The sequence below is a fragment of the Suricata suricatta genome, chromosome 17, assembly GCF_006229205.1.
Source record: "Suricata suricatta isolate VVHF042 chromosome 17, meerkat_22Aug2017_6uvM2_HiC, whole genome shotgun sequence".
Lineage (NCBI taxonomy): Eukaryota > Metazoa > Chordata > Mammalia > Carnivora > Herpestidae > Suricata > Suricata suricatta.
Genome location: NC_043716.1, coordinates 10,663,610 through 10,733,103, shown reverse-complemented (window position 1 = coordinate 10,733,103; position 69,494 = coordinate 10,663,610). Strand labels below are relative to the sequence as shown.

Genomic DNA, 69,494 nt, shown 5'->3' with positions numbered 1-69,494 from the left:
AATCAACAGTCAGACACTTAACCGACTAAGCCACTCAGGTGCCCCTAGTCTCTTTATCTTTAATGGCGCTGAGGACAGGGTGTTTGCTCCCCTAGGGGGTGGGAAGGCGGGGAAGTGGGAGGCTCCCCACTTTACCCAGCCGCACCTTGTCTCCCAAGCAGAGACCCAGAATCAAATGGTGAATGTGCAGAACATGGAACTACAGCCCATAGAAACTTCCAAGATAGATTCTTTGGATAATAAGCAAACATATTAGGTGCCAGGTCCCGGTTAAGTGCTCTAAACGAGGGAAATTGGTCGAGGGCCTACTATGTGTCCTGTGCTACGTAAGCCCTTGATCTTAATGAGCTCATCCGGTGTCCACAACTCCAAGAAGAGGTTTTTGTTCGTTTGTTTTTTTGTTTTTTTTTTAATTTTAATGTTTATTTTTGAGAGGGAAACACAGTGTGAGTGGTGGGACAGAGAGAGAGGGAGACACAGAATCCGAAGCAGGCTCCAGGCTCCGAGCTGTCAGCACAGAGCCCGATGCAGGGGTGAACTCGCAAACCATGAGATCATGACCTGAATCAAAGTCTGACGCTTAACCAACTGAGCCACACAGTGGCCCCATTTTGTTTGTTTTTTTAGAGAGAGTGATTGCTCGAGAAGGGAACAGGGGCAAAGGAAAAGAGAAAGAATCTCAAGCAGGCTCCATGTACAGTGAGGAGCCCGACATAGGGCTCGATCCTATGACCCCTGGGATCATGACTTGGGCTGAAAGCAAGAGCCAGTCGCTCAACTGACTGAGCCACCAGGGCGCCCACAGCAAGATGCGTCTATCATTATTCCTAGTGCCCTGAGGAAAATCTGAAGGCCAGACAGGTTAAGCCCCTTGTTCATGGTCACACAGCAGGGATTGAATTTGAAGACCCTCGTGTTCTGGTGGGAACCCCAGAGACCCAGGAGGGGTAAGCCTGGCATGGGACTGGACAGGACAGGTTTGCTGGGAGACAGCTGGAGAGTCACTGGGGTGGGGGGTGGGGGGCTTGAGCAGGGTTCCAGGTAGGGGTGGGCCTTTCCAGGCCACAAACTCTCCATGTCCCACTCAGCACGGGAATCACACACCTAGAGCCAGCCTCAAAGACCCCACCCTCCACCCCACTTCAGGGGCGCCTGGGGGGCTCAGTCGGTTAAGTGTCCGACTCTTGGTTTCGGCTCAGGTCATCTTCTCAGGGTTCATGAGTTAAAGCCCTGTGTGATAGGACAGAGCCTGCTTGTGATTCTCTTTCTAGCTCTTTCTCTGCCCCTCTCCTGCTCTTATGTGCTCTCTCTCTCTCAAAATAAATAAACATTCAAATAATTTTTAAAGACCCCCCTTTGGGAGCCCCAGATCTGTTTCTAAGGCTCTCCCGCCTCCCCTCACACAACCCCTGCTGGGTAGCCGCACAGGACATAGGTCTCACATGAATGCCGGCTCTGGGGATTAAAGGGCACATCCCCGGGCCTATGGCCGGCAGGAGACAAGGCCAGAGACACTTCCTCTGGCCAGTGCCACCATTCCCAGCTGAGCTGCACCTGTTGCTCAAAGTCCAGTCCTCTGCCTGGCGGTGACCCCGGCCTGGGGCTGCCCGGGTCACTCAGGATGTTTGTGTCACAGCGAGGTGACCATTGGACAAGAGGTAACTCCCAAACACCTCAACCTGCTCCCAGCACGCCTGTCCATCCCCCACAGAGGCAGGTCTGGCAAGCCCTGCAGGTCAGGGACGCCACGCTGCAACACAGGAACATGATCTGGGGGGCACTGGGGAGCCAAGGTGGACTGGGAACTGAGGAGTTCTATGTCTGGAGCTGGGAGCTGGACAGCGAGTGGTCTTGTGCCGTATTTCCCCTTGGTGGGATCGGGGAAAGAACTGGCCATGAAATAACGTGGGGAGAGACGCGGGGCGGGGGCGTGCAGAGTGGCGCCCAGCGCGTGTTCTCTCCACACAGGAACAGCCAGGCATGCCTGGGCCCTGGGAGGCAGGCCTCCTGTGGTTTATCCAGGAAGCCTGAGGGACCCCAGGGCCCAGAGAGTGCCAGAAAGCACGCAGGGGCTGACCTGGGGCGGGCAGGGGTGAGATCCAGGAAGGCCACCCTGGCTTGGGGGACTCCTGGGGTACGACAAAGAGTGAAGGTGAGGGGTATCCAGGCAGAGGCAAGAATGAAATGTGCTCCCAAAGGCTTCAGATAAACCAGAGCCCCCAGGGTGACTACTCGGCCAGCCCATCTCCACTTGCCTCTTCTGCGCCTAAAAGCGTGTGCAAGATCTGATGAGTTAATCGGCAGAGAAGTGAAACCTGCCAAGGGCTTACCAAGAATCCCAAACACAGCCCAGCACTGCTGTCCTGTTCCCTCCACCCACTGCCACGAGGGCCCCCAAAGCATAGAGCCAGAACAGGAGGTCCGGGGACAAGAGGGAGCTCACCGGAGGTCAAGGTGTGCTGCGGGCCCGGGCAAGGCCTTCACCCACAGGACTGAAGGCACCTGCCGGCAGCTCCTCCCCCAAACCTGTCACAGGACACAGCAAAGCAGGGCTGGGTGGAGCTCAAGGCCCTTGGCCGGCTCCCTGGTGACAGTCCTCCGGCTCATGACTCAAGGCCTCCTGGGCTGCAAGGGAGAGGTGGCAGCATGGCCTCTGACCCCTCTCTGACCTACTCCCAGGCCCCCAGCAGAGCCCCACATGGACTGACCTCCAAGGTTCCCGGTTCTATTCCCACACACACCCCTCCCCCAACTCTTAGGAGCACAGCAGTTAAGAGCATGGCCTCGGCAGTCCACAGCCGGGGTTTGAATCCGGGCTCTTCCAGGTTCTGGCTGTGTGACCTCAGGCAAGTCACTTCACCTCTCCGTGTGCCTCAAGGCACTCATCTGTAAGATGAAGATCTGAAGTCTACCCCACTTAGGGCTGTCGGGGGGACCCAAAGGTCAGTAGGTGCCTGGGGTACAGCAGCATTTCCATCAGTGCTGTCATCCTCCAGAGGAAGCTTCTGACATGTCACCCAAGCATGGAGTGCCTTGCTCCAACCCCCCAAAACTCCCCACTGCCTCCAAGATTCAGTGCATCCACCCTTTCAGGCACCCGAGGCCTGCCTGGCCCACCGCTCAGCCTTCCGTCATCTCAGGGGACCTGGAGACCCTGCCCTTCCCACACCCACGTCACCTCTCTCCAGATCCCAAATCTTCCTCGCTCCAAGGGCAGGGGAAAGCCTCAAAAGTAGGCCTGGCCTCCGACCATCAATCGCTCTCCCAGAGGTTCAGCCTATAGAATGGAAGAAGGGTCCATCCCAGCAAAGCCCGGCCTGCGGTGTCCACGGCAATGCTTATGAGAACACAAACTGGATGTGCATCAGTGGGGGGCCAAGTAGATAAACCAGGGAACTTGACTGCTGTCTGGCTGTAGATACAGGAACAAAGCAGCTTACAGTCCGCTGTGAGCTGATGGACCCTATTCTCTATTAAAGTGTAGACGAGCGGCTGCCTGGGCTGCGTGGGGGCCAGGGAGCAGCTGTAAATAGACAGAGGGGATGAAAATGTTCCACACTAACTGCTGATGGTCAACACAACTTGGTCAATGTAAAAACTTACTGCACACTTAAAACGGGTAACTCTCAGAGCAGGCAAATTATACCTCAATGGCGTTTTTAAAAAGTAGATCACGAGGGGCGCCTGGGTGGCTCAGTTGGTTAAGCGTCCGACTTCGGGTCAGGTCATGATCTCATGGTTTGTGGGTTCGAGCCCCGCATCAGGCTCTGTGCTGACCGCTAGCTCAAAGCCTGGAGCCTGCTTCGGATTCTGTCTCTTTCTCTCTCTGCCCCTCCCCTGTTCACACTCTGTCTCTCAAAAATAAATAAATGTAAAAAAAAAAAAAAAAAAGGTAGATCACGAGTGTAGAACCATTCCAAAAAAGTTTTTTTAAATATATGTATACATATGGACAGACACAGAGAAAATAATTCCCCACATAGTTAACATGGCTTATCTCTGTGTGATGGGTTTGAGAAAGATTTTGGTTTTTTATTTTTGCTCACCTGAACTTTCTAATTCTTCTATAATGCAAAGAGAAAGACCCTCAGTGTAACTGGGGGGGAGGGACAGAAAGTTTGCATAAAAGCTGAGAAATCTTCTGCTGTGGTGGGCAAACTTCATGCCCCAACCAGCAAGAGGCCCCAGTCTTTCCCCTTCCTCACTGAAAAGAGCTGGTGCCCAACTGTCCCCAGGCCCCAGTGGCTAGGAGGGCCTGGCCTTTGGGCCTCGGGACCTAATGCTTCTGTAAATGAGTCAATGAGAAAGTTCTATGCCAGACCTGTATTCTTCTACATACAGCTGCCCTGATTCCATTCTCCCAACTCCCCTAGGAAGGGAAACACTTGTATCCAGAGTGGGAAACTGAGGCTCAGAGGTTGAGAGAACTTGGGCGGGATGGCAAAGGAAGTGAGTAGTGTCCAGATTCAAGTCCTGGCCCTAAAGCCCAGGTCCTCACCACCTGGTCATGCGGCCTTTCAACCTATACCCATCGAGCCCAGGGCTGGTGGAATGGTTAGGTGAGTCAGGCTCAGATCTCCCCAGGGTCTGGGGTTTTGGAGTCTATCACTCCAGCGATGGGGAAGGCTGCTTTGGAAAAGGCCCACAGTCAGGGTCCCTCCTCCCAGGCCCGCCCCTGACCGGGCCTTCAGGGAAGGCGAGCTGATAAGGCTCCAGGCTGGCAGCCAGCCGAGCCACCATGCAAGGCTGCAGTCACACAGGGATGGGTGACTCAGATGCGTGTGTTTTGCTAAGCCCAGGTGCCACAGGCTCCATGGACATGTCTGTCTAGGTTGTGGGAGGTTTGAGTCCTGTGCTCTTGGCCTCAGGTTCCCCATCGACCAAGTGCAACTTAGCCAGTGTGGCTGAAACTGCGAAGCCACCATGGAGGGCAGTCTCCTGGGGGCCGTGGATTGACCTGTCTACAAAATGGGGCCACAGCTTCCCAAATGGTACCTGCTGCACCGGCCCCAAACCCCTCCTGTCAAGCAAACAATGATGGTTTCAAAGATGTGAGTAAACCTTAGCCCTAGTCCGTCCTCCGGCCTGCAGGGGATCCTCTTTTTTCGACTGTCCCAACCTCACCCCTGCGCAGCCCTCTTAACTTCCCAAACTCAAGGCCTTCAACCTTGCCGCGCCCTCAGCTGAGAGAACATCCTTCCCAGGTCGGCCCAGGGCTGACTCTCAGTCTCGGCTCAAAAGTCTGCTCAATGAGGTCTCACCCCACCCCTGCTCCACCCCAACGTTCAACTAAATATCCGTTTGCGGGTTTTCTGGCAGCTTTCTGTGTTCCCAAGAAAAAAAGGAGCCCAGGTTGGTCTGTGAACCCCCAGTGCCCAGGAAACGGCCTGGCATTCAGTAGATCTTCAAAATATTTTTGCAGAAGCTATGCCCACCTTGGACTAGGAGAACCGGACGGGGGCGGGGTAGGGGGGGAGAGGGAGGAGAGACAAGAGGAGGCGCCGCGCGCATGCGCGTGAGCTCAGCGCCAAGCTGAACTCTCAGGCCGGAGGGAATGACCGCAAGTAACCCTGCGCTGACGTCAGGGCTGGGGCAGGGGCGGGGCCTCGGCGACGCCCAGGTCTCAAGCTCTCGCCGCGGCCACCACTGGGCTGAGGACTCACCGGCAGCGCGGCGCGGGGCCCGGGATGCCGAGGCGCACGTGCCCGGCCCTGAGCCTCCAAGGGACCCGGCGAGGCGTGGCCCGAGACGCCAGGGCGGGCACAGGGAGGCTCAGAGCGGTCTGGACAAGGAGGCCCACCGCGCGTGGCCCAGAGACGCGGCGAAGCCCCGCATACGCAGTACAGAGCCGGCGCCCCGCGCCGGTCGGGGAGACAAAGGCCGATCGCCGCCTACGCTCCAGGTTCCCGCGGAGCCCAGGGGGCCCTTGACGTACCTTCGATGTCGGTCAGCAGCGCCGCGTCCAGCTCGCACGGCTCGGCCAGCGCCTGCTCCAAGGCCGCTTCGCTGAAGGGCGGCTCATCCATGGCGCAGTTGCCTCCTCCGGGCGGCCCGCCGGGCCCGCCGCCGCGTACGGACTTTCGCGGGGAGCGCCGCGTCCGCCGGCCCCGATCCGCTGCCGCCCCTGGGCGCGTTCGTGTCCTGTCCTGGCCCCGGTGTCGGCCGGGCCCCCGCGAAAAGTTCCTCGGAAACTGGGTTCCCCCGCTGTGGCTCCGCAGGGAGGGCGGAGCGGAGGCGGGGCCCTATTGGGAGGCCCCGCCCTCCCGGGTAGACGGCCCCACCCCACCTGAAGAGAGCCGGGACCAGGCTACCCGGTCAGCCTGGCAAACTGGCCCCTCCATCAGTGTGCCCTCCAGTCATTCATTTTATCCAGCCTCTGGCCCGCTGCTGCAGGAACGCTCGGGCAGGCAATGGGCCTTCCCTGGGCCTCAGTTTCTCCAAGCAAGGGGTCTGGGTGGAAACTCCAGGACAGGGCCTGTCCCAAAGGTCTCTGGACTTGGGGCTGGACAAATCTCACTGCCTAGATTTGGCTCTTTATAAAAAGACAGATCTGTCCAAGATAGAGCTCAAAAGACCTGCTGTGAGCTCTCAGGCCAACTCTGTGCTTTAGTTTCATCAGCTGTAACCGGAGCTTGGTTCTACTTCTCCATAGGCTGGTTGGGATGCTACTGATTACATGGGGTGGGGGGCGGAGCTTGGGTCTGTGAGATCAGCCTGCAAATCCGCCCCCCCTTCCTTAGATCAGATTGGTCTCCTGATAAGAGGCTAGCCAAAAGAGAGCCTGGAAGAGACTTGAATTTCCCTTCCTGATTTAGTCAGGTTTCCTCCCAGATCCAGCTGTGGTGACAGTACAGGGATTTGGGAGCCAGTGGACCCAGTCCAGCCCCTGGAGGTAAGCTGGCTTCAGGAACCAGGAACAGAGGAAGACCCAGAGTTCTAACTGCCCAAGCACACAGCTACCCAGGGGCAGCAACAGGGTGTGGGGCCCAAGGGCTATCTGACGCCAAACTTGGTGCTTACCTCTAGGGGCAACCAGGATGCGGACACAAGGAAGAGGCGTACTGTGCTTTAGACTTGAGCCAGGTTGCCCTGGACCACGACAGGCTGGGTCTGGGTCAGAGGAGGCAGCTTGGCTAGGAAAATGGCTGGAGACCAAACCCTGGGCCCTGTGGAATGGGGACAGGGCTAGGTGGCAGGGGAGGGACCCATGGATATGAACTGAGATAAAGTAGAACATTTGAGTATCTGAAACTGGAAAGGCAGTGAGCTGCATGTCCCTGGAAGTATGCAAGTGGAGGGTAGCCAAGAAGACCCATCTGAGGTCTGGACCCCAGTCTCTCCTAGCCCCTGACCTCAGTGAGTCATGCCAGCGCCAATACTGTCTTGCTCAGGCTCCAGATATAGCTTGTCTGGCCATGCCTTCTGAGGGAGTAAACTTAGTGGTGCGCTCTAGAAGAGGGGGTGTTTTGGCCAGGAGAGACTTGGAGGCCCAAGTCCCAAGGGCTCAGCCTGCACAAGCAGCTCTCTTTGGGTCCTTCCCACAAGTGGCTGCTGTGGAAAATTACCCACAACAAGATTGGCCAGGAGCCACCGGGGTCTCCAAACCACATCTTCCCCCAAAGTGGCCCTGCTCTGGGATCCACCCAAGGATCCAGATGAACTTCTGCTGGGGAGCATAGAGAGATCTGGCTTCTACCCGGCCACCTTTCATTCTGCCCCCCCTACCCTAGTCCCGACCACCCCAAGCAGGAGCCAAGCACCCACGAGGCCTTGGGAATCTGGTGACTAACCTGAACATTCTAACAGCCCTTCCCAGGGAGGAGTGGGGAGAGGAATGGGTGCTGAACAAATCCTATAAAGACCACTGTTTCCAGGGACGCCTGGACGGCTCAGGTCACGATCTCATGGTTGGTGAGTTTGAGCCTGACATCGAGCTCTGTGCTGACAGCTCAGAGCCTGGAGCCTGCTTTGGATTCTGTGCCTCCCTCTCTCTGCCCATCTCCCGCTCATGCTCTGTCTCTCTGTCTCTCTCTTTCTCAAAAATAAATAAGCATTTAAAAAACCAAACAAAGGGTGCCCGGGTGGCTCGGTCGGTTAAGCATCCAACTTCGGCTTAGGTCATGATCTCACAGTTCGTGGGTTCGAGCCCCACCTTGGGCTCTGTGCTGACAGCTAGCTCAGAGCTTGGAGCCTGCTTTGGATTCTATGTCTCCCTCTTTCTCTGATCCTCCCCTGCTTGTGCTGTCTCTCTCTGTCTCTCAAAACATTAAAAAAATAAAAACTAAAAACAAAACCAAAAACAAAACAAAACTTTTTCCAGAGTCAGGATGCTGGCTTGGCTTTTCACCTGCTTGCTTAGCGGCCGGCCAGGCGCCAGTTCCACTTCTCTGAGCCTCGGCTGTTGGATTGTGAAACGAGAATAACCTTCCCGCACTCACCCTGCAGAGGCACGTGGGGTGTGCTGGAGTTGTCACAGCACACCTGCCTCACCATCCTGCTCATGAATTTGCCCTCTATGTAAAGAGCGGGAGTCACTAACTATGCCTGCCATACGTGCAGGAGTTAGGAGAAAGAGGGAAAGGCAAGGTCAAGCCTGACCTGCCGCCCAGGCTAGAAATGCCATTTGAACTTGAAGCCCCTGCCATGGGTCATTGTTAGGGTGTGGGGTGTTTTAAATCTTCGCAACTGAAAAGACAAAACTTTGCCTCACAGCCTTACATTACCAAGGGCAATTCTCAAGGCGAGAATGAGGAAAGACGGGGCGGGGGGGGGGGGGGTCCTACCCCTAAAGAGCCTGAGACCCCCAAACAAGCTCACCAGACCCCTCTTGGCTGGGGTGATCGGGACTCATACAAGGAAGGGGTGCGCCAGGGACGGAGGGGCACAAGCTGTGGTGGTGGGGCGCCCCTGTCCTGGCGTGCCTAGGAGGGGGCAAGGGTCCCAGCCTGGCCGGCAGTGATGCTGGCAGGCTGTGTCTGCACTGGCAACAATCTCTGAATGCTTACCAATGTTAACCCATGTTTTCCTCCCAACAATCCCAGGAGGACCGGGCTGTTTTTCCCATTTTACAGATGAGGATACTGAGGCACTGGGAGGAAAAGCGACTTGCCCATGGCCTCACAGCGCTGTTGTCCCTGATTTTCTCAGGGTCTGGGCAGCCCGAGGAGCGGTGCTGGCTCCTCACCGGGCGTAGGGTAGCGGCCAGAGACCCAGGGGAGTTGGGGCGCAGAGCCAGACAAGTCCCACCCCCACGGGCTGGGGCGCAGCCAATGGGCGCCCGGTGCCGAGTGGGGTGACGCGCGGCGTCAGCGCGAAACTCGGAGCGGGGCCCTGGGTCACATGCACCGCGCCCGTTCGTCCCGGGAGGGTGGGGAGGGTGGGGAGGGTGGGGGAGGTGGGGGGGGCGGGACCGCGGCGCAGGCTGGCAGGGTCTGGGCCCTTGGGACCAGTTGGGCCTGCTCTTTGGGCCAGGCCTCCCGACCAGACACCTGGCTGGGACTGCTGCCAGGTCTGCGTCCTGACACGGGGGCGGGGCTGACCTGGGACGGCACCGCCCCCTGCCCTGGGCCCCTGTGGCCCGGGGCTCTCCGGACTGTGAGGCACGCCCAGCTCCCAGAGGCTGTGTCACCCAACCCGGCCCCCTGCCCGATTTCAGCTTTGTCAACTCTGAAGTAGGGGTACAATCCCCCCCCCCCTTATTTCCTTAAACGTCTTGGAGACAGACAGACATCTGTGGGTTCCAAGACATTTGGGGCAGGTGTCCAGCACGGGCAGGGCTTCCGTCAAGGCTATTCGTGTTGGCAGAGCTCAAGGGTGGGTGGAGGGGCAGGCACTGGCCTCGCCACGGCTGCTGGCACTGCCAGGACCGTCGCAGATTGTGGGGGCCAAGCAGCACAGAGCCAGCCTGGAGCCTCTCTCCGCCTCACCCCTCACTCTCTCCATCCGGGTGTAATGGGACCAGATGGCTGCTGACATGGATGATTCTGGTCCTAGATGACCCTGTATTCTCAATTCATGCTGGCTTCTGCTGTGTGCTAGGCAAATTATTTCTAGCCCTCTCTGAGCTTCTTCTGGTCAGCTTTGCTCAAAGCAGCTCACTCATGGAGGTCACCACCAGGTTTATCAATGAATCATTCAACAAGCACTCCACCAGAGATACAGTAGAACCACCAATTCTGCAACATGATGGGTGAAGGTGACAGAAATGAAGAATGGGGGGGGCATTTGTCCCCTGGGCGCTAACAGGCTACTTGGGGTGAGGCCAGGTGTAGACTCAGGGGGAGTCACAGAGTGTGGGGGGTTGAATTAGTAGAAGGAAGAGTCCACGGGGACCCCAAGACATCATCTGACCTCCACAAGCCAAATCCAATTCTGCATGGGCTCTGATTTTGAATTAATTATCAAGTGTGAAGGGTTCCACTTAAAGGTGAGGTTTTTGCTTTTTCTTGAAAAATGGGAGTTTTGAGTAACCCTGGGCTCAACAACTGGGTGCACTGTAGCCAGAGCTGTGACCCCCTCCCCGCACTGTTCCTGTTAGTCCCTGGGTGTCACATGGGGGCCACTTCACTCATAAATGAGTGCAATAAAAAGGCCCCTCTAGGCATCGGCTTACCACCCATGATCCCAATTTATAGGTCAGGAGAGTACATACCAGAGAGGAGCAGGGGCTTGTTCAGGGACCCACAGTGAGCCTGCAAACCCCTGAGAGTGGGCGTGGGGGCCGGGAGGAGACGGCACCAGGCAGAGGTCCACTGGGTTTCCAGGAACATCCCACTGACCCCCTAGTGCTGAAGGCAGAGATTTTGCTTGCTGGGATGCCAAGGGTGCGGGCTTGGAGGCCCTGACCAGACTCCCTTGGGGGCCACTCAACAAGAACGGGCAGGGGCTCCTCTGAAATAGAGCGGAATTTCTGGGTGGCTCATGCCTGTTCAGGTTCTCTTGTTCTGGCCGCCCCTGGTCCCTGGGGACCCTAAGGAGAATCTTTTCTTAGAGGGGAGATGGGTTAGAAAAAGACGCTCCTCCTCAGGTGCTTTAGCGTCTGACTAGCGAGCAGGGGGACCGCACGTGTGTCACGAAAAGACACACAGTGTTCCCACAGTGCCCCTCCAGATCTCTGGGGAGGCAGGGCCCCCAGAGCTGGAAAGCATCTCCTCTCAGGTGCCAATGAAGGAAGACAACCAAAGGTTGAAGAGGAATCCAGAAGCTTGTCTCCATCCAAGTCTCCACCCCCCAGTGTGTCACTCCTATCCCCCCGCCCTCTCCACCCACGCTGCAGTGACCGCCTAATGCCTCCTCAGTTTTCCTTTTTTTAAGATTTTATTTTTTAGGTAATTGCTACACCTAACATGCGGTTCAAACTTACAGCCTGCAGTGCTGTACGACTGAGCCCAGCCAGGTGCCCCGCCTCCGCAGATTTCAACCCCACTCTGCTAAGAGCCTGGTTTCTCAGGGTGGGTTTGGTACTTTGCTCCAACTATTGAGAAAAGAAGTAACTTCTCTCTGCTAATGGAAAGTCAGCCTGGAGCGGTAGGCAGCCTTCAGTTAACCACGTGGAAGGGCCACCCAGGGGAAGCAGAGCCAAGACCTAGGGAGAAACAGATTCCTGACCAAATCCCGAAGCACCTGGATCCAGCTATGCCTGAAGCTGAGAACTTTTCAGTTACATAAGTCAACAAATCCCTCCTTCTGTTTAAATCAAACATCTTTCCACCACGAGAAAAGTTCCAATATGATGTCTCTAACTGAGGAGTTTGGGCTACAAACCACCTTTATCTTGAACAAAGAGGCCTTGACTCTGCTTAACTTTACTTCTGCATTTCCCACACTTCTTTCTCCATAGAGAAAGTTCTCTATGTTCCTCCTTTGTAGGAACAGCTACTAATGTACTGGGGAAATGCATCTTGGCAAGTCTCTGCCCGGGATCTTGAGGTCCCTCCCTGGAGGCTGGTCAGTCAGGTCAGAGTTGCCTCACCGCCCTCCCCTCCCGTGGCTGGCCTGCCCCTGTGCAACTTCACGCAGCAGCTCTGTGACTCTGGGTTTTTGGCTGCTGCCCCTGAGCCTCCTGGCCCTGCAAGCCCTGGAAGGCGGCTCTGGGGCTTCCCGGCTGCAGAACGTCCTTGATTCTGGGAACTGAACCAGGCTGGGAGCTCCCGAGGGTATTCTCAAGCGGCCCCTCCCCTCCGGCGCTAAGCTGGTCCGCAGCAAACTGTCAGGAACATGCGCTGACCGGGTGTCCTGGCAAGTCCATGGTGGTGTCTCAGGGCCAAGCCACTGTCCACAGGACAGAGCTCAGGCCTCTTTTGGCACTCACGTGCCTCCTTGTACAGGGCTGGGCCAGAGGATGGGCTCAAGATCCACGCCTTCTATTCACCGGGACTGGAGACGGGGGGTCTCCCACGCTTCAGAGGCCCACTCCCTCCTGCCCCGGTGTGGGAGCCCCTATCTCATTCTGACTGGCCAGAAACACGCAGAGCCTCCACAGAGCTCCCTAGAGCCCAACGAGGCGACTGGGAGCTGGGTGCTGCCGCTTCTCACCTGGGCTGGTGGCGGTCCCATCGTGCCCCCCAGTCGTGGTCCCGCCTGCCCCACAGCAGTAGGCAGGCAGCCCCACCTCCCCCCGGTGTTCGGGGCGGACAGACGGCCTCACCTGCTGCCCGCCCCTCAGGCTGAGGTCTGAGCTGGAGCGCTGGACAAACCCAGGCGAGTGCGCGTGCCTTCCGGCTCGGTCTTTTCACCTGAACACGACAGGGTGGAGAGATGTCTCTGCAATTTTTCTAGGTTCACCTGGGGGCTTAGTAAGCCCACCCTACTTCAGGTCCTCACACGCTGAGCGGTGCAGGGACTTACAGGCTCTCAGTTTCCTCTGAGCCCCTCAGAGAAGACACAGGCCCCACGTGGCTCCCGCAACGTGCCCCTCAAGGACCCCTGCGCCTCTGGGCCTGCTTCCTGGAGGACCATGGCCTGGCAGCAAGCACCCGAGTGGCCAGCTCCCAGGACAGGACAGAAACCTTTTTAAAAAGGAGAGAACACTGGGGAGTGTGGGGTGTGGGTACTTCTTTTTGGGGTGATGAAAATACTCAAAAATTGGTCATGGTGATGGTTGCACAATTCTACGAATAGACTGAAAACTACCTAATGGCATACTTTAAATAGGTGCGTTGTATGCTATGGCAATCCTATCTCAGTAAAGCTCTTTCTAGAAGTGGGGAATGGCTCTTGGGGCAGCAGGCCTCAAATTCAGTGCCTCGCACAAGCTGTACAGATAATTCGGTGGAGGCCTGCCTAAGTTCGGGGACCCCAGCTGAGTGGGGCTGGGGGCGGGGGGCGCTCTGGCCTGTTTGCCCCTCCCCCCACATGCCCAGGACCCGGAGAAGACGCAGGGACAAACACAGGCCCTAATAGAGCTTGCAGGCAGGCCATGGCAGGCCTCCAACTGCCACAACCAACACCCCCCCAAACCAGGGGGTGCCCTGTGACAGCCAGGCTGGGCCAGGCATGGGGGTTTCCCTCTAGCCCAGACTCCCCAGGCCAGCCAGGGCGCTGCTCAGGCAGTCTGGGCACAGCTGAAGAGGAGTGGGGCTGCCGGAGCGGTTCCTCCAGCAGGGCCCCCGGGCAGCCCCTACTTAGGGAAAGTAGGTGCACTTGGGCGCCTGCGTGGCTCGGTCGGTTAAGTGTCTGACTCTTGGTTTTGGCTCAGGTCATGATCTCACAATTTGTGAGTTCGAGCCCTGTATCGGGCTCTGCACTGACAGTGTGGAGCCTGCTTGGGATTGTCTCTGCTCCTCCCGCTCTCCCTCCCTGCCCCCTCTCAAAAATAACAAACGTAAACAAAAAGCAGCAGGTGCCCAGAGCTGGCAGGCCCTTTGGACGGTCACAGCTGACTCCACAGAGATCACAGAGGTGCAGTTTGTTCATTTATTTATTGTGGAGCATTTTACATGCAGGAACCCAAACGAAAGAGACAACATCTGGAAGGAGAGCCAGCGGGTGGGCGGCTGCGCTGAGCCTCTAGTGCACTGCCCCGCCCCCCCACAACCGGCTCCGCCCACAGAAACGCACAACAGGGACGGAACATCAGACTTCCCGGACGACTGGACAATAAACTCCACACGTCTCTCTTTCAATAGCCCCCACAATCCTGAGACCCTCACAAATTAAGTGCAAACTTTAGGAAATAAATATCCATCCCCCTTTCTCCAGGAGAGCCTGGAGACTTTAGACACCGGAGGATTGCAACTCCAGGGCTGACAACTGGTGGCCGCGGGGAAACCTGGCTTGGACCCCCACAGACAGGAAGGGCCGCAGACAGGCACTGGGAGAGGCGGGTACTGGGAGAGGTGGGTACCACCAGGGGCGTCTTCTGGGTGCGCGAGCACACACTCAGCCACGGTGGTGAGACGGGCTGGTCCCCACAGGGTGGACGGACAGCAGGGCCCAGGGTCCCTACAGCACACAGAGGGGAGGCTCGTGGCGGGCCGGCTGGGGCCAGGCTGAGAACACAGCGCTCCTGCTCGGTGCTCTTACCCAGCTAGCCCACAGTCCTCCTCAACCGTCCAGGAGGCTGGGCCAGACCGAGTGAGAAACGTGTGTAGGTTATGTGGAGGGCAGGAGGGCCGAGGAGGAGCAGGGGTGTCGGAGGCTGAGCAGCTGTCTGCCCCACGAAGCTGGAGGGTCCAGAGCCCTTGCCACCACTCTCCCCGTGGGGGGTCTTGAGGGACAGTGCAGGCCCTCTTGCTCTGGACCCCAGGAGGAGGAAGGGAAGGGCAGTGAGCCAAGGCAGATGACACGGTCACTCACACAGATGGGGCTGACAAACAGAAAAACAGGACAGACAACGGACGAAGTCCCCCTTCCCTCCAGCCCTGGCCAGCATCAAGCCCTTTCGGCTCAGAAACCCCTTGTCCCATGCATGCTGATAAGCAGGTGGGTCACCTCTCAGCCTGGCCCCAGTCGGCCTGCTGGGTCCCTGGGAGGGGGGTTCCCAGGCAGGGACTGCCCTGGGACAGGTTGGCCACAAGCCCACCAGTGCCCTGGGTCATCGCTGCCCACTGGCCACAAAGGTAGCAGGAAGAAATGGTTAGTTTTCTCATCTCTGCACACAATGAACACAGAAAAGGTTAAACACATCCCCAAGAAAATATTTTGACAAAATAAATATTTTTAACCTATAATCAGGTATAATTAGTGCTTATAAGGAATCCCAGCAATAATTTAGTGTAATTAAGTACATACTTTATCTGTGATTTCTAACACTTGTGGAGCGGCTGGTGGCTCATGAGGGTCTCACTCCTGAGGGCCAGGCACTGGCCAGCGCAGGCGGCCTGGGAGCTGGGCTCCCTGGGGGGAAGGGAGCCAGCAGCAGAGTGGCCTGGGGTGCCTGCGGCCTCGGGACAGGAAGAACTGAGCAGCACCCCCTTAAGGTCACCTGGGCCCCTACTCAGCTTTTTGTGCAGGCCTCTGGGTCTGGGCAGGCTGCTTCCGCACAGGACTTGAGAACAGGAGGGGCAGCGCAGGCCGGGAAGGCAGGGCCTCCTCCCTGTGTGAGCCACGCCTTCCGGCCACAGGCTCCACCACCACGCACTGCCCAGAGTTGGGGAGCAGCTCTGGGCCACGGGTACTAAGGGCAGCTGTGCTGAGGTTCCCCAGACAGATATGGGTGTCAGCTCTCTGCCGGGAGCCTCCTCTCCCCTCAGACTCTTCAGACTCCCGCTCATGGTGGGGCTTCTCCTCCCACAAGGCCAGGAGGCTGGCTCGTCCCTTGGAGGACGCCGGGCTCGGCCCCCAGCCCCCTCAGAGGCAAGTGCTCCAGGCTGCTGAGGATTCGAGCTGGGTCGCTGGGTACAACTGGACCATCCCGGCCACCTTCTCGGCAGCTCACGTCAAGCCAGCTGACTTCAGACGTCCTAATGTCCGGGCAGGCCTCAGGGGGCTCTGGCTGTGAGCAATGTTAAGAGGAGAGGAGCCAGTGGACGGAGGGGCTGGGTCGGGGGGACAGTAGAGCGTGGCACTGATTGCCAGGGAGGGCGGGGCTGGAGTCAGGCTGGCTGAGCTCTGATCTCTGAGGGGGAGCTTCCTGCATGTCCTCTGGGGAGTCGGAGTGTGACCTCCCACAGCTGGACCTGCCAGGAGGGCCCCCAGCTAGACCCCGCACCTCCTCTTTGGAGGAGGCTGGCGGGTGACACAGGGCACAGGGTTCTGGGCTGGGCAGCGCCCTGCTGTCTACCAGAGGTGCCGGGCTTCCAGCGAGAGGCCTGGTGTAAGCCTGTATCAAGCCCAGCTCTTTCCTTGTTCCACCTGCCAGGTGGGAAGGGCTGACCACGCCATGGCTCAGGAACACGTTTGGCCTGGGTACCTGGGCAGCACCTTTTGGAACACTGACCCGGGCCCCAGCAACTCACATACTGGCTCAGAGCAGCTGCTGCAGCAGTTTTCTTCTTCGGGGCAACCATAGCGCAGGGGTGGGGCAGGCTGGACCCCAGACCATGTCAAGGCTGAGTGCCTTGCCCGTGGCCAGGAGACACCCAGTGACGGTGACGAGAGGAGGTGTCCTCAAGCCCTAGCTCTCAGCCCCAGGCCACCAGCCTTCTAGGTTGGCTTGGAGAGAGGGTCCAAATCAGCGGCGAGGGGGTTCGGGGTGGGGGAAGGACAGGTTGTTGGGATGTTCTGTGGAGGAAGCCACCGATGTTGGCAGAGACCCACGCCAAGGGGCAGTGCAGGACTAGAGGGTCACTCCAGCCCCTTAGTCATTGGATCTCCAAACATGGTGCAGAGCCATCTGCTGCTGGGCCCTAGAGGTAGAGGCACAGAGGCCGCCACAGTCCAGGCCAAAGCCCCGAGCGTGGTGTGCTCGCTCACCAGCCAACCGAGCTTTCCCAAGCAGCCCAGAGCAATTCCTCCTAGAGCAGGCCCCTCCACAGACAGGGACACCGAGCAGTCTGGTGTGCAGTGGTGGATCTCTGCAGGAGCTACCCCACGTGCCTCGTGACCAGCCTCACGGGCCGCATGCTGTCTCTGCAACCGCTTTTGGCTCTCCCTCCGCACACCGGGAGCCTGTGGGTCCCCCGGGGACCCCTGGGGCCCAGGCTCAGCTGCTGAGCCATCCTGGGCAGGGGCCCGGGCTAGCAGCCTCGTGATGAAGACAAGGTCGAGAGGGTGAGAGGCCTCGCACAAGGGCATCCACAGAGCCTTCTAAAGTGCTGAGCACGCCAAGTGCCACAAGGTGACACGCGTCAGGGAGCAGCATTCCAGGGAGTGAGACCAAGCCCACAGGTGCAGACAAGCCCTTTGTGGAACAGGGGCACCGGAGGGTAGGCCAGTCCAAGGAGACCCACTGAGCCAGGCAGGGGCAGGACACAGGGGGAAGGGGCTGGGATCTGACCCCCTTCTCTGTGGGTGGAAACCGGAAGAAAGGCAGTCCAGACGTCTCCTCAGGAAATGGTCCCATGGGGCCTGCCTGGCTCCTGATGCCTGTTCTTCCGGGGAGGACACATGGGTAGAGGGAGCCTGTGGGCCAGAGGGGCAGGGGCAGGGGCAGAGAGCCTCTGGCTGCTGTCCCACCATCTGGAGAGAAAGAGGTGGCTGAAGCTGGTCCTGACTAGTGGGAGGCCTGGGAGCAAACACAGTGGCGTTTCCATGGAGACACAGCAGCACAGGACCGAGTGGGGACTGGGGATGGGAGGAATGGCCAGTGCCTAGTGAGGACTGGGGGAACAAGAGGTGGCCTGCCGTCTGGGGAGCGGAACCGCAGAACAGCTCACAGGGCGAAAAGAGCATCCTCTGACCGCTCAGACTTCTTCCGGCCGGAGGGGTTTGAGGCTGGGGCCGGGGCCTCCCCTGGGGGTGAGGGGAGGTTGGGAACCATTTCAGCAGCTTTGGCTCTTTCTTCAAGGAATTTATCAAACTCTGCAATACAAAACCAGGGCAAGGGGCAGGATTGGTAGGAGGCTAGGCCCACGGTGAGGCTCAAACCACCACCTCCCACCTGCTCCTCTCTGAGCCCCATTCACTGTCCCCACCCTCTGCACACTAGCCTGGGCTGCCTGCAGGGAAGGAGGCAGGGAGTGGCAGGGGAGCGGCCAGCAGGATGCCTCTGGGCCGTCTGCTGCCTGGAGACTCAGGCTGGCTTCCCCCTCTGCCACCTCCGGGGCAAGCAGGAAGCCTGGCTACCTGCAAATGGTGCAGGAGGAAGGGGCAGTTATGATTCCGGCCTGAGGCTTTTCCATGCAGCAGATCAGCACTGGAGGCAGGGCAGGGAGAGCTGGAGGGCCAAGTGCCCACTTAAACTTGGCAGAGACCATCCCCCTACCTTACTCTCATCCTCTGAGCAAAGTTCTGCCAGTGGAGGGGGTCGGACTGGATGGTCTGGCAGAATGGGGAGGGGGCAGTGCAGAGGGGAGAGTGGCAGGGAGTGGCGGAGACAGGAGGAGCAGGGGAGAGGAGACGGTGAGATGGGGGTGTTGGAGGACCATCATGGGAACTTCCCTACCCGACCCGTCATCCATTGGCCCCCCAGAAGTGGGGTCACAGGACGCCAGGCCCCACAAGCTCCCTATGTGCCCCGTGGACCACATGGCACGTCCTGCCTCTCTGCTGGATGGAGAATTCAGGGGTGGGGACAAACGGGTTAGGACCGCAGGTTTGGGGGGTCACGCTACCTAGGATGGCAATCTGGACCTACTACTCACTAGCTCTATGACCTTCTTAAGTCACGTGTTCTGACACTTCCCTCATCCGCTTGGGGTCTGGTGGGGACACAGCAGAGAAGCCCCTGGCCCAGGAGGCCAGGCCAAGCCAGGATGGGCCCCAGGAGACGTGCCAGCAGGGGAGGCTCCCAGCCTGTGGGGTGCTGGCCCGTGTGCACCCCACGAGCCTGGTGCAGGGGCAGCAGACGGAGGGTGGGGAGCTGTCAAGGTCCCGGCCTGGTCATACCTTCACTTGTGACGCCCTCTTCCAGGTCATCGCCCTTCTGTGGAAGGAGCAGAGGGAGCGGCATTAGGGCCCAGCCTGGGCCAGACCCCCCATTTCCCGTGCCCAGAGTTCTGTGAGAGTAAGTGCTGCTTGTTCTAGTGGAGACACAAAAACTTTGTTTTCTAAAAAGCAAAACCAAAATCACCCCAAACTGAGTAGTTCTAGGCTTTGATCCTCCAGAAGGACCAGAAAGAAAAATCCAAAAAAAGGCACAGGCTGGTTGTCTGGGTTGGAGCTACGGGCAGGACCGCAGCAAGCCTCCGGCCACCCAGCGACACTCTCCCAGAGCAGGGGCCACAAGGAGGCCGAGCCACAAGCCTGCCCAAGGTCCCCTCAGGGCTCCTTCACTCAGTAGCCACAGGGTTCTGGGAGCCCACTGTCCATGCCAACAGCTGGGGACTGCATGAGGCCCGGAAGAGACAGAGCCACGAAGCCCCAGGCTCGGGCCTGCCACCAGGCAGTATGTGGCAGTACAGCACAGTCAGGCCAGAAGCCGCGCCCCACAGCCTCCTGTGGCCCAGATTCCGTCACCTGCTGCCGGTTCCTGAGAAGCCATGGGAGCTCTGAGAGCTCCTAACAATGACAGTGAATAGGACTGGACTTTGGAGAGCACAGTGGTCGCTGGAACTTACTGCATGGTGACAGGGAAAGGAGCTGGATGGGGAAGTGGACAAGGCCTTGGGCTCAGACAGGAGACCTGGCTTCCTCCGTGTCCCTGCCACTGGTCTGCTGCTCAGCCTTGCCAGACAGGCCCCTTCCCCCTTTCTGAACCTTGGCCCATGAAGTGAGGGCCTTGGTCCTTCCTGCTTTGCCTCTGTGACAGGCCCTATTTCTTTTCCAGGCATTCCCTTGGGAAAGATATAATGGGGCGTTTTCATCCTGGCATGGCAGGCATCTGGGGGTCTAACTCACTGAGCAACGGGGGTCTTCAGAAAGCGTGGCCTTGTGGGGAGATGGCCCGGGGCAGTGCAAGGCCCTATCCCAGTACAGGAGGGGGCTGAGTTAGCAGCCCACTGCCAGCTGGGCCAATCCTGTGGTTAAAGATGCCGTGCTCTGGGGACAGAGTCCCCCTGAAAAGGTGGCAGCTAGGAGCAAGAGGTGAGGTGTCTCTAGGCACCCTCCCAGAAGTGCATCTGTCTGTCAGCCCCCCTGGCCAACCTCCCCCACTCTGCCTTCCATGCGGCCGCCTGAGAGTGAAAGTGCTTTGTGAGCAGGAGAGGGAGGGACCCGCCACTGCAGTCCTCCCTTTCTTGGGACCTGCTGCTATTTGCAGCTGCACAATGTCCTCACCTTCCTGTCCTAGCTCTGTGGGTAGAGACCACAGTCCCCCGGGTTCTTTTAAATCCAAGATACCAGATGATACTGGAGAAGTGGAATGACAAAAAGCAAAAAACAGCAACAACAAAAAAACCAAACCAAAAACAAAAAAAACAAGAACAAAAATAAAAATAAAAAAACAAAAAACCCACCACTCGACTCATCTCTATACAGTTTACAGTGAAAAATAAAATATAAAAATAAAAATAAAACCCACGAAACCCCCCCAAAACCCAAGCAAAAACCCCAAAGCTAAAGAACCCAAGCGCACACACACTAGATCCAGAAAAGTGACTGGACGCAAGTCCTGGAGCCTCCAGAGTCCCACGGGCCGAGGCCCCAGGGGGCTGTGCCCGCAGCAGGTGCTCCGCGCCCGGCAGGCTTCCCTCCTCTGCACCCCACGGGGGAGCGGGCCCTGGCCCCCGGGCTGTCCTGAGAAGCGCCTCTGCCTCGCCACGCCCCACACGCGTAAGAGAAAAGTCGAGTCTCACCAGGTCCGTCCTGAGCCACACCTCAATGTCGTCCATGACAGAGGGCTGCGCAACGGGGATCTATGGAGGCGGCAAGCAGCGGGCCAGGCAGCCCCACAGCCAGGCGAGGGGAGACAGAACACCGAACAAAGTAAATCGTCAAAAGCAACCCCCAAACAAAACCAAAACGTACACAGAGCAAAACCACACGTTGGCACAGCAGGCGCGGGCGACACAAGGCAGCCACATATGAAATGGCAGGTGAGGGAAGCAATGAGGTGGCCAGTTCTAAGAAGCAGGGCTGATGGGTGGGCGCTGGGAGGGGGGTGGGGGGAGGTAGGGAGGAAGGACGGCAGCAGTACGCGTTCTTGAAATGGAGAACTTTTTGACTACTCTCAGCCCAGGGCGCCAAGCACCTTCTTCTCATCTCAGGAACGCGCTGGTCCCGAAGGCTGGTTTTGAACTCACCGGGTTAGGACGCTTGGAAGAGTCCTGCCTACCCGCCATCAAGCCCAGCCCCCGGGAGTGGCTGAAGGAGGCACCAGGGAGCCCCTGATGCCTCTGGGGAGCGGGGTGGGGGGGATGGGGGGTGCCGGCGGGCACTGGAAGTGTTTCGGAATGTGTCCCAGTGTGTCTCTGAGTGGGAGGAGGGGCGTGCCGGGGCCTGGGTGTGGCCTGGCTGCCAGCAAGCAGGGGCATCTCACTGCCAAGGCAAGGGGGCCAAGCTGGGGCTTTGATGACCAAAGTGAGGTAGGGGCTTCAGCTGTCTTTTTAGTTGTCTTTGTGTCTCTTTGGGGGAGAATCACGATGCAGTCCTGAATGCAGTGGCTCCTTTAGTCTCACCCTGTTTTCCAGCTCTCAATGGCTGGCTGGACTTCCGGAGCCAAAGAAAAGTTCAACTGAGAATGGGGGAGCAGTACCCGGGGCATGTGTGTGTGTGAGTGAGAGAGAGAGAGAGAGAGAGAGAGAGAGAGAGAGAGACTGGGTCCCGAGCAAATGAAGATGTGCCTCATGGGTGCCTGAGCAGTCTCCGTGCCTGGCCCATGAGGCCAAGGCCTCGGGGGCAGCGATTCTGAAACATGCACTTGGCTGGAATGCAATAGGGGCTCCCAAGTCCACTGTTGCTAGAAAATTCGCTAGCACTGTGTCTACAGCTGGTTTCCCCCCAACGTCACAGTCTAGGGTAATTAAAATAAGCACTGAGCGGGCTGCCTCAGTGTTTGCCAAATCTAAAAAATAACACGACCTTAACAAAGGAAAAGAACAAAGATTTCATATTACCAGCCCTGCCCTGACGGAACAAGCGATCCTTAGAGACAGAAACCTGCTGCTGACGGACTTTGGGGTGTGAGGCAGCGCAAGGGCTCCTAAGGCCGCCTGAGTGTGCTGAGCAGGGGTCCTGCACGCACTGCGTGTGCACACACACACGTACATTGTGCCTAACTACACACCCAGCGTGGGCAGCCCACACACATTTTCATGAAGGTTCAAGCTCATCCTTGATCAGATTAGGAAGATCCTATCTACACTGTCATTTTATTTCTTTGACTTACTGGGAACCTCATATTGAAAACAAAAGTCAATGCCTGAAATGACTCCTAGGGACAAGAGGCTTGTGATTCTCACTCTCGAGGGCACAAACGCCCAGCGTGGATGTACTAACCGCACCTCAGGCAGCACCCAACCCCCCATCAAAAAGAAGGCCGTCAAGGCACACAGAGTGCGATCTGCTAATTTTATGCTTGCTGGCAGGACTTCTGTCTTGACACGTTCCTGTGACAGGAGATGCCGATTTTCATTATCTTGATGCTTTTAAGTCAGAATGCCTGGCCCCTGGGAGGCTGCTCGCCACACCAAGTTCCCAGAAACAAAGCTTGGAAAGTTAGCAGCATCTCCAATGAGAAAACCCAGCCAACCACGGCCGTTGCGAGTGTGCACTGGGCTTTCTTATACCTACCCAGCTTCAGTCTACCGAGGAGAAACGAAGGTTCGATGGGTAGAGCTTTGCAATGTGCTGCAGAAGCTTGGAAAAAAAGCCATTATGGGGTCATGGGTCTTGAACCTTCAGATTTGGCTTACAATATTTTTGTTACTGTTCACAAAGAAGTCTCTTGAGACTGTGTATCGTGCTCCAGTTTCCTTCTTTGAGGATTACTCTTGAAAGCCAGCACGCTCAGAAAATAAACACTGACATCTGAGAAACTCCTCACTCTCTCAAAAAAAAAAAAAATTCCCCAAAGCTGGATCATGGGAACGCTTTTCTTCCCTCTTTTAGATTTCCAAATAAGTAGTGTGTTTATGGAAAGGCATCCTCCCGGCGAAGCCCCAGGAGCCAGGCTGAGCACAGAGCACCGGGCAATGGGTCGGTCGGGCTGGGCTCGTCAGGTCCCTGGAGCAAATCACTTTTCTCTGGACTTGCTTCTTCACTCCCGAGCCCAGGAGTCTCTGCTCTCCTAAGAAGCCTCAGGGCTTCAGGTGAAGAGGCAGAGCAGGGAGAAAAGAGCTTGCTTGGGCAGTTCTTGGTCTCGGGCTCCTCATCTGTGAAATAGGGTGATGGCTAGGTTCTATTTAATTTTGACCCCACAGGACTCCAAGCCCCTTAACTTCCAGGTCAGGAAGACCAGAAATCTAGGAATATCGTAAGTGATCGGAATCGACCCTTTCCTGTACAGAAGGCACTTGGCCTCAGGGCGGAACCTCCGTGGAGTTGGGGGGAGAGCTGACAGTGAAGCTTATAGAACACAGGGCAAAGGTTGACTTGCTTGTGGCTGCACACAATAGCTCAGCTACGTAAACCTTCTGCCCTGGTAAACCAACGCCTTGAGCATGGCACCGGGGTCAAGCACCTTCTAGTAAGGCGGACGCTACCAGACACAGACTGAACATGTACACTGCTCTCCACACAGGAGCCACAGAAACTGGGAGGGAGGGAGAGGAAGCTCTCCCTTCCATGCCAATGGGAGGGAAGGGAGAGGACTTGGCCACCGAAGAGGGCACTGGACTCTGTCACTGCCCCGTGGCTACGGGCACGTCACCAGGTCCCTGGGAGGCCTCCGTGTTCTCGTCCCTCGGATGAAGCCTGGCCCAGCTGACCCCTGAGGGACTACGGCCGCTGACATGCCATGGTTGGAGCATCTTCTTGGGCCATGATCCAAGGCTGAAGGCCAATCCAAGGGTTTGAAGAGGAGTGTTGAGGCAGGCAGCCAGAAAGGGAAAAAGACATGAGGCAAAAAAAAAAAAAGGGGGGGGGAGCTAGCACAGGCTCCCCCCTCCAAGAAGGCCAGCACCTACCGGGCTGGCTTGGCTGGGCCAACGGTGCGCCCGGACTGTCCATCTTCAGAGTCCACAGAGAAGGGGCGTGCAGCTGCCAGAAGCGGCAGCCATTGATGGGAGCACTGGGTGAGCTGTCTGCCATCCCCTGACCCTCCCGTGGCTGCAGGCAGGCCACCTCCACTGAGGGTGCAGTGGGGGGCAGGCCGGTGGTATCACTGGCTCGGCCACAGCCAGTGCTGTTTGTGGCTTTGGGCCTGCTGTGTCTGGGGACTCACCAGACCTGATCAGGGCACCCTTCCACTCCTGAGCGTAAACAGTAGCACACCCCTTCTGCTAACCTACTTCTGTCTTGTTGGGACCATTTGTTCTTTTCAGGGTATCTTCCTGGCTCCAGAGGGGGTGGGGAGGGCAATTTCCCAGCAATCTCTGGGCAAGGTGGCTCATAACACTGCTCAGAGGTCTCTTCAACTGGCAATGAACCTGGTATGGTCAACTGTGGTGTTGGAAGTCTAGACACCTCAAGGCCCAGGAGAGCATGGACCCGTTTCACAGCCCCCCAACCCACACGGAGACCTCACAGTCTGGTTCACAATGCAACAGGTACACGTTCTGAAGAGCTCAGATATTCTATTTCATGAGAATCGAGAAATCTTCCCTCCAACCCAGTCCACCCAAACATGAGCAGCAGCCCAAAAGCCCTTCACAGCCTTACTCGATAGTACAAAAAGTTTCCAAGTAAAGAATTTGTACTTGGGGGGTCTGGAAGGACTCAAGGCTTCTACACTATGGGAAATAAGGCAAAGCAATTAATATAGGTTGTTTAAAAGAGAAACACCAGTGCAGTCAGGCAGGTGGGATACCAGGTTAGCTGTTAGTTGCGTTTGCTTCTGGGAGCTCTAGTCGGGGGAGGGGGGAGGTCTTGTGTGGGCAGAGGCAGGTGCCGCCACCAGCAGCTAATGCCACACCCAGGGTAGTTTGCTGGGCAGTATCCTATTTTGCAGGATTCACGGGCACAAGGACACACGGCTGGATCTTCCGAATTTGGAACGCGAGTGCACATGGTCTCCAGGAGTCCCACTCTAAGGCCCCCCAAACATGGGGACCACAGCCCCAGTGTGTCTCTGAAATAAACGAGGGGCCCGGGCAGCCTATGTCTCTAAGGATGGCCTTGGGGTCAAGTACAAAGCAGTATCGAGCGCCTGCTGTTCTGACAGGAGGAGGGAGGCTGGCTCCACCCAAGTGTGGCTGTGCAAAGTCCCTAAGCTCCAAGCTGGTGTGGCAGGAAGATCCCCCCACCCCCATGATTCTGATGGCTCTGTGCAGCCACTGCACGTCGGCCACACCTTGCTCAGACAGGTGACGCCGCTGTGCCCCTTACAGCCTCTGACATGCTGGCCTGCCCTAACACCCCTCCGCTGGCCACAGCCTGGCACCGTTTCCAGGGTCGGTTACATTTCCTGCCCGTGTGTCTAGCATCTGCCCGGCTCCACCCGTGAGGCTGTGGAGCGACTGCTTTTATGGTCTCCTTCTGTGCACCCTCTCCTGCCCCAGCCCTCCCGCACACGCACACACAGACCTTTGGTCTCTATGTTAGAGGTGTTCGGTGAGGGCTGTGACTTGATTAGAAGTGAAATCATCACGCTGAGGCAAGCAGCCTGGAACGAGGTCACCCTCTCTCTCTGTAGCAGACTCAGGGCCACCTACCTGATCAGATGAGGCAGGAGAGGCCCCCTCAGGTCTGTGGCAGAAAAGCTTTACATCATGAGAACTAACTACCCGTGTTTAGGATACTAAACTCCCTGGCTTTGTCTTCTTTCTATTCTAGTCCTATTGTGTTTGTGTGGTTAAGACGTCTCCCATTCTTCCGGGGGACCTAGTGGGCACACATAACTCCATTATAAAAACCCATCAGCCCAGGACTTCCGGATCCGTAGGCTGGAGGGGGCTTCTCCAATTGATCAGATGCTTTTGAGTCTGTCTCTTAGAAATGTCCCCTCCTAAGCAAAAGCCACAGTAACTTGTGCTCATCCTGAAAAAGCGAATACTGCCGAAAGCTCCAGAGACAGTAAAAGGAGGGAGAGGGCCCTCCCCTCACTCCCACAAATGTCCCAGACCTTTAAGGCCCAGGGGCACGGACTTAGCAGAAAACCAGAGGTGTTTCTAGGGCCGACAGTCTGTGGCTGAAGGATTGTCCAAATACAGGAGGACATTTGGGCAGGGGACAATTTGGCACCCGGTCGTTAAGAGATGATGGCCTTGTACTGTCTGACTCACAAGGGCTCAGCAGGTGACACAGGGAAGCGCTGGGGCGGACAGGGGGCTCGGCTCGGCTGGTGACCTCTCACCATTCCTTGGGTTATGAGCCAGCTGTCTATGGGCTCCAGGTCAGAGTCCCCACCTTTACCTCTCTTCTGGGCCGAGGACAGAAAAGTCCCAGAAAGAAAAGTCACAGCAAGACCCAGGATAAAGAAAGCAACAGTATATATCAGGGAAACGGAAAAGTCGCTGTTCAGGGTTGATCTTTTGTCACGTAAGGAGATGTGACCATTGTCCCCGCCCCCTCCAGATGGTCCCCTTACCTGCCTGGAAAAGAGAAGGGAGGTTTAGTAACCAAGACTCGAAACCAGGTAACATGAACTCATGCCATCGACTCCCATACCCTGGGAGACTCTCCGTGCGGTCACAGAAGGCCGACCCCGGCTACTTCTCCTGATTAGGGCTCTCGCGGTTGGCAAAGGGTCAGCGTTTCAAAGAGCCAGCTTTCACCAAATCGTTTCTCCTTTTTTCCTAACTTATTTCTGCTTTTTTCCCCTCCTTCCCAGTTACCTGTGTGTTCTTCTTCCAAACTCTTAACTCGAACACTGAACTTGGGCGTACTGCTCTTTTAAGTGACAAAGGTGTTTACAGTGAAGCCTTCTGATGTGGCTGCACTGTGGAGCCGTGGCTATGAAATTTTCTCCCCTTTACTGTGTTCTTAAATTTCTCGTTTGGCCCAGTTCTCATATCCAGGTCAGTACGGTTTAGGATAATGGAACACCATGACCTGAAATACTGGCCTGAAGACACGTGTGCGTGAGGGGTGTGTACACACAGGTACAGAGACACAGACACGCACAGGCACAGGGCTATACGCACGCGCTCACACAGACGGACACAGGCATCACAAACACGGCTTCCCCGCATCGAGCAGTAAACGTGAAAGCAATGTGCCTCCCATCAGGTGGAAAACATGCCGGGGTCATCAGGAGCTCTGGAAACAGGGAGCTGGGCCAAGCCACACACCCAAAGGGTGACGGACGGGAAGCTGGCCACCTCTCCTGCACTTGGATCCAGGCCTGGGCACTAGTAACAGCAGTGGTGCTGCAGGGCACCCCCCCCATGGATGGGGGCAGGCCTTGGGGACAGAGTGGGAAGCAAACCAAGTCGGCCTGGCTGAGGGACGGAGCTGTAGGCCAGGTCAGGATGGGTCAGGAGATGTCTTCACCTGACGGGGTGCTGGTGGGCCCACAGCCCGGCCTCCTAATGCCCCCTGTGAGTTAGTGGGAGACAGTCTAAGTAATGGGAGAAACGGAGCCAAGGCCACCGCACAGATTTTGGGAGTCCAGGTCCCAGGGCTGGAAAGGCAAGGTGCTGAGACCCAAGGCAGTTGGGCTGGCTCTCCTGTGCCCCCTAGTGGCCAGTGCAGAGGGCCGCACAGCCCTCACATCGGTTGCCTGAGCCAGAACAGAGAGAGGGACAAGTCCCTTCACCAGGGCAAGCCTCCTCCCAGAAACCAGGCTGCAGACTGCCTGCCTGGGCTCACTGAGACGGGCTGCAGGAGCCCAAGAACTGTTACTCTGGAAGCACACCTCCCCATCTAGGGGGCAGATGAGCTCTGCTCCTTACTAACCGAGCTGGAGGACCCTGAAATGAGGTCCAGCTGTTCGGGAGGGGGGCCACTATCCCCACAGCTGTCCCCCTCCGTGTCCCTGCAAACACACACTCATTCACACCCAGCCGCATGCATTCCTAGATGAAAAGGGGGACGGTCTCACGAGAAGCATTAAGACACAAATCCTTCCCCCTGCAGCGACCTGAAATCGTACAGAACCTACAGCTGCCATCTGGGGCTCAAATGCACCACCCTCCACTTCAAAGCACCTCTGCCTTTAGCTGTGATCCTTCCAGACACAGTGCTGGATGGAACAGCCTCCTGGCCTCCACCCACTGCTCCTCCCACCGCTCCAGCCTGATCCCCGGGTGAATCCTGCCCATTAGCAGCCTTCTAGTGGGCTGTATTGCTTCGCCAGGCCAACTCCAAATGATCAGCAGAGGTGCGGCTCAGACGAGCACTGCCCTTCCTTGTAAGGCTCGTCAGTGTGTTGGAGCACTGCCCACACCCAGGGCCGTGTGACGGTTGGGAAGAGACCCTATCTGGCCGTAGGACAGCTGTGCCCTGAGAGCTGGGGGCCATCAAACCAGGAAGAGGAGGGGCTCTGGAGCCGGACCACCCAGGATGGGTCCCCAGCTTGCCATCCGCTCACTCAGTGCCCAGGGCATGCTGCCACCGCTCTGGGCCTGCCTGCTCCGGGCTTCGCAGGAAAGCTGACTGGGCATCACCCGCAGGGTGGAGCGAGCACACGGTGAGGCAACACAGTGTTCTCACACCGGTCTCCCTCCCCCACTCCACGCAATCCAGCTTCTGTTTCATTGCCCGGCCAGCTCTGCCCGACCTTCCCTCCGGACGACTCCAGGCAGAAAAACAGGGTGAAAGACCTACCACTTCGGAGCTCTGTTTCCGACTGTCTAGTGCAGAAGCGAGTCCTCCGACAGCCTGGGGGTCCTCGTAGGTTACCCTGGAGACAAGCAGCGCAGGCGGTCAGTACCCTCCCCCGGTGGCCCCAGGGGACGGGGCAGTGACCCACAATAGCTCTTTAGTGTCCCTGCAGCCTTGGTGTTTAGGCGGAGGCCACAGGCTCACGCTGATGTCTGATGGCGGCTGAAGCCAGGGGGCCGGGGGCCTGGCCCTGGCTCAGCCCCTCATTTCCTCTGCGGTCAGGGGGCACCGTATACCTCCATGTTCCTCTCAAGTAACACCACCAGGGCATCTCCTGGGGCCAATGAACGAAGTGCCCTGATGCTGCAACTCACACTAATTATTTCAGAAGCACCGGCCTCGGTGGCAGCGGACAAGGAAGGCGGTCCCTGGACCTGGGATTGGGGTCTGTCACTGACCAAGGAGGCACTCTCCCTCTGCATTCTGACCTCTTTTGCGGTTAAAAGTGACCTGTGCAGGCAAGGGGTGCATGGGGCCTTGGGCTTCTGGTCACTTGCTGATGCCTGAGCCTGGGACTCAGAAAGCTGCATACCTCAGGTGCTGGGCTCCAGAGGCGTTCTCTGCCTGCCTGAAGGCTGAGCAAGAAGCTCGAAGCACGTGCCCATGCCTCCCTGAGATGCAGGGGGTGGTCTATTGTAGGATCCATTTCCCCAGTCTCATTTGGCTTATCCTGGCGAGAGCTGCCGTCCGGAAAGCCTCTCCCACACACTGGGGCAGGGGAACCACGCTGCTAGGCCCTGCCTGGCCGCACCCCGGCTCCTAGCTCCTCTTCATCAGCTCAGGGAACAGAGATCCCAGAGCGCTCTCTTGTGACTGACAGGAGAGATTCGACTACCGTCAACCCCGAGACGGGGAGGCTGGGAGGCGGGGGTGGGGGTGGGGGGTTGGTGTTCATTCAAAATCTGTGTCTATTGCCAAGTCTTCACAGCCATATTTCAACGTTCTTGGCAGCCCTGGATCTGGTAAATAAAAGGCGTCTTTGTGTTGGCCTGTGACCAGGCCTGGATCAATCCTCCCCCAATATATTCCGAGAGCCACCGAAACGGTCCCCACGTACGTCTTGCGTTGCTCGGCCAAGGAGTTCCCTCTCGTCTGGGCGAACATGTCAAAGCCATCACGGGGATTACACTGCTGGAGTGAACTGAGGGTGCCACTGACGCTCTCCGTCCCCAAGTCTGTGGCAATAAAACAAATGAGGGTAGGGTGAGAATAAAATGTGGCCTGTGGACGTAATGAAGGGTGCTGAGTTCAGAAGCCAGTGGGCGGGTTAGAGTTCTGTAGGGGGAGGTCAGGCAGGGGGAACAGGCCTCTCCCCTGCACTCCCAGCCCACCACATGCAGCAGGAGCCAAGGTGGGACCCAGATGGGGGACAGAAAAGCCACTGACCCCCCCCCAAGCTGCTCAAGGTGGGGAAAGAGTCCTCATGAATGAAAGCGAGATTACTGGCAACAGGAGGGGCCCGGGGCCAGTCGCCCCACAGCTGTCCCACCATGCTCTCTGACCAGTGCGCTCCTCACTAACTGTCACGGTATCTAAGAGCCTGGGTCATGCATTTACTTGACAAATATTTCACAGGCACCCACCACACTCAGAGCCAGCTCCTGAGTGGACCATACTGAATTCAACATGGTCCTCACCTTCAGGAGTGCACTGAGTAGGCGGGAGCCAGACAATACCAGTATCTAGCTTGAGATACTAGAAGAGACTCAAAACCGACCCAAGAGTGGGGCTTGAAGGTCAAGGGGACCCTGCTGCAGGGAGAAGAGAGAAAGGCAAGTACCAAGGCACAGAACCTGAGGTCTAGGGTGTGTGAAAAGAAAAATGCTTGTGGAGAGAGACTGAACACCAGACATTTTTAAAGAAGGAAGGCAGCAGGGGCGCCTGGATGGCTCAGTCAGCTAAGCGTCGGACTTCAGCTCACGTCATGATCTCATAGTTCATGAGTCTGAGCCCTGCATCAGGCTCTCTGCTCTCAGAGCAGAGCCTACTTCCGATCCTCTGTCTCCCTCTCTCCCTCTCTTTCTCTCTCAAAAATAAATAAACATTAAAAAAAAAAAAAAAGGAAGGCAGCAGAATTCAGTTTGAATTTTGGATTTTAAATATGGTAGCCATATGCTGAATAGATTCAAGGCAGAGAAATCTGTTCGGAAAGAAAAACAGTAGCTACAAATATATGAGATACTGAGAAGCCAGGATTACAGTTAACTGACAGGCCACTAAATAAAAACCCTGTTCAACTGAAATGGAATGACAGTATAAAGAGAAATATTAAGAGAAAGAGGGAAACAGGAAAGATAGAATTTTGCAAGGGCCGTGCATGATTATTTCCACACTGTAATTTTGTTATAGATTGGTGCCATGCAGCGTTTCTGCAGCAGCTCGAATCATATGCACACTTTCAAATGGAGAAGTAGAAAAGTAGTGAGCTTCTTTTGTTTCGGGTTTCAGGCAGTGGAGCACTTTAGACCAATGTTAGGTACAAGGAGAACAGATGTATCACGGTCATCACTTCCTACTTCCAAGCCCGGGGCAGACATTACCAATCAACTACAGACTCACCCTCCAAGCTCTGAAGTGGCTTCAGCATCCTTAGACCTGGGTCCCAAGCAGCCCAGGAACTAAAACCTATTAACCATCCCTGGCCTAGTTTATACTGAGAAGACAATCACTTCAACTACATGGAATGTTCCAGATATCACACAGCAGCTGCCTTTCTTTTAAACCAAATAGCTTCCTGTTCCTTGGAACTCCCTCTACCCCTTTTTTCCAACATAGTTAAGTTTAAACTTTAAGTTTAGGGACAGAAGTCATGAACTAAAAGTATACTTTCCCATGGATTCCTCAAAATGCTCTCTTTGGGCCCCCCAACAAAGAGAGAGAGAAAGGGCCCCTCAGCCCAGACTCACAACCAGGAAGTGGACCACCAAGGAGGCCCTCTTTGCCCCTATGAGACACTTACCCAAGCCTGCAAGCTGGGAGGAGAGAGAAGACGGGGGTGCCGTGCTCCCCACCATTGGGCTCACCACGGCTGGAGACCCCGGCCCTAGGTCTATTAAGTTGTCTTCGGTCACTTCGTTCAGCACCTATCAGAACAGAAGACAGCGGTGAGCCTCGGGGCCCGGACGCGGGCGGCGTGCAGGGTCCCAAGGAAAAGCATCGATGCTGCCCCAATACAGGAACAAGGCGGTCTCCCTCACCTGGACTCAGGGGGCTTCAGGAGTCCACGGCTGGCCCTGGCTGTTAGTGAGCTCTGCACTGGCTCCTCCCCCCCACCCCCCAAGGAGGCAGGGCTGAACCAGCCATCAGGACAGTCACTGTCCCAGGAGCTGTCACTTGGGGCTTCCTTGCCACCCTCCTGCCAGGAATGTGCCTGTTAGCTCTTCCTCAGTATCCCATCAACCAGAGCTTGCTCTGTACTTTTTTTTTAAAAAGTTTACTTATGTATTGAGAGAGAGAGAGTGTGTGTGTGAGGGCACAAGTAGGGGAGGGGCAGAGAGAGAGAATCTCAAGCAGGCTCCAAAGTGTCTGCACAGATCTCAATGCAGGGCTCAAACTCATGAACCCCGAGATCGTGACCCAAGCCAAAGACAGATGCTTAACCAACTGAACCACCCACGCGCCCTGAGCTTGCGCTTATTTTCTTTTAAGCGAACTCTACCCCCAATGTGGTGCTTAAACTCCCGGCCCTGAGATCAAGAGTCGCTTGCTCTACAGACCAAGCCCACCCGGTGCCCCTAATTGCTAAAATATTTAACCCCCAATTAGAAAAACCAGAGGTGCGACCGAATGGAGATAGGCCACCCAGCCTCTGGAGATGAGAGAAGTGTGAAATAATACTTACTCCATTACTGGTGTTTTGAACTGATCGGCCTGACCTGTATCGTTCGAACCTAAAGGGAAGGGAAAGCAGAGGGAGGAGTGGGGCGCGGCACAGTGATGCGCCCTGGGCCTGTGAAGAGCTCCCGGGGACCGAGCCTCTGGGAAAGGAGACCCGCTGGGGCCGCCTGGGGGACTAGGCAGAGTGGATCTCCCCACACACGACGTCCCCATGTCTTCCTCTGTATACCCAGCGCTCTCACGGCAGGTGGGAACACAAGAGCGAGCAATTGTGAGGCACGTGTGCAGGCTGCCCTTGCATTCAGGAGTTCCGCAATGCCATGGGCAAAGCTAAGCGACTTTCCCCAGCTAGAGGCTAGAGAGAGAGGATTTACAGAGATCTGCTGTTCCACACTGGTCTCCCCACTTGCTGGGGTCACTGCCTGGTGACCAGTGATCCCCAGGAAGGACCATCTGGTTAGGCGACGTGCGTCCACTTTCAAGAAAGACTTGGGTGTTTTTATGAGCCACGGCCTATAAGAAGGGGAGTATCAACCCCTCTGAAAAGTTTCTAATCCTGGCGTACCTCTCCCACAACCACCTTGGAGGGACGACCAGTCTTATCAAACACTCTCAAGCCAGAATGGCTCCTCAGGGCTGCTGACCCCAGGCTTTGCCTCTGAATTTGTGGTCAGACGGGGTGTGGCAGACTCGGGAAGATGCCCACATTAGCCCCTGTCTTCCTATCCTAGGAGGGGCTGAAATGGGTTTAACAGGGGAAAGGCCAAGCACATTAAAGTGGAGAAACCAGAACCACATGGCAAAGCCGAAGGGTCTCAGGCTGGGAGGGGAGGCACCCCAGATCCGCTCCTAATCTCCCATGGGCACACGAGGCTCCTGGGTAGCTCCACATTCTTACTGCAGAGGTTTCTTCTCTGTCAGATGGACACGGGACCAGCCATCCGTACTGTGACAGTCAAAGCTGAGACAAGCCCCAGGGCTAGGTCACTGAGAGCAAAGTCACCCCTGAAGCCCCCCAGATGCAAGTATCTGTCTCACTGACCCTGACACCACGTCATGCTGCGAGTCAGCACGGCGGGGGCGGGGGGGGGGGGGCGGCGGGGCCCCATGTCTCCAAGGGCCTCAGGCTTAGGAGAAGGCTGGCCTGGTCAAGGTGCTTTCTGGCTCCTTCCCTGGGAGAAGCCGGAGTGATGATATGAGAGCCGTGCCTGCTACGGTATCCTACAGACAACTTCTTCCCCAGGGGAGGCTTTGGAGAAGGAAAGGAATTTTCAAGTCGGTTACCTCAAATCCAAAAATGATTTGGCTGCAGAAAGAGCTCAAACGAATGTATATGTGTGCATGTGAGTGTGTGTGTGTGTGTGTGTGTGTGTGTGTGTGTGTGTGTGTGTTTCCCTAAGCAGCAGCATCCGGCACTCACACCCTGCCTTCTTTGGAACACTCTAGACACACTGACATTTGCAAAGGGAAGGAAAATTCTCTTTTTCTTTTTTTAAAGATGGGAAAGAGGAAATCTTTTTTCCTTAGTAGAGATTCCCCCTCCCCCTTTAATCCTTTTCCAACTCAAAGGATCTTCAAAGGAGCAGGTGTGAGGCTCAGGGGCCCTGCCCTCCCCCCTCGTGGGGCTGGGGGAGCAGGACGGCAGGGCAGCCAGAGGCTTGCAAAGGGCAGAGCCTAATTCCCCAGGACACCTTCCTGCCTGCTGGTTCCCAGGAGAACCGGAGAAGCATTTCAGCCGGGGGAGCACATTAGCATCTCTGATGACCAGTTTCCAACTCTAATCTCTCCCTCTCCCTCTCTCCATTGTTCACAGAAGGAATCGCTCCCCCAGGGCTCCAGCCTTTCCCAGGGAGAAGAAGGGCCCTGGCCCCCACCTCTCGTAGCGGAGGAAGACATTGTTGAGGTCATCGTTGACGTGCAGCAGCTCCTCGGTGACCTCCTCGTTGGACACCCGGGAGATGAGCTCCACGATGCGCTGCTGCATGGCCCGGCAGGTCCTGTTCAGCTCCTAGGGAACACACACGCCTCTGGCTAGCCTGCTGGGGACGCTTTCAGTCACATTCCATTTCCTTTGAGAAAATGTGTGCCAATTCTTAAAAGTCACAAAAGGAGTGCTCGCTTGTCCAGAAAGCCAGACGTGGGTGGGATGCAAAGAGGAAGGCTCCTCTCTGCCTCCTGCCACCGCGGAGGAAGTAAGCTCTTTTTCAAGAGACGGACCAGTGTCCATAGCTACGTGCTGTCGTATGTGCATCGGTACACGTTCGTGCAGACCATTCTTTACATCTAAGAATAGGATTCTTGGTAGTTGGCTTTTTCTCTTCAACAAAATAACTCTTGACCACCTTTCCTGTGGCTTTATACAGTCGGCCTCATCCCTTTGTGTGTTATAATGCATCTCCCCCTTTCCCCTTCCCCGGTGGCTGGGCGTTTAGGCTGAGGCCTCTTTCTGGCCAGCCCTGACACCGAAGCAAGGGACATTCGGGAGCACACTCGTGGCTGCACATGTGTGATAGCATGTCCAGTGGACAAGTGCCTAGAAGTGGGATTTCTGGGCGAAAGGGTGTAGTCCTCCAGAATACGGATTGGTAATAGCAGAAGACCCTCCAAAAAAGAGAGGAGATGGGTTCACTAACACCCCCAGCAGCAAGGGTGGATTTCATGACCGCATTAGGTACATTTCGGTGGCACATCTGACATCTCGTAGAGGTCTGAGCTCAGCAAGCTCTGGGGTTTCTTCCCGGCTGACGCCTCTCACGATCTCCCAGTCACCACTGGAGTCCTCCCTACCCTGGGAAGGATTGTCCCCCTGAAGACAGGCCCTCACCACCTGGCTACGCGGGCCTTCCCTGCTCTGGATGGCAGCGTGCCTCAGGTTCGGGTGGAAACTTGCTTGCGGAGCCCCCTCACCTACCTGCCAGGGCTCCTTGGGGTCCTGCAGCCCCGCTGGCCCTGCAGCACCCCTGCCTGCAGGAACAGCCTAAGCACAAGCTCCAAGTCCCCGTGGGGGCGTAGTGGGGGAGAGCTGCTGTCCCCGCCCACCTAGACACCAGAGGCAGTTGACACCCCAGTGGATGAAGGGGGGAAGGGGGGGAGGGGAGGTCCTTCCTTCTCACAGCTCAGCCTCAAAACCACCTCCTCTTAAAATATTTCTGGTACAAGTCACTGCTGACTCACTACACATGCGTGTGATCTCTGTTCAGCTCTGTATTTTGTCTCACAATCTGGTCAGCTTGGCTAGAACTAGGTTTCCCTCCCGCTAGATCATAAACTCCATGAGGGAGGTGCCACCATTTATCCTCCTGGGGATGCCCTTGTGCCCTGTGCTGAGCTACACGCAGGAAAAAGGCCCAGGAACCATCTGCCGAGTGGCCCACAGAGGTGGCCAGATGCCAAGCAGGGAATCGAGGTGCCCCACGGTGGCCTGCAACACTGCGCTCACCGCACATGGGGTGTTAGGGCTGGGCTCCTAGTCTACACTTTACACCGAAGCTCCTTGAGGGCAGAGATGGCATCCTTTGTCCCCGATTCTCCAGTACCCATGACTGATGCGGAAAAGCGACCCCCTAAATGCTTCGGAGAGAATTAATTAATGAAGGCAAGTTGCATTCCTTCCATCCACACTCAGTCCAAGGTGTCTAAGTAGTGTTCCCTCACACAGGTGCGCATGCGCATTCCTGCGTCACCACTGGCGGGCAGTCGTGTCCTTGGCCTGCTCCTGCAGGTAAGGGCAAGGTCGGGACTTGAACAGACCTGCCCATCACAGAGGAAGTAGACCACAACCAGCCAGGCACCAGGCCGGACAGTTTCCACGGTCACCCCTCCCCTCGTGGCTCGGCCTGCGGGGGCTGCTTCCCCCTGAGCGGAGGCAGCTGAGGAAAAAAGCCCATCCCACAGGGGTCAGCCCAGAACCAGCTGCCACAGGTGTAGTTTTCATGACAGAAGTTATCCAGACGGCTGGGCACAAAATTGCTGGGTGTTCGCCGGAAGGAAAAGAGCTGCACTTGGGGATCCTCTGGCTTACTGGGCCCCGTCTCTCTGGTTATGGAAACACTGCCCTGATCTTGGTTCTATCTGGTGGCCGGCCCTCTGTAGAGTCTGAATGCTACTGTCCATCTCTCTTGGTCACGGGGACAGCAAGCCCAGTGTCTACACCTTCTTGTTTTTTCTATGAACAGATTCCCACTCTTGGTTCTGAGGCTCCCATTCTTCTTTGGGAGAAGGCAGGGTCATTCTGGAAGTAGGGGGCTCCCGCCAAATCACTGGGTGGTCAAAACCCCTCCTCCGTCCCTACCCCCCCCCCCCAGCTGGTATTTGCGGTGCCAGCTGAGCCCTAGCCAGCCCAGCCCAGGCAGGGAGCGGCATTCGCACCCGCAGGAGATGCAGAGGAGGGGAGGTCGGAGCAGGATGAAGCTGGAAGCAGAAGGATGGGGACCTGGACTCTACCTTGCTCTGAGCCCTGGGTCCGTGCCAGCCACCAGCTCCCCCTCACAGTCCTCACTCAGTTACCATATCAGCTTAGTCTTCCGCTAGCACTGTCTCCACTCAGAGGATGGGCCATTCTCCTTCACCTAGAATCTAACTTTCCCTCTCCAGCACCATGCCAGGCCCCAGTGACCTGGTAGTAAGCGTTTACAAACACATAGATGTGTGTTAGAAAGAACATCAAGAGGCAGATACCAAGAATGAACTGCACAGAATGCTACATCCAGTAAAGAGGGAAATACCCTAAAATGGCGGCTGTCTACCACTGTGAATGGCTCATACCCCAGGCCAGCCGGGAAGGGGCCTTCAGGAACCTGCCCGGGGCCTGGAGCCTGGCCAGAACTCAAGTGATGGATCATCACAGTAACTGCCATGGACGCCGGGGGACACTCACAGGTCAAATCCATCACCACAGGGACAGTCAAAGCCAAAGCCCCAGTGGAAACCCTCATTACAGGAACAAAGTATGGTCATGAGTGAGGGCTAATACGAAGCCAGGCCCTCACCCTAAAATGAAACAAAACAAAATGAAAGCCGGCAAAGGAACTTATGGAAGAAGCAATCATAGTACCTTGCATGAAGGATCCCAGCAGCCTAGACTGAAGTGAAAAGTACATAGAAGATCATAGTATTTATAATACATTGTTAGAGTTCAGGGAGCACCTGCCTTGGGCCAAGAATGGAACATGGATTTAGATGAACTTTAAAAGACCACCCCCATTAACCAAAAGGAAAAAGACACTTGGCCATTCTTAGGCAGCAGATCTTGTCCAGCGCTTTGGAAGATATGCTGGAGACCAGCCAAAGAGCGTGGGGACGCAGAACTGGGAAAGACGGAGCCTGGGGACACAAGAGGCCAGGTGGTGGACAAAGAGGCTCAGTGCCTGCCTCTCTGCTGTCTGCCAGGACCCCTTCCTGGGCCACGCTGTCACTCCTTACCCCTGGGTGTGCGCACGCCTGGTACAGATGAGACCGACACTCAAGGTGTCTGCCACAAATCTCTGATGAGCAACAGGATCTCGAGCCCCAGCGACAGACCCACTGTCTCCAGCAAAGGCAGCGCTGCCCCCCTGCCCCGCCCCAGCAGGCCCAGGACAGGAAGGGCGGCCCTGTCTGGTGTTTGTGGCCAAGCAGCAAGTCCTGGCTCTCTAGGCTGGGGAGGGAAGGGGAAGAAGTCAGTGACTTCCTATCCAAACTGCAGGCCAGTTCCAAGATGGGAGGGTGTCCTAGGCCACCCGGCAGGAGCTCGTGGCTTCACCTCCCAACGCCACTGGCCTTCTCCAAACACACTTCCGACTTTGCAGAGCAGCGGACGGCCTCAGGCACTAGCCCTTACTGCCCAGGAACCTGAGAGAAGTCAGCCCCTCTGCCTGCCATGTTCCTCTCCTTTTTCATCAAATTCCTATTCATCCTTCAAGACCCCGGCATGTTTCCTCACCTCAACACTTAATCATAAAAATTTCAAATGGAGAGAAGAAATTTAACAGTTTTAGGGGCACCTGGGTGGCTCAGTCAGTTAAGCGTCCCACTTCAGTTCAGGTCATGATCTTGCAATTTGTGGGTTCAAGTCCCGCATCAGGCTCTGTCTTGACAGCTCTGGAGCCTGGAGCCTGCTTTGGAATTCTGTGTCTCCCTCTCTCTCTGACCCTCCCCTGCTCTCTCTCTCAAAAATAAACATTAATATTTTTTAAGAAAAAAAAGGAGTTTTATAGAAGACTTTATATACCCAACACCTAAATTCTGTCTCTCGTTAACATTTTACAATGCCGGCTTACCAGGCATCTACCCAGCGATCCATCTCCCTATCTATCCAGAATGTCTTCTGGGGGGCTCCCCCCAATCCCAACCTCCTCAAAGCTTCCACAGCACTCTGGACATACCTCCACTCAGGGCTGCCGTCCCAGGTCGCCAGAGCTACTCCAGCAGAGCCTCAATACATGAAGACCAGCCCTAACCACTGGGAGTCTCCAACGCAGAGCAGACCTCAAGGCTGGTCTGCCGGAGCCAACAGAGAACCAAAACAGACCCCTCGGAAGACGGCAAGGAGGGTCTCAGTAGCATGGCTCCGAATGTCCAGAGCACAGACCCACTAGATGAGAAAGGGCAGGACTGGATCAGTCCCCCCCCACCCCCCATGGAGCCCAGGCCCCGCTGTGTGCTGGGAACCGAGCAACAGGCAGCAAGCAGCCACAACTGACCAGATGAGCTCTCCGGGCCTCCAGCACCGTCTGAACCTCTCTCTCCCCAGGGGGAATGAAAGGGGGTCAGAGAAGTGCCGCTGAAGTGACTCCATGGCCTGGGGTTTGGGACAGCACCCCCCCACCGTGGTAGCTTTTTTCTATTTTAAACATTCCAAGGGTGACCGAGTGGCTCCGTCAGTTAAGCATCGGACTCCTGATTGCTGCTCAGGTCATGATCTCACATTCATGGGATCGAGTCCTGAGTCCAGGTGGGTCTGCACTGACATGGTGGAGCCTGCTTGGGATTCCCCACCCCCTGCTCTCTGCCCATCCCCCACTCATGCTTTCTCACGTGTTCTCTCTCAAAATATATTAAAATTTAAAGATAAACAAATGAAGACTTTAGTTCTCTGTAGAGTTTTATTCGTGGAGAAAAGGGTTCCATTACTTTACAGAAACTTTGGAAAGAGCTAGATGATTTCTGAGAACTCTCCGGGCTCTAACACTATGACTCAGCTCGGGAAGAATGAGACCCCAGGGCACAGAAAGCAGGGATCTCATGGCCTGTAGGCACCAGAACTCCTGCTTCGCCCTTGTACTTGCTGCCTGGCTCCCACAGCCTCCAGCTGGGGTGGGGAGTGACATGGTCCCCGACTTACCCCATGGGCAAAGCCTCAATGCCCCAACCCCTTCAAGAGGCCCCCAGGGGCCTCCCAAAGAGCTCTGCCTAAACTGGCCCAGAGAGTCTGGCCTGGAGCTTCTAAATCAAGGATGTGTAAGGATCTCTGCACAAAGTTGTACCATCTTCTTCCTTCAAGTTTTTAAGTCACCACTTTTTTTGTGTTTGTTTAATTTTAAAGACTCTCCACATCCAACATGGGACTCAAACTTAACAACCCTAGGACCAAGAGTTGCTTGCTCAACTGAATGTGGCCCTAAGGCATCTTTTTTTTTTGTTGTTTTGTTTTGTTTTTTTGTTTTTTTTTAATTTTCGGAAGGGAGAGAGATCACAAGAACAGAGCAGGGGCACAGAGAGAGGGAGACACGGAAGATCCCAAGCAGGCTCCGTGCTGACAGCAGAGAGGCCGACATGGGGCTCAAACTCAGAAACCATGAGCTCATGACCTGGGCTCAAGCACACGGTTAACTGAGCCACCCAGGCGCCCCCATCATCTTTAAACAAACAAACAAACAATCAGAAAAAAGACAGAGATCAAAGGGGAGAGAAGAACCAGAATGAGGAGATTTCCGCCAGCAAACACCAGACCTCTCTGGGGGTCACCTGCAGCCAGACCTAGCGCAGGCGCAGTACGGAGACCTTCCTCTGCTACCTCCCCCTCTAAACCAACCAAACGGAGCCACTTTCTTCTGGCCTGAAGCCTTGCCCAGGTCGTCCCTCCCACTGTGCCACAGCGGGGACAGGAATTTCCTAGTGTTGAGGATTTCAGCTTCTCAACAGAGGGGAGAACAACCCTGTATCGATCAGAACGTATTAAAATACCTTCTTTCTGTCTAATTAATCCAATGCCTTTATCTTTTCTTCAAGGGACAGTCTCATCCCCACCTCATAAAACAATCTTTTCATCATCTTTACGGATTTCTTCTGAACCCTCTCCAAGTTCTAAGGAGCACGGAACAAGGTCCTGAAGATCTCCTTTCTGTAGCTGCAAAGGAAGGGGGAGGGGGAAGGAGAAGAAACTCTTTGTTGAAGGGAAGGGGGGGATAATGAAGCTAAACATGTAGAATAAACTAGATTTCTCTAGAGAAAATGATCCTGGACCTCCTGGTTTTTGTTGAAATGAGATGCAAGAAGCAAGAGGGGATATACCACCTGCTACTTGAGGAAACAATGTGGAGGAGGGCTTCTTTTATTATCTGATGGACGGCCATGTAGGAATGCCCAATTCTGGCATCACTGGATTAATTAAAAGTTATTATTATTTGAAGACAAAGCTCGAGAGGCTAATTTGGGAGAGTCAGAGAATACCCAGTGACAGCCTCAGGATCTTTAAAGATTTCACCAAATGGCCTCACAGGCTGCGGCTAAGGACATGAACCTTAGCAGACACAGCTGCCGTCTCAAATTTCAGGCCCGCACCCAAGTGCCCACACACAGGATGGCGGAAGACGTGGCTTCCCAGCCACGTGAGAGAGAGACGGAGGTTCTGCCTTTGGAGGAACCAAAATGTTGACGTGTTGATGGAGGCTCTCGGTTTTCCAGCACCGGCCTCCTGCTGAGAACTGCCCAGCCGCCTACAAGGTGCGGCCGACAGCCACACGTGTCCCACGTAGAGACTAGGCCGCAAAAGGGCTTCTGGCAGTCCTCAAATATCTAAGGACCCACCTCGTGAAAGAGGACTTTGTTTTGTTCTGTCCTTAAAGACGACAGACCAGGGTAGCAGCGACAGGGAGACCGACTTCAGCTCGCTGTACAAAACCAATTGCAGGGGCCCAACTTGTGTCAGAGCTGCCTGGGTGCCACCTCAAAGGGATGGTTCCTACCCTTCCAAGGTGAGTGTAATCACTTCGGGCTCTGAGGGGTGGGAGACCGGGTGTGAAGCCAGTGGCTCTTTCTGCCCCACGTGGCGCTTCCTGAAGTCTAATTAGGATGGGCCCTGGGAATCGGAAGTGCTTCCGTGGGCTCCCGTGCACAGCCTGTCACGTCAAGAAAATGTTAAGAATAGTGAGCAGGCACCCCAGGCAACATGCTAAAGATGGAATCCGAGCACACATGTGGAGCTGGACTTTCCCAGCTCAGGGAGTGAAGGACTCCCTCCGGGCACCTTGCCTCAGTTTCCCTCAGGGCCTCCAGCTAGGCTGACCGTACAGCATGAGGAGTGGCTCTCCGGCCGAGCCTCGCAGTGGCTCTGCAAGGCTGCACCGGAAAGTGCTGTGCTAGGCACAGGAAGCAATCGGGCCATTCCTGCCCATAGTTATGGCCACCACTCCCGACACCTGCAATTTCCTCTCTTTGCATCTCCTCCACCTCCTAGCGAGCAATTTACACTCCAGTCAGGAGCAGCTTCTGTAGGCGTGGATGTTTGGGGTGGTGACAAATGGGTTTATTTCCATGGCCCTGGCCAGCACTGTGAGCTCTGGACAGCTTCTACCCTGAGCGATCTGGCTGCCTTCCAGCTCCACTGTGGGGTCCCCTGGGGCACATTCCGATCCCATCACTTTCCAAGCAGATGGTGGCATTTTCCCATGTGGCAGTCTCGCGGTCTGGGGTGGTCCCAGCTTTGGGAGCCTTTGCCCAGCTAGCCTCTGACTGCCCTGGGAAGAAGAGGGAAGAGGTCAAGAAGGACGGAGGAGCGAGGCCAGGGGCACGAGGAGAGCTGTGGCTGTTCACACAGAGCTGCCCAGCTCCTGACTCTCCAGTGCTGCAGGCCAGCCTCCCACTGGCACCCAGAGCCGCTCCCTCTCTGCTTGATTTATACGATAGCAGGGAGGGCTGGTAGGCTTGGAGTTGGAACAAAACAGAGGGAAGGAAAACGTCATGGGAAGCAACCTATTTTTGAAAACTGTGAGCTGATGCCAGGAGATTAGGTTCTTGTTTGTCTTGGCTGATGGGCTTGTTTAAACACACACACACACACACACACACACACACACACACACACACACATGCACGAATGCACACTCGCACAGAGTATGCTCGCTGTCTGGTCTGCGAGGGCTGTCTCGATGCTGGCTGCGTTCAGCCCACCCCCTGCTGCCAGGAGCTCGGCTCTGTCCACCGCAAACCCCCCCCAGTCAGCAGGAATTCGGACGCTGACACAGCACAACGCTGCCTTAAGAGGCCCTCTCCGCTTCTGGATTGTTTCTGGACTGTTTCTGGACTGCTCTCAGAGGCCAGTGCCTGGAAGAACCCCCCCTGCAGGCTGGGATTGGAGGTGAGCGGTGCATTCGGGGGACACTGGGTCCCTTGGTGTGTGGCACACAGACGGACGTTAGACCTGCTCCACCGAGTCAAACTCGCTGTGCTGCAGGTGGCAGGCGGCACGGGGCTCCTCATTCGGGCTGGCGGAGGGGACTCAGCTCGGCCTCAGGAGTGAGCTGGTGCTGCGGCTCTGTGGAGAGGAGCGGGGTCCTGCCCGCCGCCCGCACCAGGCTGGGCGCTGCTCCAGAGCAGAGGCCGCACTCCACGCACCTCTGCTTTGCTCCCCCGCAGGCCCAGAGCAGGCCTCTGCCCACCCTCAGCTCACCTCCTTAGGAGCTGATGGCTCCCCGGGAGGAGGCAGGCGCGACAAGAGGCCGCCTGGGACCAAGGACGGTCACCTTGGCTGCATGCACTGCTGGCGGGCAGGGCCGTCGGAGCCGGGCCTTCACAGGCTGCGCGCTGTGTGCCAGCAGCAGGGCGGGAGGTGCGGCGCCTGGGGGCCGAGGCTAACGACGCTGAGCACCAGACAAGAATCGCGGCAGCAGGCACGTCATGAGGTGCTCCCGCCGGCTCGCCAAGCCAGTCTGGCTCCTGACCTGTTTGCTCGAGCATCGTGCCGCCTGCTGGAAAGGTCCTGGCACCTGCAGTTTGCGGCACCCTTTCTCCACCCCTCCAGAAGGCCACTGCTTCTGAGGGCTGTCCGCTGCCGTTTTCTACAAGTGCCGAGTGGTTTGAGACGGCCGTCAGGGAGAGGTGGTCGCCAGCTCTGGATCACGTGGGCTCGGACTCCCGCCTGAGGGTGGCCCTGCAGGCCAGCCCTGCTACTGGACCCCTTTCTGTCATGCCCCCAGATCCACTTGGTGTCCAGGGGGTGAGGAGGCCAGTTAGCAATGGATCCTCAAGAACCATAATGTGGGCAAGGCCAGCCCGGAATCCTCAGTATTCAGGACAAGAAAAGGAGTTCCTATTGCATTTCAGTCTCGGGGGGATAAAGTGGGGCTAGAAGGGCTCCCTCACGCACGGAAGGTTGGAGGTCCCGTCACCAATGTTTATGACATAATGTTGAGGGCGCAAAGCAATACACAAAACTGGGCACATAACAATTTCAACTACATCTGAAATGAAAACAAACACGGAAAAAAGTCTGAAAGAAAATGCACTGAAACATCCACAGGGGTTCCTTGTGGATGCTGGAATCAAAGAAGATGAGTATCTTCTTCCTTATGGTTCCTTCCTCTTTTGAGGGGTATGTGGTTCTGTAACTGGCAATTTATTATCAGTGGGAAAATGTTACGAAATAAAAAAGAGAGCCTGGTGCGGGCGTCTGATTGCTGCCAGGAAGCAAGAGGCTGAGTGTGAGCCTGCACGGACTCGGTCCCTTGCCCCGACAGTCCCCCCTGAGCCCTGCTCCTGCCTCACTGCCGTCTCCCTAGGCCCAGACCTTCCCCGACATGAGGCCCCCTCACCTGCAGCAATTCCAGATCGGACGAGTCCTCCTGCCCGGGGACCATCTCGGTTAACATCTCGGACATGACTTTTGTGTTTCCTCGAACGACGTCCAGCTCACTCCGAAGCCTGGCAATCTGTTGGGCCAGGGAGGTGGGCGTGGGGAGGAAAGCAGGAAGGACAGGTCAGTTAACCTGCACCTGTCTGGTGACAGTCCCGTTCACTGTGACATCTAGGTCACGCCTCTGCATGTTGCTCGAAGAAGAAGGCTTCCTTATCTCACTCTGGTCTGGGTGTGAGGGTGATGGCAGCTCTAGGGGAGAAGCGAATGGGGGGGGGCGAGGCCACCCCCACAGGGCCCTTGGTTACCAGGAGTCTCTCATGGGTGACTGCTGTGACGCTGAGGCAGCGCTGTGCAGGAAAGGAGCACTGGGTCCAGCGTGGACTGAGCTGGCTCGTGGCTCGGCCTTCCCACAGCAAAACCTTGAGTGGGGAATTAATCTCTCCAGGCCTCCATCCTTATCCTCGCAAGTGAAAGTGCTAGAGTGTGTGATCCCCAAGGGCCCTTCAGGGCTAGGGTCCTTCATAGGACCCTCCTGGTTACAGACTCCGGCCCCAGGAGCTCACAATCTAAGTACTACAGTCCTCGGAGAGGCTGGCTGGCATTAGCTGCACTTGCCTGGGGCGGCAAGAATGAGGGAGAGGGACCAAGAGCAGACTCCACGGAGACCCCCTCCTGAGCCAGCTCCTTACCGAGGTCCCCTTGAAAACTACCCGACCTGCCCATCCAACAGAGCTCCCCAAGGCCTGGCCTGGGCCACCTTTCCTGCAGTAGGGACACCGCAAGGGATGGCCCTTAATCTCTCTTGGCCTCATTTCCTCAGCTATGGAAAGGTGAAAATGGCGGCCGCAGGGCTGCTGTGAGTAACCCGCGTGAAAACCTGTGGGGTGCTGGCCTATATGCACCCAGCACTGATCAGGTCTCTCTCCTAAAATCTCCAGAGAGCTGGGTCTGCTGCGGCTCTTCCTTGCACTTTGACCTAACTCAAGTGACATCTTCTCTCCTTGCTGAAGCCTTTTCCGACTCTCCCCTGCCCCTCCCTGGGCAGAAGCAGGCAGCCTGTGTCCTACCGAAGGCCCTCCCTGTCCGGCCGACCTCCTGGGGCAGGGACTCTGCTGACTGAGGTCTGTACTCCCAGCAGAGCGATAGCGACAGGAAACTTGGATACACGTGTGTAGATGGAAAGATGGACAAATGGTCAATGAGGGCACTGGGCGAGGTCCCTAGAGGCTCTTCTCCCCTCTGGTTGTGCCTACTGGGTGAACCTCCCGCCTTACCCAGAAGACGTTTCGGAGCCTGGAACTTAGGGATGCAACAGACACCACATGGGACCAGAAGGGTCCTCAAGGCCAGGCCGCTCTTCTTCCATTTTGCCCCTTCCCGCCTATTCTAGACCCTCCTCAAGACAGTTCTGGCTGCTGGGAGGGCTCTTCCCAAGCCCCCAATGCGACTGATGACGAGTCCACAGAGGGTCTCGGTGACCGTCCAACTCCAGACATGTCAGACTTCCCTCTGAGCAGAACGGGACACAGTGCTGCCCGTGGAAGCAGAGCCTGCAGTCGAGACCTGCAGGGCCTCCCTTCTGGGGGCAGGGCCTGGCCACCGTGAACAGCGAGCAAGGGCAGAATGGAGTGACCCGGGCAGCGCTTTATCATGCCACCCATATTCCAGTTGTGGGTTTCGACCCTGTCACCTCAGCAGGGCATACAGCACCTGGGGGGCTATCACGAGGCCTCCCCAACCAGCTCCTGACTGCTCCAGGCGGCAAGAGGGAAGGACTACCGCCCTGTTCTACTAGCAGCTGGTGGAGGCTAACGTGACCCGGCCTGGGCTCACGGTGAGGAGCAGAGTGGGGACTCGAGCGCAGGCCCGCGTGACCTCCTGCTCGCCTCCTCGGGGCCCCAGAGAACGGAAGTGCAAGCGGCCCTGGCAAAGCACTTCGGTTATCCGCACCTCATCGCCTGGCCCCTCTGTCTCAGTGGGCTTCCGGACATAATGACACTGTCACAGATAATAAGTGAGGACTTAAAAAAGTATAAAAACTGGAACAGAGTTTCTTTTTTCAAGTCTGATCAGTTCTCAGATTTTAATGAATGGAAAGTCTACAGATTCACCTAAATACCAGTCTCCACAACTCATCTAAAAAAAAAATCCGGTTTGGGATTTCAATGGCATTGGCCTCTCCGGAAATAACGCAGGGAAGATGGGCAGTGCTGGGAATAAAGGCAGGAAGAGTGGCCTAAGGGCCTTCCTCATCCTGGCTGCGGCCTCACGGAATCTTGCCGAGCGGGTCACTGGCCTCTGATGGCTGACGCCTCTTATAGGATCAATCCAGACCTTTCTGTGTGACTCATAGGCTATTCACAATTCAACTTCGTTGCTGTGCACTGGCCTCAGGCTGTGTCCGATCCTGCACCCAGACTCCCCACCTGCTGCTCCCTCGAGCACCAGCTCCTCTGTGCCACTGGCCCACACCTTGTCAGACAAGTCCCTCGGACTTCGAGAGCCTCAGTAGGGTCGGCTCCCGGAGCGGCCCTCCAGGGAGCACTGAACTCACGGCTCCTTCCCCACAACCGCGACGCACACCGTCCACGCTGTCTCTGCACCTGCCTCCCACTGCGCACGGGCCCTCCCTCCTGTCTGTGGGTTGCTGGCACTAGCAGTGTCTGGTCACGGAAGGCCTCTGCAGGTCTCCCGGAAGGACAGTTGCCTTGCCTGTGGCCTGGAAGCATGCGAGTACCTGTTCTGAATTGGCCGTGATGGGGCCGGTCACACTCAGAGCCGGGGCCTGCGGAGCGGAGTAGGGAGCAGGAGGAGGCGACGAATAGGAGCTGGCACTTGTCCTCTGCTGCGACTGGGGCCTGGGCATGGTTGCGGCTGGATCCACTTCGGGGACGCTCTGGCATGGCAACAACAAAGTGCTCTGTTCACCTGGGCTGCCCGTGGGGCCAGGCCTGGCACCTACCTGACCCGGCAGCCCCTCCCCGGCCACAGCCACCTGCAGGGAGGCGGCGGCCCAGCTCTCCTGCTCACCTGTGAGGCCCGAGCCCTGCCCCTGCTGCACCAGGTCTCTCCCTCCACCAAGGCGGGTATCAAGGGCTCCACCTCCTCTACTTACCTCCCAGACAACCTGAGCGACTGAGGGACAGCACTGAGGGTACTCCGTGAGAGCTCTGGTTCCCGTTATTAGGACTCCCTCAGTACCTGAGCGGAGGGGGGCTGCTAGGAGGATTTGCTAAGCAGGAACCCTTATCTGGTACCGGAAGATTACATTTTGGCCTTTACAAGTAGACTAATATAAATAGGAATTATGCAATTTACCGAATGTTCTTTGTAATTATAGGTACAAAACAACACTGTTCTTTGTCATTATTAGAAGAATACGTGTATTCCACAAAGCACAGTACGTGGTTTGGAGGGATCATAATGAGAAGAACACTTTGCAAAGTAGAATTCTATATGCTCTCTCTCTGAGCATCTCAGAAAGCCTCAAACGTTAACTGTGCTTGTGCAAGACACCTGCAAGGCACTCCGGACTTCTCATCCGCATCAGAGTTGGGCAGATGGGGCCAGCGAGGCAGTGTGCTGGCCCAAGGTGCCTCTCCCAGGTCCTGGAGGTCCCTGCCTCCCCCTGGGGCCAGGGGCTGATTCCCAGCCAGCAGAGGTACTAGCTTCCCAGGTCGAACGGCGTCTTTCACCTGTGTGCTGCCCCTCATCTTCAGTGGCAGGCCCCTAAACGAGCCTTCCCTGGGCTCTGAATTCCAAGGCTGGCGGAATTCAAGGATGTCTGGATTGATGCTGAACAAATGAAGTTCAAAAAAAAATTTTTAATCTATTCAGCCTGCACGATCTAAAAAACCAAAAGCTGCCATCTGCCCCACGATCAGGGGCGTCACCAGCTCCTCGGCTCTGCCGTGAGCATGGAGGTGCTCCGGCGGTCCCAAAGGGAGATGCCAGCATCCCCATACCAGATTCTGGGGCCCCCAGAAAAGCAGGCACTCGTGGCCCTCCCAGGATGGCTCTACACAAGCAGCCATTTCCAGGACAATCTGGGACCTGATCCCTGTTATACCCTCCTTGCACAGTCAGAGGAGAACTGGGAGCAGAGGTGGGGGTGGGGGGACACTGCTGCCACTTAATCACTAGTCAACCAGCCGTCTCACTCCTGCATTCCCCTTGTTATTAAAAAGAAATGCCCTCGAGCTTTAAAAGCCCGTGATGACAGGCTGAATAATTCAAATGGAGCAGCAGAAGGGTGGTGGCAGTGGCTTGCCCGTTCTGCAGTAGGTCTTTCTAGAAGAATGCCAGCTGGAAGCTTACCCGCTGTGGCGTGTGTATGGGAGACAGAGCGTCCAAGTCCGCCATGGGAAACTCGACCCCTTTCCTCTTCAGCTCCTCGTATATATGGACGACACCGGTGAGGTCAGGGCTGCTTCGAAAGGCATCAGCCCACGCCTGGGAGGATAAAAGAGGGCCTGTCAGGAAGCATTTCTCACCAAGGGCAGCCCAGTGCTCTCCGACCCTCGAATGCAAATTGCGCTGGCCAAACCCACCCTGCCCCCATGCCCCCACCAGCGCTTTGCGACGTGGCTGGCGAAACCTGAGTTTTCAATGGTGCTATTGAGCATGAACAAAAACACAAAACCCTAATTCAGTGTGTAGTATCTCCTTGGAGGAGATACGGAGAAATAACACCTAAGCACCGTGGCGCATCCTAAGATGCAGGCATTTCCCTCATTGCGGGGAAATCAATTCCTGGCAATGCTCGGCTGAAGGGCGTGCGGGGCTGCCTTGCCGCCGTGCCCTTGGGATGCCATCGAGACCGAGCACCGTGTCTCTGCTCGGCAGAGCTCCCGTGGGCAGAGGCAGGAACCGTAGGCAAACTGAGCAGAAGGGAAAGGAAAGGAGGAATTGACATAAAATAAAGGCTAACACAAGGTTTCCTCAGTGGATCAGAGAGAGCGCAGAAGTGGAGACCGCTTCCTCCAGCCAGAAAGGCGGGGTGACAGAGGCTCAGGCGCAGGAGAGCCCGAGCTGCCCACCACAGTCATGCCCACGTGCCCACATCAGAGAAGCCACCGGAAAGCATGGCCATGAGACCCCCTTCACTGAAAACACAACACAGAGAGGTAAGAACGGATGTTCCGATAGACACTGATCATGGATGGATTCATGAAACTCCAAAGAATCTCTTTAAATATTTGGTTCTTTGGAAGTTACAGAATCTATTAAAAAAAAAAAAAAGTACGCCTCTCCAAAGGGCTGCCCTAAAATGAAAACCAGCTCTTCCAAACAGTCCTGTCAAGCTATACGTACCCAGAGGAGGAGGCACAGAGTCTCCCGCCCACGGTCTGTTGCCAATTCTGCTGTTGTCACAAGCATTCCACTGCCTCCCTGGGTCTAGCAGTGCGATCCAACCAATCCTGAGGCAGCCGCAGAAACTCCATCTCTCACCACCAGACCCACTTGAAGTTAAAAGGTCAGTTTCCAAAAAGCCTTGCTCCTTACGACTGATATACCTCAGCACAAACACTACAGCCGGCCTGGCTTCCGCGGCCCGCTTACTGAACGCACACACTCAGGGATTTAATGCCCGCCTGAGGATGGCCCCTCTTGGCCAACACTCCCTCCTGGATCTGAGCGTGGCCTGCAGAGGCCTCTGGGAGTGCCAGTTGGAGACCTGACCCCCCTCCCCCCGGGAGTGCCCCGGAGCCCCATTCTCTACCCGTGGCTTTGGCTACCGCCACCAGCTTCAAAATCCAGCAGAGTCCTGTGACTCTAGCTTCAAAATGCAGCTGGCGGGTTGGTTTAGGGTCTAAGGCCAGGTTCACAGCCTGGGGCGGGAGGCCGGGGACGAAAAAGCACGATGTCCTTCCTGCTGCCGCTTCCCATCTCGATTTCTACGGGTGGACCACAGTTCCCAGGGACCACTCTCCCTTTATCTTGCTCTCTGAGATGGGAAGAACGGAAATTAAAGAACCATCACTATGCTCTCCAGACAGTGGACAGTTCTTAGGCACCTGCCCAAACAGGGACTCAGCGGCCCCCCTTTCTCCAGTACTGTTGTCTTCTGTGGCGCCAAGAGAGGGAAACACATCCCACGCTGGGCCCGTCAGCTTGCCCTCCACCCAGGAGCTTGGCCCTGGGCTGCTCTCCTTGGGTAGGTGACACTGTCCTCTAAAGATGTGGGCAGCCATGTGCCTACCGGGGACCCGGGAGCAAGAGCTAGCCTACATGCGGGAAAGCAAGGCTGGTGTGCTGAGAGGTGCAGACGAGAGAGGATTTGGCGGGCTTTCCTGATCTCTTCTGTCCCTTCCCAGGCCCAGTCACACCCAGGGTTCTGGGAAACCCTGCTTTGTCCTGACAAGCTCTCCTCTTGGCCCGGGCCAGCTGGAATGCGAACCTGTTATCTGCAACCAAGCAGTCTTGGCTAAGCTACCCACTTGCCACCTGCCACTGCTTCAACCCCTGAACGGGACCCCTGCGCAGTGCCGGTGGCCACTAACAGAGCATGTGTTCCCAGCAGCATTCTCTCCTGAACAAGATTCTGATGCCAACGGGGAACAGGGCAGGGGCACCTTTGAAGGAAGACTCCTAAATGGAAACAGAACTGGGAGAAATCCAGAGATGCGGTGGCCCCTCGCACAGTTCTGGGACAATGCCCGAACGCATGTGCTCCTGTCTTCTTCCCCACAGGGTCACACGTTTGAAGGCACCCATGGAGTCTCGCCCTTGCACAGAGAAGGCAGTCAGTCATCATTTGTCAAGTTTTCACAGTTACCAAGCTCCGTGAGAGAACACAGGAAGACGGCCAGTTAGGCTGTCCACACCGAGGTGACGGGGACAATGCGGAAGCCCCTCTGCATGACTGAGCCAGCTGAGATTTCAGAAATCTGCTCTAGGGGAGAGGGGGAAAACCTCAGCAGTGTTGGTCCTCCCTGGGTCCCCAACCAGGAGCCAAGGAGCCACAGGGGTGGTGCTGGCAGGCCGCCTTGTAGGAAAGCGAAGTGACATGGCAGTGCTGGCCCTCTCTGAGGGGTCCCCGTCACAGGCGCTGGCTGGCTGACAACATAGTGACCACCTCACCACTCTTTATGTACTTCTTCCTTCTCGGGCCTGTGCCGGCAGTGTTAGGGGCCGAAGGACCCGGAGGAAGGGCTAGAGAGGAGAGAACAGAGAGGACTCCATGCTGGCCTCTCCTGCGCTCCCTGGGATTGGACACCGACCCGAGACCGAAGTCTGACAGCAACACGAATCACATCCTACTTGTTTCTAAATCCCTCAAGTTTTAACAGAGTTAAGTCATCAATTTTTCTGATCAAGAACGATTGCCGATTTAAACAACGGGTTCTCTTCTGCTTCTGCCCCCACATCAGACTTCCTAGTCCTGGTGACAGGGTCTCCGGAGAGCTGTCGGTCCACACAGAATCTGGCCAAAGGCCCGGCCGCCGGGTCTCTGACACCTGCCAAGAACATTAACACCTCCAGCTGCTCTGCCCCCCCCCCCCCCCCCCCCCCCCCCCCCCCCCCCCGCCCACCCCAGATCAGCTCACTTTCTTCAGTGGAAAGAAAAACCTTCAGTGGAAAGAGGGTATTTTCAGACTCTTACTGCTAGGAGAAGAGGGGGTGGGGAGGCAGGGCAAGGGGTAGGAGGGAGGGACGCAGGGCAGGCAAGGCCGCCAGGAGGCTACCCTGCCCGACGGCATCACTTCTGTTGCTGAAAACAACGGAAGGAAAAGGCTGAGGGACGGCACAGAGCACGAGCATGCCTGTCTTCTCAACAAACGGGACTTCACATGAAGAAACGGAGAGAGAGGCTTGCAGCTGAAGGCCAGCCAAGGGACCAGGAGAGAATCGGAGAGGGCGCCAAAGGTGGTAGGCGGCTCAAAGGCTGGGAGCGAGAACGCTGCTCACCAGGCTTCCCTGCTCTCAACGTCCCTCCTCTCTGGCTGCAGGGAGGCCAGCGCCCCTTCCGACGGGCGAGCCCCTGGGCTCACCCCCGAGTCGAACATTTCCCGCTGCACTGCCTGGCGGCTCGCCCACTGCCTTGGGCTGGCGGCAACGGAGGGCAGTCTCCCCAGGCGTTCTGAAGGGCAGGGCTCCGGTGTGCCAGCCTGAGGGCTGTGTCTTCTGGGGGGTCTCGTGGAGCTGGGGCGACTACGGATGGCTAGAGGGCAGCCAGAGGACAAGGATGCCTCGATGAGAGGAGGGATGCTGATGGCAAACATGTGGCACCCGGACTGGCACCTGTGTGACGAATCTCAGGCCAACAGTGCCTGAGATCAGCATCCCAGGAAGGGAAATCAGAAGGAATGGTGGGCAGGAAGCCATGGGGACACGCAAGGACAAGCGCCCATTTCTCCACAGACACAGGGAGACTGTTGCAAAAGCTGGTTTGGGGACACCTGGGTGGCTTAGTCGGTTTAAGCGTCCAACTCTTGATTTCGGCTCAGGTCATGATCTCATAGTTTCTGAGTTCAAGCCTGGCATCAGGCTCTGGGCAGAGAGTGCAGAGGCTGCTTGGGATTCTGTCTCCCTCTCTCTCTGCCCTTCCTCCACTTGCTCTCTATCTCTGTCTCAAAATAAATTTAAATAAAGAAAAGAAGGGGCACCTAGGTGGCTCCGTCAGTTAAGCATCCAACTTCTGCTCTGGTCATGATCTTATAGTTTGTGCGTTCTAGCCCCACATCGGGCTCTATGCTGACAGCTCAGAGCCTGGAGCCTGCTTTGGATTCTGTGTGTCCCTCTCTTCCTATGCCCCTCTCCTGCTTACACACTGCCTCTCTCAAAAATGAGTAAACTTCAAAAAAGTTTTTAAAATAAATAAATAATAAAAAAATAAAAATAAAAAAAGCAAAGCTGGTTTGGAGACCAACCGTCTCCCTGCTCCCACCAGAGGCAGGGAGCAATCAAAGGGACAATGGGCTCAGGCCATGCCCGGTGACCAGAGCCACAGGTCTCGCCACTACCACGCGCTTCCACCAAGCTTCCTGGGCCTGGCTGGGAGGGCGAGGGGAGGGTGCGGAGAGGGGGTGCTTGTCTGTACAATCCCTTGGCCTTAAAAGCTTCTCAAGTGTCGGGGCACCTGGATGGCTCAGTAGGTTAAGCATCTGCCTTCAGCTCAGGTCTTGATCTCGCAGTTCGTGGGTTTGAGCCCCGCATTGGGCTCTGTGCTGACAGCTCAGAGCCTGGAGCCTGCTTCAGATTCTGTGTCTCCTTCTCTCTCTGCCTCTCTCCTGCTTGCGCTCTCTGTCTCTCAAAAATAAATAAACATTAAAAAAAAAAAGCTTCTCAAGTGTCAATATGTTCAGAGTTTGGGGCTGTCCCTTGAATATTCCCAAGCCAGCCTGAGTGCTCCCTGGGGAGGCCCTGGCCTCTATCATCTGCAAACCTGTCTCCCCATAAAATCGATAGCTCCCCAAGGGCAGGGCTGGGATTGGGCCAGTGCCGCTTCCTGACAGCTGGACTGCGGAGAGCACCATTTCAGGAAACGTCCAGATGGCAAGGACGGAGGGGAAGGACCTGTTGTAGCTCCGGCACTCGCACACTTAGCAGAACCTCCTTCCTGCCTTGATGCATTTCCAAGGTGGCCTGCTGCCCACTCATGGGCGGGCACGAGGGCCCGGGATCTGTCGTCCCCGGCCCTGTTCTGTGTCATGGTGGGAGCAAAGTGTGCTCTCTGGGGGAGATCAGACTCTCAGGGGTGGGGAGGGGACTGTGCAGTTTTTCAACATATATTCAACAGGCAAATAAACTCATCTTCTTTCTCAAAGAAGTTGAGGGGCGCCTGAGTGGCTCAGTTAAATGTCTGACTTCAGCTCAGGATATGATCATGTGGTTCGTGGGTTCGAGCCTCACATCGGGCTCTGTGCTGACAGCTCAGAGCCTGGAGCCTGCTTCAGATTCTGTGTCTCCCTCTCTCTCTGTCCTTCCCCCACTCGTACTCTCTCTCTCCCTCTCTCTTTCAAAAATAAATAAACATTAAGAGAAAAATTTTAATAATAGAAAAAGGAGTTGAGAATAGTTTGACAATATGCAAGGCCTCCATACAATGCATCAGACGGGCCGGAACGAGGACGCAGGGGTGACAACGTGGTGGCCCGAGAGCGTGCACGTGCCCGCAGGAGAGGACGGCAGGGACGTGCTGCCGTAACGACACAACCCGAGGGCGGCCCCTCCTTGCCCAGCGGTTCCGCTCCCAGGCAGGAGGCCGAGCCGTACGAAATTGCCCATACTGAACTGTGCTTGGCCAACGAAGACGGTAGTTTCACACACCCGCCTTAACACACACCTAGTAACGGGGAACACGTATGCTCACCCAAAGACACGTGCTAGCTGGTCATAGCACCGGTTTTCCCAGGGGCCGCAAACTGGAAACACCAAGTCCCCACCGTCGGTGGAAAGGAGACATAAAGGGCAGCATATTCACCCAAAGGGACCCGGCGCGGCAATGAGAGCCATGGGAACGGAATGCCTATCTGGTCACACCAGTGACAAGGTGAGGCCGGCAAACAAGCCCTCAGCTACACAGACTTAACTGAGTGCCGCTGCAGAGTCCATGAGGATCAACTTCAAGAACGGGGAAAAGCCTGGGGCGCCTGGGTGGCTCCATCAGTTGAGCCTCTGACTTTGGTTCAGGTCATGATCTCATGGTTTGTGGGTTTGAGCCCCGCCTCGGGCTCTGTGCTGATGGCGCGGAGCTTGGAGCCTGCTTCAGGTTGTGTGTGTGTGTGTGTGTGTGTGTGTGTGTGTGTGTGTGTCTGCCCCTCCCCTACTCGTGCTCTCACTCTCTCTCAAAAATGAATAAACATTAAAAAAAAAAAGTATAGGAAAACCCATCCAGACTGTGAGGTGGTCACCCTGGGTGGCGGGGCTCTGTGGGGGCGGGTCATATTCTGCTTCCTGACACAGAGGCTGGTGATACGGCTACGTCCGTTCAGTTTGTAGAAACTTGTCAAGTTGTACATGCTTTTTTAACGTGTGATTTCCTGTACGTATAATTCAATTTTAAAAAAGGCTGAAGATCCTGTTTATACTTTTGTTCACCGCATCACAGAAGCCAAGCCATCTGCCAGCTCTGAATGCTATCTGCTTTTTCCTGTTGGTTGGCCACGACCAAAGACAAGTTCTTCGTGAAGCTCCAAAACCTGGAAAGGAAGGACCCCCCACCCCCACCCCAGGCAGGCAAGCAAGCCCACCGGGAAGCACCCTTATCCAAAGCCCTCTGCGTTTTCCCAGGTGGACCAGGGAGACTGTCCAGTGCAGCCTGGTCCAACAGGAGGGACTGGAGCAGGCAAGGCCCTCAGGGCCCCGTGCGGCTCGCGCCCCTGCAGGTGGTGCACGTGCTGCTGCCAGGCCAGCAGGGGGAGCCCTCGGAACATGGTGCCGGCCGCTGTGCTGCCTCCGGCCCAGCTCCTCTTGGACCAGGAGTTAGGCAGGACCACAAGGCGCCCAGTGTACAGGTACGGAGGCAGAGGCCCAGAGAAGTTAAAACACTTGCTGAGGCCACACAGCTGGGAGAAGCAGTGCTAAGAGGAGGTGGTGACCTGATGGGAAGGACGGGCTGGCCCCTGGGGACAAACACAGTCACAATCAGTGCACAAGGCTCTGTGTGCCCTCAGCCAGGGGTCCCCGCACAGTCACAGTGGCACGGGTCACAAGTCTTACCGTGGCAGCGCCAACCAGCCACAGCGCCGGGCCAGAGGAAGGACCCCTCCCAGGTCTGACCGCAGAAGGACCTTGCCTGTGGCCACTGTGGGCCTGCACAAGGGGTCCAGGTGAGGGTGCTCCCCCTTTTGTGAGAAAGGGCACCTTCTGCCTTGACATCAAATCCTCAGGGTCTTGAAGCAGGGTAGTCTACTGGGAAAGTCTCAGAATGAGGGAGTCAAGGGCAGAGGTGGGGGTGGGGAGGGAAGAGGGCAGGGTGGTTTGCTCCTGTGTGTCTGTGTCTGTGTGTGAGAGAAAGAGAGAGGGAGGGAGAGAAAGGGACGGGGGGGGGGGGGGGGGGGGGGGGGGGGGGGGGGGGGGGGGGGGGGGGGGGGGGGGGGGGGGGGGGGGGGGGGGGGGGGAGGAGGGAGGGAGAGACATGGAGATATGCCGGATGGGCAGAATGCAGAGATAGGGACAACCTAAGGAAACATGGGAGGGGGCCCTGCTGTCACCCACACTCCTCCCCTTCCTGAGAGCGTCAGCAAACCACAGTCACCCAGTCATTAAGAAAAACAACTTATCAGCCACGTACTCTAAGTCACAGCTCTAGACCCTGGGAATATAATGTCCCTGGGCTCTCAGGAAACTCAGAGTGAGGCAGAGGATCGAAGAGTGAGCACAGAGCGGAGAAGACCATAAAAGAGGGTGACAGGAGAGATGGAATGCTGTCAGCCTAGTGATGGGGAGGGCTCTGGGGGCTGTCTCAGTGATGAAGAGGGCTTCCAGGCAGAGGACATGGGAGAGAACAGACGGAGCCAGCAGACCCCTGTGGCTGGGGCCCCACTTTCCTCTCCAGCCTCAGGTGCCCCCACCACATCGAATGGCCCTGTGCCCACCCCTGATCACAATGCCTCCTGCCTGGCCCACTCCCATCCCCCTCTCCTCTTGGCTCCTGCAGGCCCCTTCTTTCCACAGCGCTGATCACCCCACCCCGCATGTGCTCGCTGGCGTGTGCGTCTTGCACAAAATCCAGATCTGTCTGTGTACGCCTAGCTCAGAAGTGCACCGTGGTTCCCCTCTGCCCACAGGACAAAGCACGAACTGTCAGCATATGTGGCCCATGAGACCCTGACCAGCCTTGGCCTCATCTCCTGGCCCCAGACACTCTGTTACATTCTCTGCTCCACGTGACGGTTTTAAAACATCCTCTCTTTTAAGAGGTGCAGCTTCGTTCCCATACTCTTGACGCCACAGCTCGGGACTCCCTTCTAACAAATAGAATATGACAGAAAAAATGGTGTGTGACTTCTGAGACTCAGCCCCAAGAGGCACGACAGCTTGGATCCCTTGCTCCAGGGAAAACCCGCTGCCATGTCATGAGGACACTCAGGAGTCCACACAGCAAGCAACTCCGGCCTCCCACAGCCGTCAGCAAGGCACTGAGGCCCCCTGCCAGCCGCTATGGGGTGAGTCACCCTGGACGTGCCCCCCCCCCCCCCCGCAAGCTTGCAAATGAGGCAATTCTGGCTACCGTCTTGACCGCAGCCTCAGGAGAGCTCCGGAGCCAGGACTGCTCATCGAGGCCGCTCCTGAATTCCTGACCCGCAGGAACGAGGAGGTAATAAACATTTGTCGTTTTCAGCCCTGAAGTTTCGGGGAAATTTGTCACAGAGCAATCAATAATGAATACGTCCTGACGTGTCAACTGCTGTCTGCGATGCACGTGCTCTTCTCTTGGCCTGCGGTGCTTCTCACACCGTGACCTTTCCACCAAGTTCCCCACATCCTTCAGGGTCCAACAGAAATGTCATCTCCTCAGTGAATCACTCCTTAACACCCTCTCCCCCAATCTGCCACCGCCTGCCGCAGAGCTGGCTCCGACCCTGTGCCTCACCAGCCTGCATGTGGTCTAGCATGGCCCTTCCCACCCCACACTGTCCCTGATGCCTCCAAGGCCTGTCAAGGTCTCCCACTTGCCCTTGGGGGCAACAGAGATCCAGGCACCCAGAAAACCGGTGAAGACCCTGTCAACCCACATGTGAGCTACCGCTCAGGTTTTTATTCCAGGAGGAGGAGTGTAAAAATCTGGTGCTTTTTGCAACAGATATTTTAAGCCCAGAGGGCCTCCGTCCTTTCCTCCAAATGATGGCAAGGCATGAGGACCCACCGGTAAAGGGCCCCATCTTACTCCGTGCCAACAAACCAGCCAGGGGGAGCTGACCCTACCTGGATCAGAGCTAGCACCTTGTCCTGGACGATGGTGGGAGGGTTGTTCTTGGGAGAGATGATTTTGACCAGGACGCTGTCGATGAAATCCCGGTTGGCCACGAGGATGTGGAAGCGGTGGCCGCAGTTCTTCACACATGTCTCCAGCACCTGAGGAGGGAGGAAAGGAAAGACAGGTCACCTCCGTGGGAGCCAGAGGAGCTGCCCAGGCCACTGGATTTCCACCCCCACCCTGCCCTCCTTCCTTCTCCTGGATGCTGCTTCCCACCGTCTTCCCCCAGAGCCAGACCTGGATGGCCCCGCATCCCTACGCTCTAATTCGGTCGTCCTTTGCTGACTGAAGTTGCCTGTCCCCAGTTAGCTGATAACTGAGGCACCAGTTTTGCATGAAAAGGATGCTGGTGTTTTAATGAGATCAAAATGACTGAGCGGTCCCTGAAAATTAGCATTTTAAGTCCTCTCTCCGGGCTTCTGGGTGTGAGACCTTAGACAGTGGGACATGGGCTCTGTCACAGAGAGGGCTGCTGTGACAGTCTGAATTACCCCGTGAACTACTATCTCTCGTGTGTGAGGAAGCACGTGCACATGTGCGGGTGGGCGTGCACACACACACACACCCACACACACACACGGGTGCACCTCTCCCCGCCCCAACCTTGCCTCTGCAACTAAAGTTGGCAATGACTGAGGATTTTGTGCCCTTAATAAATGGCTTATGGGCCTCGGCTGCCCATCAGCTTCAAGGTCCATGTTCCCTGCAAACCCTGCTCGCCCATCCCTTGTCCGGAAAAATGAGTTGCACGGGCCACAGCCAATAAGAAAAGCACAGCGCATGTGGGTTCTGGCCAGATGATGGCCAGCATGGGCTGGAATCTCAGCTCTGCCACTTGCTCCCTAAGTGGCCCAGGATGAGTCTGTCTGAGCCTCAGCTTCCCCATCTGGAATATGGGCACATGCGTGCTCCCCCTCAGCACTGTAGTAACGATGAGTAGTCTGAAGCATCTGGCACAGTGCCCTGCGTGGACGGGGGCAGCAGGAGGGCTGCGAGGACACAGTCATCATTCTGAAAGCTGTCTTACACCCCTCAGGAACGGGAAGGCTTTCTGGTCCCCACAGGACAGGGGAGAGCCCGCTGGAATTCCGAGGCACCAACTGCAGTGTCTCTCCAGCGGTCAACACAGCTTTCTGAACTTCTCTGCTCTCTGAAAACCAACCTATACAGTCACCCAGCCCTCCCACACCAGCGCCAGCCTCTCCCCAACGCCACGGTCAACTAGCAGGGAATGTCTCCTTGGAATCTGACTGACAACAGGAGACATTTCTGGCCGCCTCAGTCATGTTCATTTGCCCACACTGAGCTGATCCCTGGCTACCTTAGGCAGCCATTCCACAGGGCTGGGTTCATGCACCGAGGTGTTACCTTGACAAAGCAGGACCGTTAGGAAACGCCCACACTCTCAACTAACTTCATGCCAGGCACTGGGCAGGAGCCCCCACATTATGCAGCACTTCATCTTAGTCTCACAGAACTAGATTCTCTTTAAGTGGGTCAGCCTTCTCTGGAGCCCTGGTCCCCTCACCCACAATGAGGCCACAGGGCCACCTCCTCTCCCATGTTCTCCTCCAAGATCAGCTGGGAGTCCCTCAGGTGACAGGCAACAGATACTAGATTTCTCGTTCCTTCACCTGGCCCTTGCAATAGCCCTGTAGGGTAGGTATTATCCCATTTTAGAGATGAGGAAGCTGAGGCCTGGAGATGCCAGTAACTTCACTGAGGAGGCCAGAGCTGGCAAGTGCCCTGAGGCTGGCAATCGCACAGCCAGTCCCCCACTGCGGCCTGCACCGTGGGACTCTGGGTTCTGCTCAGCTAGCCAAGGAAGACCCCGAAGCTTAGCTTCCTTGGGTCATCCTCAGCCAAGGTGGGGGATTCTCTTCTTAGCCTCTGCACATGGTCGATTCTGGGTGACCCCAAGGGAACCAGCATTCACTCCTACAGTGACCACGGAGGCTACAGAGATGAACCACAGGGCTAGAGCTCACAGTTTCCCTTCTTTCTAGGACCCCTTTCCTAACTTGGCCTATGCAGGCAGCAGGCTGCTGGGGCGAAGGCAGGTGGCAGGAAGAACGGTTTACCTGGTGAGGAAGAAGGGCACGGAAGGGCAGGAGGACGGGGAGAAAGCAGGGGTGGTGGGAAAATGAGGAGCAGGAAGGCCAACATGGCAGGGCAGCCGTGGGCCAGGATGCCGGTCTCACCTTTAGGGAGCACACCCTTACATCTTCTAGGACAGCAGACTTTAAAGCCAGTGTGGCCTAGGCTGGCCCTTGGGGCTCAGACACACAGGGGTAGAAATGCCCCGGACAGAGGTGGCATGTGCTACAGGGCAGCCCTGAAGCCCAGCAGAGCAGGAGGTATTGCAGGACGTCCTTCCTGGCCATCAAGGGCCACTCGGCCATTCTAGCGACTCTGCCAAAAGTGCTCCTGGTAAATTGGTATCCCAGTGGGTTGTAGGGCATGAAACACACAACAGCCATAGCCCACAGAGTGACAGAAGGTGCCTCTAAGCAATCAGAAATGGCCATTTCAAGTCCATACACTGGGGGGCCTCTAGCAAACTCCTGTTTGGGGTAAATACAGTATCTTTGTGAAAGGCTCACAAGGAACAGGAGGACTGAGAGCAGCTAGTAGGGTAAGTGAAGACAAAGACACAGGAGCCATGAAAGGAGACATGAGATCACACAACATGCACTAGATTGGAGCCTTTGGTGCAGGGACAAAGGATCTGCACATTTCATAAGTCTCCCAAAGGCATCTCTGGATTTGCAGCAAAGAGCTGACCACATTATCAGACAAGTAAAGAAAAACCAAAAAACTTAGGAATAAATTTAACCAAGGAGGTACAAGTTCTGTACCCTGAAAACTATAAGGCAATGATGAGAGAAATTAGAGACAACACAGATAAATGGAAAGATGTCCCATGTTCATGGATTGGAAGAACATTATTAAAATGTCCACACTACCCAAAGCCATCTACAGATTTCATAGAAATAGAATAAACCGTCCTAAACTTCATATGGAACCAAAGAACACTATGGATAGCCAAAGCAATCTCGAGAAAGAAGAATAAAGCTGGGGACATCATACTTCCTGATTTCAAATTCTGTTACGAAGCTACAGTAATCACAAGAGTACGGTACTGGCATAAAGACAGACAACAGAACAGAAGCGAGAGCCCAGAAATAAGCCCCCCCCCACACAGAATATCTGATGAAAGGCAAGATGGCTCAATGGGGGAAAGAACAGTCTCTCTGAGAGATGATATTGGGACAACGGATAACTACACGCAGAAGAATGGAACTGGACCCCCATCTCACACCACTCAACAAACTAACTCAAAGTCGACTAAAGACTTCAATTTAAGACCTGAAACTGTAAAACTATCAAAAGAAAACACAGGGGAAAAAGTTCCTTGGTCTTGGCAAAGATTTTTTTTTTGGATTATCACACCAAAAGCAATGGCAACAAAAATGAAAATAAACAAGGGGGACTAAGTCAAACTAAAAGCTTTTGCTCAGCAGGAGAAATGGTGAGCAAGATAAAAAGGCAGTCCATACAACGGGGAAAAAATATCTGCAAACTATCTATCTGATAAGGGATTAATATCAAAAATATATAAGGAAGTTAAATGACTCAATAGCAAATAAATAAATAAGCAAGCAAAACCAATCCAATTAAAAATAGGCAAGGACGGCCTGGCTGGCTCAGTCAGAACATGTGACTCTTGATCTCAGGGTTGTAAATTCAAGCCCCAGATGGGTGTAGAGCTTCCTTAAAAACAAACAAACAAACAAAAACACTTAAAAAAATGTTTATTGATTTATTTTTGAGAGAGAGACAGAGACAAGAGACATGGACAGAGAATCCCAAGCTGACAGAGAATCTGTGCTGTCAGCACAGAGCCCGATGAGGGGCTTGAACCCACGAACTGTGGGATTATGACCTGAGCTAAAATCAAGAGTCAGGTGCTTAACTGAGCCATGCAGGCACCCCCAAAATAAATAATCTTTTTAAAAAATGGGCAAAAAAGACCCTTAAACAGGCATGTTTTCAAGGAAGATGTACAAATGCCCAACAGGCACATGAAAAAGTACTCAATCACTAACCATCAGGGAAATGCAAATCAAAACCACAGTAAGAGATCACTTCACACTTGTTAGAATGGCTATTATAAAAAAGACAAGAGACAAGTGTTGATGAGGATGTGGAGAAAAGGGAACTCTTGTGCACTGCTGGTGGAAATGTAAATTATTGCGGCCACTATGGAAAACAGTATGGAGGTTCCTAAAAAAAAATTAAAACTAGGGGCGCCTGGGTGGCACAGTCAGTTAAGCAGCTGACTTCATCTGAGGTCATGATCTCACAGTTCATGGCCTCGAGCCCCGCGTCAGGCTCTGTTGTGCACAGCTCAGAGCCTGGAGCCTGCTTCGGATTCTGTGTCTCCCTCTCTCTCTGACCCTCCCCTGCTCACACTGTCTCTCAAAAATAAATAAAAAACATTAAAAAATTTTTTTAAATGGAAATGAAAACAAGGTATCAAAGATATCTGTACCCCCATGTTCACTGCCTCATTATTCGTAGTAGCCAACACATGGAAACAACCTAAGAACCCACTGCTGGACGAATGCGGAGACAAAACGTTGACACGTGTATGTAGTATTGCCTTATCCATGTGTACACACACATGTTGGAATAGTATTCAGCCATAAAAAGAAAGGAAATCTTGCCTTTTGCAACAACACGGATGGACCTTAAGGCCATGATACTACGTGAAATAAGTCAAATAAAAAAAAACAGGGGCACCTGGGTGGCTCAGTCTGTTGAGTGTCTGACTCTTGATTTTGGCTCAGGTCATAATCTCACAGTTCATGAGTTTAAGCCCCACATCAGGCTCAGCACTTACAGTGTGGAGCCTGCCTGGGATTGTCAGTCTCTGTGTTCATCCCCCACTTATGTTCTCTCTCTCCCTCAAAAATAAATAAACATTAAAAAAAAAAAAAGAAAAACAAATACCCAGGGTTTCTCACTTGTATGCAGAACCTAAAGAAGCTGAGCTCACAGCAACAGAGAGCAGAATGGTAGCTGTGGAACAGGGGAGACAGGGAGACGCTGGTCAAAGGGTACAAACTCCCAGCTACGAGTAAGTTCTGGGGATCTAATGGACAGCATGGGGACCATAATTAACAACACTGCAGGATACACCTGCCAGTTAAATTAGATCTCAGGGGCCCCTTATGAGTGTCGGTCAGTTAAGCATCCAATTCTTGATACTGTCTCAGGTATGATCTCACAGTTCCTGGGATCGAGCCCTGCATCAGGCTCCATGCTGACAGCACAGAGCCTGCTTGGGATTCTCTTGTTCCCTTTCTCTCTCTCTCTCTCTCTGCCCCTCCAGCGCATGTGCATGCTCCCTCTTTCTCTCTCTCTCTCTCAAAAATAAACTTGAACAGAAATTGGACCTTAAATGCTATCCCCCTCCCCGAAGGGGGACATGTGAGTGGACAAAGGTGTTTACTAACCTTATTGTGGTAACCGTTTTGCAATGGTTGATACACATGTAGCAAATCATCATACTGTGTATCTTAAACTGACCTATGTTACATATCAATAATACGCAATAAAACTGGGAGAATACTAATAATAATAATAGACCTGACCATCAGGAAATGTTCAATGATGTTCACCATATTCTTCCGGAAGGAATTAAAGGCAGAGACCACTTTAGAAAGATTTCCATCCAACCAACACGATTACCATGAAGTTGAGCGTGTAAAGGGGTATGTTTTACGTACCACGAAAACTTCCTGACATGTTAGAGCTCATTCCCTGGTGATTTTAGTTACTAAAAACAATTCATTTTGCGTTATCACCCTGGGTTTAATGAATGTCAAGGATCAAATTCTGAGAAAAAAAACAACAAAAAACCCCCCAAAGCTTTCAAGTCACTATCTCCCAGCTGGTCTTTTTCTTCTTTATTGTTCAAACCCCAATACGCTGGCAGAGAACACTCTCCTAATAAGTCTTGGGTTTTCACTTGGGTGAAAAATCCAAACAGTTTCTCTGCTTTAAAAGGAAACAGAGCTATTTTGGATAAACAAACTATTCAAACCTACAGACAAGCCCGCGTGCTGACCTGTTACAGTTTTCATTATGAGAACTTACAGTGGCCCAGATTTTGCCACATCTGAATAACTGTTAGCTTTCTGGACAGAAATGACACCTGAAGCTGTCCCTTTGAATTTCCTAACATTTTATTTTTATTATTTTTTTTTTAATTTTTTTAATGTTTTATTTATTTTTGATACAGAGACAGAGCATGAGAGGGGGAGGAGCAAAGAGAGAGAAGGAGACACAGAACTAGAAGCAGGCTCCAGGCTCTGAGCTAGCGGTCAGCACAGAGCCTGACGCGGGGCTCGAACCCACAACCGTGAGATCTGACGTGAGCCAAAGTCAGAGGTTTAACCGACTGAGCCACCCTCCTAACATTTTAAGAAAAAGCAAAAATCCAATCTGTTCCTTCCTGAAAGGAGTCACTAGGCTGACTTTTTCCAGAACTTCTGCACCAATGACCAGTCTTTACCCCACAATCCACAGCTGGGCATTCACCAGCCACGAACCCACACCTCTCTGAGCCTCCGTTTCTTCATCTGCAGGGGTGAGGAAATCTGTTTGGGAAGGTTACTGGAAAAGATCGCTTTAGCCCCTGAAATGCTCAGCACAGTCTCAGGCCAGTTCTGGGTGGAAGCCAGCAGGTCTGTAAGCAGGAGCCTGACACCTGCAGAGGCAGCTGGCCTAGCTGTGTCACAGCAGGCTGATGGCAGAAATGATGGCCACACCCAGGCCTTTCGCTGGCCTCTCTGCTCTGGGCTTTTGTACCAGTCAGGGCTGCCCATGCCTGATCTTCCGCTGGTAGGGACCAGACTGCAGCTCACCCCCATTTCTGGGGAACACCCAAGGGCACTGCGGGAAGGCTCTGCTGCTCTCCAGTGGCGCTCACGCCAAGCCGTCCACAGGCCATGGCGACCGGAGGGGAGGCTGTGCTGCAGGCGCGGAGGGGAGGCCCTGCAAGTGGAGCAAGGCCAGGCTTGGATTTCCCCAAATGCTTTCCCGCTCCCCAGGAGGGCAGCACTCACTGTTAACGCCAGCATGACTTCTCTGTAGTTCCGGTTCCCGTTGAGCCGCTTCTTCAGCGCTCGGATGGCGTCCTTTGGCCTGGAGAGAAGGACATATTAAAACCCTCACAAGTTCCACTTGGGGCGCCGCCCCACAGACTCACTCCTGGCTGTGTGAACTAGCGCGTGTACACACTAAATCTTCATCAATGTGAAACAGGTTAATTTTTTTTTACTTTATTTATTGATTTTGAGAGAGAAAGTGTGAGCGGGGGAGGGGTGGAGAGTGGAGGAGACAGGGAGAGTCCCAAGCAGGCTCTGAGCCGCCAGCACAGAGCCTGATGCAGGGCTCTAACTCACAAGCCAGGAGATTAAAAAGAATAAAGACACTCTATGCACCGCTATGGAGCGAACTCAAAGACAGGAGACTAGAATCATCTGTAGAAAGCGTACAATGTCTGCTCCTCTTGGCTGATAAAAGGACAAGATGCGCACATCCATACATAGCGCACTGGGCAATGGAGGGGAGGATCTCTGCAAGGAGACCCAAGAAGCTGGGAACTCTGGCTGCCCCTGAAGAGGGGAGCTGGATGACAGAGGTCGGAGTGAGGGTTTTCACCGGGCTGCTTTTCTGCAGCCCTTCCGAATTTTGCCTCCCATGCAGGTATATTTACTCAGAACTCACTCACTGGTGTGGGACACACTAAAGAGACCGCAGACACAGAAGACAGATGGCCAGGTCCTTGCTGAGGCCTGGCTCTTCCGCTTCTCCCCAATTCCATGAAGGTCTTTCTGCCTTGGGAAAACTTAAGTCTCCTCAAAACCCAAAGAACTATGTATTTTTAGGTAATGGAGCTGAGGTGGATTCCCACAGGCAGTTTCATAAGCTGATTGGAGCCTGCAACACGTTCTTCCTTAACTCATGGTTTAGAGCTGGGAGTGAGGGTCCCCAGTCAGCCCTCTAGAAGCACCTAGTAGGTTATTTAATTTATTCTAAACCAGGATCCAACAAAGCTGTGGGACTCAGGGCGGCCCCTGGCAGAAAGCCCCTGCCCTCTGACGTCCATCACTTGAGCTCCGGGGGAGCCCCCAGGCCGGCCTGTAGCCCTCTGCTATCGTAGTGGGCTCCAGCCTTCCCCGGATCAACAGTGTATCTGGGTCTTTCAAAAGTTGAAGGTCTGTAAGTCAGGGACCTCTTATTCCCACAGCTCAGAAATATTTATGATGTCTTTACCAAACGAAAAAGTCCTTGCAAATTGTGTGAGGAAGCTGGGGGAAGGGAGGGTGGGAGGTTCTGCTAATCAGCCCAATTTAAACAGAAACACATAGGAACAAGACAAGGCTTCTAGAAGAAATTTTACAACACTCTGAGTCACCGATTACCCATTCCTAACTTGAAACGTGGCTGCCTGCAGGAATTCTCAGCTCCTGAGCCCAAAGGCTGACGGGAGGAGCTCCCTGGGGAAGGGGTCCCTGCTAAGTGTGTCTGCAGTATGGCTGGAGTTTCCAAACAGGGATGCTGATTTCTGCAAATATGGGGCTTGACAAGCTCCTGGCTTTGAGGGCTGTTTGTGGACTTGAGCTGGTGAAGGTCAGCGGCTGCTGGCCAGGAGCATGGATTGATTTTCTCTTTCTCAAAGGCTCTGCCAAGCCACGGTTAGCCCTGACCCCGGCTGCCATCCCTCTCAATCCAGCTTCATCCCTCTCCTCTTGAACTTCCACGGAGCAGAAAAATGGGAACAGCCTCCAAGGGCTGCGATCACTTCTAGCTCACAGAGCATGGCGCGCACAGGGCTCTCCCAGTGTGGGGGTGATGGCGCTGGTGGAAAATCAGAGAGTCAGCAGGCTCCTGGGTTAGAGTTAAAATGGAAATTCAGCGGCAGGAAGTACTGCCTCAGAGTGACTGGGTGAGCACAAAAGCAAGTATTTATCTCTCTCCCCGGGGGAGAAGCTTCAGAGAGGAGGATCAAAGTCATGTCAGAGGAATTGCAAAGTTTCAAGCAGCAGCGGCAGATTAGACAGCAAGGAGCTGAAGACAGGGAAAAAGGAGAGAAGGAAGAGTCAAGAGTCAAGTCGGAGCGAGCCAGGAAAAGGAGCGGGAGGTGGGGAAGGGCCCCGTGAGAGGCCCCACCGCCCTGGCAGCCCTCGGCAGAAAGGTGGAGCCTCTCAGGGCAGCACCCACGGCCTCAGGATCTGGCCTCTGGGCCATCTTCAGCCTCCGATAAGGTCTCCCCCACCCCAGGCTCCTAAGAACCCTTCTTTCTAGTCATACTTGAACCCATCCTGGCCTCTGGCTCCAGACCTGCTGCTTCTGAGCCATGGTCTCCTTGTTCCCTCCCAGGAGGACGGGACTATCCCTCCTCCACCACCGCAGACTCTTCCTCTCCTTCCCATCATCCCCCCCACCCCACCCCTTCGGCTGTCATCGTGGTCTCCTGCAGGGGTGGTGGCTACTCCTCCGCGCACCCTCCAGCTCAGAGGCCAGGGCACCAAGATTCCATGAGCAAGGGAAGGTCCCGAGGTGCTCATGACAACCCCCGGGTCAGCGGCTCCTCCTCGGAGCTGCACGTCAGAATCACTTGGGGAGTACCTGTCGCATCCACACACCTGGGCCCTAGCGAGGAAGGTCTGCGCAAGGCCCAGGAAACAGGGTCTAAAACACCCCCAGGTAGGTTATCAGCCAGGCACTCCTAGTTGATGACTGATGATGCAGGGTGTGGAGGACTTCCACACAAGGCCTGGGGACTGAGGGGATGCTGGCCTTGGACATTAGGGAAAGCACAAGGAGGGGCCTGTGGGGCAGGTGACCAACTCCGCACCCACCAGGACCACAGCCTCCCAGAGGTGCAGCTCTGAATAAATTCGTGCAGGCGGAGCTTGGGGGGCTGAGGCCAGGGCAGCCTGCACTTACCTCCGGCCTCTGCCCTTTCTGGCTATGCTGTGAGACTTCTGGCAAGTGACCGAACTGCTCTGGATCTCAGTTTCCTCCACATTAAAATAGACTGTCCCTACTTTCTGGAGCTGTTGCGGGACTAAGCGCGGGAGCTGGTGCAATGCAGGGCTTGGCATGGGGGCCTGGCATATAAATAGCAAGTGCTGGGAGAATGGCGGACAGGGTAAGGGCGGCAAACCCACAGAGATCACTACCAAGAACCCCAGATACCGTTACAAATCAAAGTGGAGGAAGTCACGGGCAATGCAAGTCTCTAACGTGTAGGTCTTTAATGAGCATAAAGAGCAAGCTCCTAGGTAGAGCACGGGCACGGATACATCTATAGCCACGCACTTCACAGATATTTGCTCCTTTAATCCTTGTCACCACCCAATGGGATAGGTACTGCCGGTACCCCCATTTTGTAAATGAGGACAGTGAGACACAGGGGTGCAGAGCCAGAGAGTGGAGGACCCAGAATTCCAGTCTAGGTGGGTGGCTCCCGGCTCCCGCTACACTCCCCTTCCTACGGGCACGTTGCACACCCTGCCCACCAGCCTGGGGGGCCACCTCCCCACCTCCCACTCCCACGCCCCACCCACCTCACCTAGTTGGTGCCTGCGTCCCCTCCTCCTAAAACTTTGCGCTGACAGCCCCAGGGCAAGCTAGCTGCTACTGCTCTTGTCTCTGATACATGCAGCTATCCCCCAACACCCCTCCGTCTTCTGCGTTCCGCATCAGACCGAGTCCCTTAGGGACTCCATCCATTTACTTCCTTAACAAGTGCTGGCC

The 69,494-nt window shown here is 55.5% G+C and overlaps 2 protein-coding genes and 1 long non-coding RNA gene across 4 annotated transcripts in view; 1 reads left to right on the top strand and 2 right to left on the bottom strand.

Annotated features, from left to right (window-relative positions):
- SREBF1 (sterol regulatory element binding transcription factor 1) overlaps window positions 1–6,253 on the bottom strand; it is a 21,213-nt gene extending 14,960 nt beyond the window's left edge. The window contains exon 1 of one of the 2 annotated variants that reach the window (XM_029929341.1): window positions 5,936–6,253. In XM_029929341.1, coding sequence (XP_029785201.1) covers window positions 5,936–6,026 — 91 coding nt within the window. In that variant the 5' untranslated portion in view covers window positions 6,027–6,253. The remainder of the gene's footprint in view (window positions 1–5,935) is intronic. The other variant, XM_029929340.1, reaches the window with a different exon arrangement.
- Window positions 6,254–13,900: 7,647 nt separating this feature from the next.
- On the bottom strand, window positions 13,901–67,979 carry TOM1L2 (target of myb1 like 2 membrane trafficking protein). Its single transcript, XM_029928883.1, has 16 exons — window positions 67,902–67,979; window positions 66,274–66,356; window positions 65,792–65,870; window positions 58,604–58,753; window positions 49,049–49,183; window positions 47,469–47,627; window positions 44,688–44,804; window positions 34,554–34,687; window positions 32,684–32,732; window positions 31,802–31,925; window positions 29,900–30,017; window positions 28,786–28,861; window positions 26,372–26,437; window positions 20,775–20,834; window positions 18,928–18,964; window positions 13,901–17,901 (listed from the first exon to the last, which is right to left on the bottom strand). The coding sequence occupies exons 1-16, from the start codon at window positions 67,977–67,979 to the stop codon at window positions 17,753–17,755; spliced, it is 1,614 nt and encodes a 537-aa protein (XP_029784743.1). The 3' UTR covers window positions 13,901–17,752.
- On the top strand, window positions 56,407–58,064 carry LOC115281473. Its single transcript, XR_003904330.1, has 3 exons — window positions 56,407–56,505; window positions 57,466–57,843; window positions 57,923–58,064. It is a non-coding gene; the product is annotated as an uncharacterized LOC115281473 (long non-coding RNA).
- Window positions 67,980–69,494: the final 1,515 nt, after the last annotated feature.

Coding starts and splice junctions, on each gene's coding strand:
- TOM1L2 (XM_029928883.1), bottom strand. CDS start 67,979: ATGGCCCAGAGGCCAGATCCTGAGGCCGTGGGTGCTGCCCTGAGAGGC. Junction 31,926..32,683: donor TTCAAAACACCAGTAATGGA/GTAAGTATTATT, acceptor CTGTTCTGATAG/GTGCTGAACGAAGTGACCGA. Junction 28,862..29,899: donor TTGGCCGAGCAACGCAAGAC/GTACGTGGGGAC, acceptor GCTTGTCTCCAG/GGTAACCTACGAGGACCCCC.